The following is a 72,089-nucleotide window of genomic DNA, read 5'->3' as shown; positions in this document are numbered from 1 at the left end:
TTTTGATGGCGGTACCTTACCTGAGGCGAAGTAAGCGTGTATATTTATGCAAGAAAATAAATGGACAGTTTAAAATGCGCGGTCGTAGGATATGTGGCTTTTCCAGCTTCCCAAGACTATTTCGAACCATTTGCAGCCTGACAAAGCCCAAGTATATCAAATGTCAATAAACAGAAGCACAGCTCTGCAAGTATAGGCATTTTTGGTCTAATCTAATGCATGGCGGCCAGTTGTTTTTTTTGTCCCCTTTTCAGCTTAAAAGTTGAAATGAGTCCAGTTCTCGTGGGAATAACATTTGGATCAACCTTGAGTAAATGTGTTGAGCATCCTGTGGTTGTTGGTAACTTGAAAAGGTCTTTAATTCAATAGTCTCTAGTGCTTTCTCACAATCTTTTACTCTCTTACTGCTTCACAACTTTGACTTCTCCAGAATATCCATGCAATGCCGTGGGTTGTGCAGGCAGTCCTTGACTTAGGACCGCAATGGAGCCCCCAGATTTTTGTTGCTAAGCGAGACGCTTGTTAAGTGAATTTTGCCTCATTTTACGACCTTCCTTGCCACCGCTGTTAACGGAATCGTTACCGTTGTTAGGACATGGTGGTTAAGTGAACCTGGCTTCCCCATTGACTTTGCTTGTCAGAGGGTCGCCCAAGGAGATGGTCAGGTGACCCCCGGGACAAGGCGACCGTCATAAGTACGAGTCAGTTGCCGAGTGTCCGAATGTACCGCAAATCGTATGGCCGCAGGGATGCTGCCAATGATCCTCAATGTGAAAAACAGTCCTAAGTCACTTAGTGTTTGACCCTGGGACACTGCAACCTGTCATAAGTACGAGTCAGTTGCCAAGTGTCTGCATGTGGATCACGTGACCGTGGGGATGCTGCAGTGTGAAAAGCGGTTGTAAGTCACTTTTTTCAGTGCTGTTGTAACTTCGAATGGTCACTAAACAAACTGTTGTAAGTCCAGGGCAACCTGTACATTCTGATCTTGGCAGCTATAGAGACATCATGGCATCTGAATATCTTTTGCAAAGCCATCGTTGTTATTCCTCAGCATCTACCCACACCCACACAGAGAAGAGCAACAAAGATGATCAGGGGACGGGAGGCTAAAATATAAGGAACGGTTGCTGGAATTGGGTATGTCTAGTTTAACGAAGAGAAGGATGAGGGGGGACAGGATAGCACTCTTCCAGTATCCCAGGGGCTGCCCCAAAGAAGAGGGAGTCAAGCTATTCTCCAAAGCACCTGAAGGCAGGACAAGAAGCAACGGATGGAAACTAATCAAGGAGAGAAGCAACCTAGAACTAAGGAGAAACTTCCTGACAGTTAAAACATATTAATCAGTGGAACAACATGCCTCCAGAAGTTGTGAATGCTCCAACACTGGAAGTGTTTAAGAAGAGACTGGACAGTCACTTGTCTGAAATAGTATAGGGTTTCCTGCCTGAGCAGGGGTTGGACTAGATGACCTCCAAGGTCCGTTCCAATTTTTTTATTCTTACCAAGGAGACAAGTCCATTAATAATCCTTAAACATCCACATCTGCCTAACTCAGGTCTTTGGGGAGGACTCGATAGGTGGGAAAAAATGTCAAATCCGGTCTAAACACTTGGCTGACTATGCGAAGAACCATAAGAGATAATGTTAAGAAAGATGATACCGTGGTGATTTTGTTATCTTTTAATTGGGGAGGGGGGTGTTTCTTGGTCGTTTTATTCATGTTTTAGTTCTATTTTTTTTAATGCTTCAAGTGTAAGCCACCCAAAATCACTTTTATGAGTTAGCCATGTGAGTCAAATGATAATCAATTACTTTCACCCATCGTTCTCAACGATCGATCCACGAGGCTTATGGAACAAGAAAACCCCATTTGAGCTTAACGGTTGTATGCTATGGGAGGATGGCAATAGGACTTTTACCCCCCCTCTAAATGGAAATGTTGCTTTCCAGCAGGAGTCCAAAACGTGGGATAGTTTGCTGTGCAAAGGTGTGCCGGCCACGGAATGTAATACTACGATGGACCACAAGATGACTCTACAAGACAAGTTGCTGCTCAAGAAAATAAAAATGAAAGGTAGGCACTTAGAAATCTTGTTTGAAAAGAAAAGGTCTGTTTCCATGAGATGCATCACCAGTTGCTTATCAGCCTAGCAAATGCATTCACACAAACTCCAAAGCAGAATTAGTACTAATGTTGGAGGATGGAAATTGTGTTAGTTCATACAAGCTGTAAATCAGGAGTGCTTGCAGTTCCTTTCATTTGCAAATAGATTAAAAATCTTCTGAATGTATGAAGCCATTGCTGTGTATTCCTCTTCCTTCCTTCCTTCCTTCCTTCCTTCCTTCCTTCCTTCCTTCCTTCCTTCCTTCCTTCCTTCCTTCCTTCCTTCGTGACTGGTCATAAGTCAAGGACTACTTTTATGAGCTCAATTTAGCCATATTTCTCTCTAGTTAATCTTTCTGAATATATTGTGTAGCCCTACATTCTTACCTGCTTCCTGTTGCAACAGCAGTTTCTTTGTTATCATGTTCTGTTAGGAATGAGGCTGGAATTTTGCATATCTGTATTTATGACATTAGTTTAATTGCCTTAGGCTGAAATATTTCAGTCAACTCCCTTTCAAAGGTCCATTTACGCTGAAGGGAAACAGTCACGTCCTCTTGGTAGCTTGGTGCTTTTTCAGGAGGCAACTGGATTTTCTTGTTTTTCTTTGAAGACATTTTACTTCTCATCCAAGAAGCTTCTTCAGCTCTGACTGGAGCCGAAGCTTTGACTGGAGCTGAAGAAGCTTCTTGAATGAGAAGCGAAATGTCTTCAAAAAAAACCAAGCACATCCACAAGAAGAAAAAGAATACACTTTCCCATTGCAATTTTGTGAAGAAGAGATTTCTTAGGATGTGGAGAAAGCCTCCTTTTTATTGCCGAGAAGATCAAAAAAGGAACTATTTCGCTACCTGCCTATCGCCGATTTAAGCTGCAAATTGGCAGGGTTGTTTAATACCATGAGCCAAAGAGGACAAAATGTGAAAATAGACACATCAATTAAATCCCCTTGCCTGTCACTCTAATTTCATAAATTCTTTTCAGTTCTAACGTGCATCCCCGGCTTTACTGTCAAAGAATTTCCGTGTGCCTTTTCTTGTTTTCTAAGACTTTCTTTACAGATCAGCACTGAAAGAAGAGTGCTTTTTATTTCTTCAGCCAAATATATCTCGACATCGAGGTCCATAATTTATAAAAACTTGTTTGTTTCACTTCTAATAAATAGGGAACCTCTTTTCCAATACCTTTGGGGCCTGCAGGATAACATCTAAAAACAATAAAGAGGAAACCACATAAATAGACTTGGTAAAAATAAATCTGATTGGATGAGACCAAGTGTGCTTTTTCTGCTTTAAGGATCTTTTTTTATGAAATGAAGTTTTTTCACACACTGCAAGTCATTAGTTCCCTTTCCTTCCTTCCTTCCTTCCTTCCTTCCTTCCTTCCTTCCTTCCTTCCTTCCTTCCTTCCTTCCTTCCTTCCTTCCTTCCTTCCTTCCTTCCTTCCTCCCTCCCTCCCTCCCTCCCTCCCTCCTTCCTTCCTTCCTTCCTTCCTTCCTGGCTCATGTTTAAGTGCTTGTCCACTAGGACTCCAAGGTGCCTCTCACAGTTACTGTTTTTGAATGATGGATGCAAACAGATGCTTCCCATCCATGCCACGAAAGCAGTCAGTTTGGTAAGATTTCAGAACACTGTGAGTTCATTTTTTGCTAAGCTACCCATAGTAGCAAAAATAATATTTCCATGAAGTTCTTCTACTAATTAATTGTAACGTTCCTCCTTTTAAGGGCTAGACCAATTATCCACAGTGCACCTGTGAACGGTGGTAGTAAGGCTATGGTTGTGAATGTCTTTTAAACTCCTCAAAGGTAATATGAGTCATAAAATCAGCTTATTCCAGTAAGTGTGGTTTTGGCTTCTAGAGAAGAGCCTGGAGTAGCAATAGCAAAGAAGATAATTGAGTATTGCATCTTCTGTTGCAAATGTAATAAAATAGCTACCAGCAGGGACGTGTTTGAATGATCCTATTAAACATCATATTTGAGATTAGAAAGACTAACATCATGTCTCCCATGGTAAAAATATACTAATAAAGTTGGCAATGATATTAATGGATTTATGGCAGACAGTTGTCTTTATTGCCCAAGTACAAATTTGTAAAGGAGACAAAATTGGTATGATTTTCTCTTTCAGGCCTAAACTTCTGTTAATTTTTCTCCATAAGAGACTCAGATGCTGTGCCCTTCACACATGCACACACACACATATACACACACACACACAGTTAACACAAAAATATTTATTGGAGTATTGATTTGGTTTGAAGTACTGTATGCCAAAACTGCATATCTCTCTATATTAGGAGAGCTTTGCAAGAAATGTCGCTCCCATGCTTTATTGTGACTTTTGGGAGAAGTCACAGAAAGCGTGATGCTTATTTCCACAAATGCTCTTAACTTAAATTAAGACATACACAACCTCTCTGAAGAACTTCGTGTGGACTTTTATTGCTTTTTTTCAATGCCATAAATTCCCCGAGATAATTGTGTTTAGTACTGGTGGAAGTTATTGTAGTCCTTTTGTGTGACATCCCATTCTCAGTAGTTTTGAAGCTCTTTTCAATTGGATTAAAACGAGCTATTGTCATTTATTTCCCCCCCCCACACACACACAAGGGCAAAATAAACAAGTGGATCTCCCGAAAAGTCCAAGAAGCTTCATCGAAAAAGGGAAGCAAAGTTGGGTAAAAGTTGTAGAGCATGCCAATTTACGTTGGAAAGTGGACATTTGTATTTCCTCTGTCCAGTTTTAAGGTTTTTTTCATCCATGCTTTCTCTCCAGCTTTTTTTCCTTGATGGATGAGCTGGACAAAATACGCCCAAAGTGACTGGGTTTTGATGTTCCCATGATATGATGGCATGTCAGGGAGTGAGGGAGCTCGTGGTTCTTGTGTCCCGAAAGATGTCATTGTTTAATTGAAGGGATCTCCAACATGCCAATTCCATCAGTTCTTTCTGGACAGGTAGAAACCATACGAGGTGGTCTCTATCTCAAACCCCTTGATGTAGCAAGACTGTTGATGTCACCTTCACCAGCAATTCCTTCAAGCATGGACTTGTGAAGCCAGAGAGAAGCTCGCCATTCATTTGAAGGACATAGACTTCCTTCCTTCCTTCCCCATCCTTCCACCTCGTTTTGGACACCAAGGACAGTGATGACTTTTTTTTTTTTTAGAAAGATTTATATGGAGCGTGGAAGCAACATGATTAGTTAATTTCATGCTTAATTTGTTTCCTCCAAGAAGGTGCAAATAAACAAGGGAGAGCACAGAAAGGATGAGACCTCATTTCCTATTTAGATTCCTGGTGACTTGATGGAAAACCCTGGAAGATTTTTTTAACCAGCCATTTGCTCTGTTGATGGGACTTCCATTTCCCCCTGAAAATAGTGATGGATGACCCAATTATTTTCCCTCTCTCTTTTCTCAGGTTGCTATTTGCTATCTCTCCGTGAGATTTTTGTGTTCAAAACCTCAATGTTGGTACGTGTTTATTCAGAAGCAGATCACATCTGAATCTCGATTCTGCGGAAACAGCAGAATAAAGGCCCTAAATCCTTCAATAACTGGAAGAGATCAGACCGTATAATCTTAATCTAGAGGTAAGAGGTCACCCTTTCAAAATGTTCCCCTAAGTAAAATCTCCGAGCGGATAGAAAATTAGCACACCAGGAAACAGGTCAATTTATAAAGCAGGAACTCTTCTTTCCAAGTAATTTTTTCTTACAATTAAAAGACACCACAAGCTCTCCCACTTTCTGCCACTTAGAAATGATGTTTTATATAGTTATTAATACAAGGTAAATTTTCTTCTGGCTGCCGGGGACCCCAACGATGGCAACATTGCCGTTTGGTGCAATTGCCAAATCCTTCTGCTCTGGTGATAAAACCACAGAATCGGTGAATTTCTTTCCCTCCTATTTCTCTTCAGCCCTTTGAAGTTGCGTTGTGAAAAGAAGAGGCAGGAAGGGATTCCCAGAGGTTAAGCTTAAATCAATTTATCCAATTTATTGCTGACACATCTTTCCTGCGGGTTTTTCTTTTTAAGCTTATGGATTCGTCAGCGAACCACATGGAGGTGCTCTTCCATTGTACATCCACTCCTTCGGCTTTCTTCAGAGTGGCTTAGAAATTCACCAGAAATTCAGTAATTCAGGCAGTCCTCTTGGTGACCGTTCAAAGTTGCAACAGCACTGAAAAAAAGGGGCTTACGACCGTTTGTCACACTGTGGACCATTGCAGCACCCCCCCCATGGTCACGTGATCAAAATTTGGACGCTTGGCAACTGACTCGTATTTATGACGGTCGCAGTGTCCCTGGGGTCACGTGATCCCCTTTGGCGACTTTCTGAGAAGCAAAATCACTGGGGAAACCAGATTCACTAAACAGCCGTGTTACTTAACAACTACACTTAACAACTGTGGCAAGGGAGAGTTAGGGTTAAGATAAGGTGAGGACCAAGTATGAAAAGATGGGGTTTCTCGGAGGGAAAAATGGATCAAAAATACATAATTCGGACTATTTTGGGATCCAAAGATTCAGCATGCCTCTATGTTATTATTATATTATGATTATATTCCTAATAATTTAATATTAATAAACCTGTACCGGTGTTCAGAAGGATTTCAGAGTTGAAGGAATTAATGAGAAAAAAAAAGAAAGAATCCGAGACAGAATTCTTTACAAGAATATAATAAAAGCAAAACTGAAATTAATTCAAGGTGAGAAGACAATAATGACAGCAGAGCCCAATGTAGCTTCACAGATAGATTAACGATCTGAATATTTTTATTTTAGAAAAGAAGACACACGATATATAAGGTAAAAAAAAAAGGAGCCGTTGATCCAGGAAGAGTTCCGAGTTATAGCCATGGTGGCAGAAAAACTAAAGCTCCAAATGACTCGAGGTGAGGAAAGGTTTTGCAGAGTTTATTAGATTAGAAATCAATTTAGCACAATCCATATTTTTTTTCTTTCTCGTTCCTATCATTTCCCTAAGAGAACCTTTCTAATGTAGCCTGACATTCAGACGTTTGGTAAGAATAATCCTTGGTAAATATCTACCCAGGCTTTGCATTTTACTTGTGATAAAATGTATTTCTTTCTGATGATCCTCTGTTAAATCCCTGCATATGTTTGAAAACGACTCTCTGTTAAAGCGGATAATTTTGGTACACAACTCAGATGGTCTCTTTACTCTTTTTCTCCTTTCCTCTCCTCCAGAACTTTCCAAAGAGACTTCCACTACTTGCCTTGCCTTTTATATTGTTAAATGGGGGGTAGAAACGGATTTATATGCAACCAGTATAGGCATTATTTGCATCCAGAAGCTTTGGCAACTTTCCAACCTGTCCAAAAATCAGAGTGTTTCATAGTTCAGGTTTCTTTTTAAAGGACCTGGTGTCACAAAGGCCTGAGAGGTGTTGACATCTTATATTTCTGCAATCCCAGAGAGAGAAGAAACACATCTGGGAGGGCGCCAGAAGTTGCTTGGGTCTGCAGGTTTCCGGGGGGAGGGGGGGAAAATGCGGATACATTGAGAGTCTGATCTTGCGTTCCTCTGGGTTATTTGGGATTCAGGTTTGTTTCTGCTGATCATATGGGTTCTATCCCTCGTCAGCGTTTTGTCAACGAAGAAGCAACGGCAGCAAAAAGGAAAACAGAACAAAGGGTTCGATGCGAGGAACTAATTTTTCAAACGAACGGTCTGCTTTTGGTTTTTCATTTTTCATTTTTTGGGGGGTCAAAAGACGAACTTCTGAAATTTGGTCCTTCTATAATGCAAGGATTAGCCCCTTCGTGTCAGGCCTGCGCCAGCATAATCCTTAGGAAGGAAAGACCGTCGACTCAGTTTGGTCAAAGTGATAAGCTCTTTTACTAAGGTTAAGTGGTTGCAGTGAAAGGAAGGCGAGGTCTGAATATTCCTGCGCAAAGATTACATTTTCCCCCTTCCTATGGCCCTTTCCCCCCTTGACCAGTCCACCAGTGTCCCATAGCAGGCAGGCCAGATGTTTTGGGAGTGGTTTGATTGTTGGCGCCACTGGATGCACTTCCACATTCTGTTCCCAGGCCAGGTGCTCTTGGAGGCTGGTTTAATCCTTTCCTGGCACCTCTGGTTTCCATCAGGTGCCTCCCCCCTCTCGTTTGGCTTCCAGTTCCCATGCTCATTTTTATTACTCTACATTCCTTTTGCTTCCCTCTCCACCCCTAGCATTTTACTGCAGGATGCCAGCAAAGCAAAAGCTGAAGATGGCAGATCTGACACTTAGAGAGCAGTAACAGGGGTTCCTAAAAAGGTGCAAGTTTTGTTCTGTTTTGTTCCATTCTGTTCTGTTCTGTTCTGTTATTCTATTCTACTCTACTCTACTCTACTCTACTCTACTCTACTCTACTCTATATCATATCCTATCCTATCCTATCCTATCCTTCATTTTTAATTCTAAGGCTGGATGCTCTCTCTGTTTAATTTTGGAGAGGGTTGCCAAAAAGGTTGGAGAGAAACTGAAATAATTTCATTCCTGGCGGCTTTCTATTCAGCCTCTCGTTTGCTCATTAAGTCATGTAAACATTGGCTGTCTTTACCCTGATGTCAGATGTCTAGGCCTGTCAAGTAACATTTGATGGACTGGATGATAAGTGTGTCCAGAAGTGCCACGTTGCCTACGAAGGACGTGTCAAACATCATTTCCTTATCTCGACAGATAAAGCTATTCTTTTCCCGCCATCTGGGCCTGCACTTAACACATATCAAAGGCGGTGGGTTTCCCATTTCGTTCCGAGCATCTGCTTATAAGATTGCACATCAGGCGAGCCGGTTGAATGCAGGGCAGAACAACAACACCTGGAAACAGCTGTGCGGAGAGATGAACGCATCGTTTCCACCTGCTACGGACTAAGGTGAGGTCAGAGAAACCTCGAGATTCCATGAAGTGACCTTCCAGGTGAGTTTGGTAGCACCCTGTTCAAGAGTGTATATGATGTATACATTGTAAGCAGAACAGCTAAATTTTAAATTAAGGCAGTCGAACTAAGAACCCAACACATGGAACAAATTGGGGTGTCCCATAAGGGAAATTCGCTTATCTGAGGTTGACTTTTTGTATTATCCCACATGCATTTTATCACCGTATTCATGTATTTTATCCTGAAATTAAATTATGTATTTTATTTTTCCTTTTCCTTATTGATAAGGTTGCAAAATTAATCAATTAATAAAGTGATGAGGATATTATCCATTCAATCATGTCCATCTCTTGGCAATTTTATGGCCCAGGTCTCTCCACATCTTCCAATCCTCTCCCCTTCCCCTTCCGTCTCCCCTCCCCTCTCTCCTTCCCTGTCCTCCCCTCCCCTCTTCCCCTTCCCTCTCCTCCCCTCCCCTCTCCATAATGCTCACAAACCAAAAAATCACCTCTCTTTACTTTTACCCAGCACTCTTCTGACATTTTATTCACAGCATTACACCCTTCCTTTAGAGATTCACAAATTGTTATGACCTCAGGCAATTGAACTGAATGACATTGATTGGCAGAGGCTTCAAAATAAATAGGAACGTAGGCGTTGTGTTATGTCATCCGAAAGGCCGTGAAGTTTAGTATTCAGTTCCACACTGACCAGCTAAGATGTCTCTAAGAAGCTCACAGTTAGGGCCCTCACCCTGATATTCAGCAGTAAAAACATCAAAAGTTTAGCTGCTTTCATCACTGAGGCTATAACAAATTGTTATTAATAGCCTTCACCATGAATTTGTTTGGTTGGCTTTTCAAAACATCTAGGTTGAGGGCCTTCAGGCAGTGCATCCTAAATCTAACAATGCATTGGGCGAACGAGTTTTTTTGTTCAACGATTTTGAACTTGCATCCACTCCTGGATGTCTCAAAAGCTATTAACAGAGAAGCAAGATTGGATCTTATTAGGAATCCAAAAGGTTCTTCGAATTTTTTTTTTTTTAAATTAAATTAATAATTTCCCCCTGTCTAGTTCCTCCATTTCTGACATGAGACGAGACCACCAGACCCCCAAGTCTGTTTTATGCCCCTGAATAATGCAGATCTTTCTCTGTATCAAAATATGTCATTAAAGGAAAAAAAGAAAAGAAATTAAACTATCTGTCCCCACCCTCCCAGCATCTTTGTGGTTTCTGTACATTAATTGGACCTGTCCCTAACTTTTTCTGCCAGTCAGCAGTAACATCTGTATTTCACCTTAGAGGAGCAGTTTTAAAATCAAGGTTCTGGGAACTCTATATAAGATTTTTTTTTCTTTAAAGAAGAAGATTGATCCATCTTCCTGGATCTGCTTTTTGAATGGCAGGGTGTATTCTCTTAACACTTGCTGAAATGCAGTTATTGGGAACTGCTGGCCATGCTCCAAGAGACATTTTCAAAGTCTTGGTCCTTGGCTGTTGCCAAAAAATACACAACCCTCCCTGTTTGCAACCAGTGTGTGGGGTTTCCCATGAACAGGCTGGCGTGAAATTCTGAAATGCAACAAGCTGTGTTTTCTCATTTCGGCAATATCTGAAATAACTTGCTTTTTTTCACAATATCCAAATGTCCTAAGTGGTTATAATGAAAGATATAAAAATGAAGGAAAGCGCTTTAAATACCACAGCTAATTAAAAGGAATTCCTATCGTATGAATGACAATGCATTAGAAGAGCATAGAAACGGCATTAATTAATACAGAGATAAAAAGCAATTTAAATATTAAGTATAAACACCCCCATCAGATCACTGCTCAGTAATAGCAAGCCAGGAAGAAAAAGAAAGAAAATTCTCATTTAACAAATATGCGTGCCTGTCTTTAGATAAAGGTATTTTATCTATTTTAAATAACCATATAAGCGCTTAAAAAAAAAAGCCATCGTGTTGATGACAATGAACCCTACCATCAAAGAGTGTTTTTTCAGCTTTCAAAGGGTTGCTTAAAATATATTTTAATTTCTTCTTCTTACGCACAAATAAAAAAATGTAAGGCAACCATAGGAATTGAAGCTGCGGCAGAAAACTAAAATGGTATTATATAATGAGACAAGAAAGAAGACATTGAAAAGAGACTATACATACTGCAGCCCTGGAAATCCCTAAGAATCTAGCATGTGTTTTATGATTGTCTGTCTGTCTGTCTGTCTGTCTGTCTGTTTGTCTCTATCTATCTATCTATCTATCTATCTATCTATCTATCTATCTATCTATCTATCTATCCATCCATCCATCCATCCATCCATCCATCCATCCATCATCTCTCTCTCCCTCCCTCCCTCCCTCCCTCTCTCTCTCCCGTCTGTCTGTCTGTCTGTCTGTCTGTCTGTCTGTCTGTCTGTCTGTCTGTCTGTCTGTCTGTCTGTCTGTCTCTATCTATCTATCTATCTATCTATCTATCTATCTATCTATCTATCTATCTATCTATCTATCTATCTATCTATCTATCTATCATCATCATATTTTTCCCCCCATGTTGGAAACATCGAAGTGCTTCCATAGCAAAAGGATTTGCTGGTGATATCACTGTTGCCCACGGGGTGCCCAGTTGGGGATTCTTTTCATGTCCCGGTGAAGTTGTCCACTGAAGTGGTACCCATTAATCTACTTGCAGTCACCCGCTTTCGAACTTCTGGGTCAAGCAGGAGCTGGAGCGTGTGACAGGAGCTCACCCTGCCCCATGGCAGCAACAGGTCTCAAACACAGGCCTGCTGATTGGGCAGTGTACGAGCTAGACTCCCAAGTCCTGCCGCCTTCTAAAATGGCTGTTTCTTAGGAATAAAATGTAAAACAAACCGAAGGAAACCGTGCCACTTTTAATTAAAAGATGAAGCTACAAGTTTAATCTACAGCATCAAAAGAAATAACAGTTACTGACCGAGACAGAAGGATGAGCGAGCTGATCTTCATAAAGCTCATCCTTCAAATCATAAATTCTCTTAATGTCACGGAGCCAAAACCACAGTCAGAAAAGAGCTGGAACAAGTTCACTGGTTTTTTTTTCTTCTTTTCCCAAAGCCAGACAATTACTGGAGCAACAGGCAATTTGTAAAATGGCATTTTTAGAGAGCCTCTTATAGATTTCTGATCGTTTTCTAAGTGCAAGAGTTTTCCTCTGTGCTATTTAAAATTTCATTTTGCATGGAACTGTTGGCCAATTTGAATTCTCCAATGTAGTTAGTCCAGCGTTGCTATTCATGCTCTATCCCTCTGCCAAGGGAGATTTCTTTCTTACTTGCTCAAGTATATCTGCTGAGTTAGATGTTTGTATCCATGCATGAAGAAAACAGCTGAGATATGACTAAGTATCTGAGTGTGCCACGGGGTTAAAAAAAAAAAAAGCAAACCCTATCCTACAGTAATAGGAAGGAATATTCTCTAGCCTTCTCTAGGCTCAGAGAACAGTCAGTGAACATCTGTGTTCACTTATTCAGGGAATCCAACAGACCTCCTAAAGCAGCTCACAGCTACAGGAAGCACTTCTGGATTCACTGAACAGAATATTCCATCAACTTTCTAAGAATGCAAAGAAACCTAGCATTTTCCCTTGCTTTCCAAGGATAATTGATTTATCCAGCTTTCTCTCACACCATTTTCAGATCAATTTCAGCTTCCTCTCTCAAAAGAGCACCGGTTGACATAAGATTGCTTGGAAGCCAGCACGATGTCCATCTCTTTGGGCACTGAATGTGGCCAATTATTCAAAGATATCGGAGGGGCTGCCATCACGAAGAGGGAGTCAAGCTATTCTCCAAAGCGCCTGAAGGCAGGACAAGAATCAATGGGTGGAAACTAATCAAGGAGAGAAACAACCTGGAACTAAGGAGAAACTTCCTGACAGTGAGGACAATTTACCATTGGAACTGCTTGCCTTCAGAAGTTGTGTGTGCTCCATCACTGGAAGATTTTTAAGAAGAGACTGGTCAGCCACTTGTCTCAAATTGTATAGGGTCTCCTGCTTGAGTGGGGGACTGGACTAGAAGACCTCCAAGGTCCCTTCCAGCTCTACAGTATTTTGATTGATTTTCCTAACTATGTGGTGAAATAGGTTGAGTTGAGAGATTCAAAGTAAAGTTTACCAGCAAACTTTACATGAGGCCAGAGACCTGTTTCTTTAAACAGTTCTGAACATTCACCTTATGCCTTTTGATTATGTTCCACCCTGGGGTATGTCTCTACTCACTCTGTTTTACTTATATAGATTTCATTTCCAGTGCCAAAGTGCTTGGTTGAGGACAAGTAGACCTCCCAGGTCTTCTGCCCCTAAGGACTACTAGAATAAGAAGGAGCCCAGGAAGATCACGCAGGTTTTTCTGTTGGCTTGGAAACGCTGTACTCATGAGTAAATCGGGCATCTTTTGTAAGCGAAGAAGTTCAGAACAATGCTTAATGACTCCACGTATTTTCCTCTTAGCTTTATGATTCTTGAGAAAGTTTTGCGTCCAAGCGAGAAGGAGAGGAGGAATCAATGGAGGAGCCTTTCAAAATATAGAAAAGGGGTTATTGGTTGCCATAGTAATGCTTATTTCAATATAATTATTTTGCTTCACATCAATATGAAACAATTTCAAGAATGCCCCTTTTAGAAAGGATTGTGCTGTAGAATGACATATCAACTGTGCTCCATTGCTGGGTCATATCTGAATTATGGAAGGGTGACACGATAGCAGTCTTCCAACATTTGAGGGGCTGCCCCAGAGAAGAGGGGGTCAACTTATTCTCCAAAGCAGGACAAGAAGCAATGGATGGAAACTAATCAAGTAGAGAAGCAACCTAGAACTAAAATATAAGCCGGTTGAAGGAAGATCATGGTTCTGCTTCTGGCAAATAAGAACAAACACGCTGGTTGAGTGACTAGAAGGGATGGGTGAAAGACACAGAAGTTGACTAGACATGGCAAGTCCCTTGACTGTGTGTCAAGCAGCATCAAGCCACTGGTGGAAATCGAGTGCCAGGTTGACAGGGGCACTTCAAATGGAGATACATTCTAGGCAAAACCCACAGGGATGTTGACTTTGTCAGCTGTGGTCCATTAACTCCCACAAAAGAGCAGCCAGCTCCAGCTAAGGATGCCTAGATATTACACAAAAATCTCCCAGGCACAACTGAAAAAGGACAGACCTAACATTCTGTTTCAGAATGGACCCTGGTGTAGAAGGACCATAATGTAGGAAGACCAGATGTCCTCTACACAAAANTCTATCTATCTATCTATCTATCTATCTATCTATCTATCTATCTATCTATCTATCTAGTCTGTCTGTCTGTCTATCTATCTATCTATCTAATCTATCTATCTATCTATCTATCTATCTATCTATCTATCTATCTATCTATCTATCTATCTATCTATCTATCTATCTAATCTATCTAATCTATCTATCTATCTATCTATCTATCTATCTATCTATCATCTTGTCTCATCAAGAGATATTTTCCCCCCATGTTGGAAACATCGAAGTGCTTCCATGGCGAAAGGATTTGCTGGTGATATCAGTGTTGCCCATGGGGTGCCCAGTTGGGGATTCTTTTCATGTCCCGGTGAAGTTGTCCACTGAAGTGGTACCCATTAATCTACTTGCAGTCACCCGCTTTCGAACTTCTGGGTCAAGCAGGAGCTGGAGCGTGTGACGGGAGCTCACCCTGCCCCATGGCAGCAACAGGTCTCAAACACGGGCCTGCTGATTGGGCAGTGTACGAGCTAGACTCTCCCAAGTCCTGCCGCCTTCTAAAATGGCTGTTTCTTAGGAATAAAATGTAAAACAAACCGAAGGAAACCGTGCCACTTTTAATTAAAAGATGAAGCTACAAGTTTAATCTACAGCATCAAAAGAAATAACAGTTACTAACCGAGACAGAAGGATGAGTGAGCTGATCTTCATAAAGCTCATCCTTCAAATCATAAATTCTCTTAATGTCACGGAGCCAAAACCGCAGTCAGAAAAGAGCTGGAACAAGTTCACCGGGTTTTTTTTTCTTCTTTTCCCAAAGCCAGACAATTACTGGAGCAACAGGCAATTTGTAAAATGGCATTTTTAGAGAGCCTCTTATAGATTTCTGATCATTTTCTAAGTGCAAGAGTTTTCCTCTGTGCTATTTAAAATTTCATTTTGCATGGAACTGTTGGCCAATTTGAATTCTCCAATGTAGTTAGTCCAGCGTTGCTATTCATGCTCTATCCCTCTGCCAAGGGAGATTTCTTTCTTACTTGCTCAAGTATATCTGCTGAGTTAGATGTTTGTATCCATGCATGAAGAAAACAGCTGAGATATGACTAAGTATCTGAGTGTGCCACGGGGTTAAAAAAAAAAGAAGAAGCAAACCCTATCCTACAGTAATAGGAAGGAATATTCTCTAGCCTTCTCTAGGCTCAGAGAACAGTCAGTGAACATCTGTGTCCACTTATTCAGGGAATCCAACAGACCTCCTGAAGCAGCTCACAGCTACAGGAAGCACTTCTGGATTCACTGAACAGAATATTCCATCAACTTTCTAAGAACGCAAAGAAACCTAGCATTTTCCCTTGCTTTCCAAGGATAATTGATTTATCCGGCTTTCTCTCACACCATTTTCAGATCAATTTCAGCTTCCTCTCTCAAAAGAGCACCGGTTGACAAAAGATTGCTTGGAATCCAGCACGATGTCCATCTCTTTGGGCACTGAATGTGGCCAATTATTCAAAGATATCGGAGGGGCTGCCATCAAGAAGAGGGGTCAACCTATTCTCCCAAGCGCCTGAAGGCAGGACAAGAAGCAATGGTTGGAAACTAATCAAGGAGAGAAGCAACCTGGAACTAAGGAGACATTTCCTGACAGTGAGGACAATTTACCAGTGGAACCGCTTGCCTTCAGAAGTTGTGTGTGCTCCATCCCTGGAAGATTTTTAAGAAGAGACTGGACAGCCACTTGTCTCAAATTGTATAGGGTCTCCTGCTTGAGTGGGGGACTGGACTAGAAGACCTCCAAGGTCCCTTCCAGCTCTACAGTATTTTGATTGATTTTCCTAACTATGTGGTGAAATAGGTTGAGTTGAGAGATTCAAAGTAAAGTTTACCAGCAAACTTTACATGAGGCCAGAGACCTGTTTCTTTCAACAGTTCTGAACATTCACCTTATGCCTTTTGATTATGTTCCACCCTGGGGTATGTCTCTACTCACTCTGTTTTACTTATATAGATTTCATTTCCAGTGCCAAAGTGCTTGGTTGAGGACAAGTAGACCTCCCAGGTCTTCTGCCCCTAAGGACTACTAGAATAAGAAGGAGCCCAGGAAGATCACGCAGGTTTTTCTGTTGGCTTGGAAACGCTGTACTCATGAGTAAATCGGGCATCTTTTGTAAGCGAAGAAGTTCAGAACAATGCTTAATGACTCCACGTATTTCCCTCTTAGCTTTATGATTCTTGAGAAAGTTTTGTGTCCAAGCGAGAAGGAGAGGAGGAATCAATGGAGGAGCCTTTCAAAATATAGAAAAGGGGTTATTGGTTGCCATAGTAATGCTTATTTCAATATAATTATTTTGCTTCACATCAATATGAAACAATTTCAAGAATGCCCCTTTTAGAAAGGATTGTGCTGTAGAATGACATATCAACTGTGCTCCATTGCTGGGTCATATCTGAATTATGGAAGGGTGACACGATAGCAGTCTTCCAACATTTGAGGGGCTGCCCCAGAGAAGAGGGGGTCAACTTATTCTCCAAAGCAGGACAAAAAGCAATGGATGGAAACTAATCAAGTAGAGAAACAACCTAGAACTAAAATATAAGCCGGTTGAAGGAAGATCATGGTTCTGCTTCTGGCAAATAAGAACAAACACGCTGGTTGAGTGACTAGAAGGGATGGGTGAAAGACACAGAAGTTGACCAGACATGGCAAGTCCCTTGACTGTGTGTCAAGCAGCATCAAGCCACTGGTGGAAATTGAGTGCCAGGTTGACAGGGGCACTTCAAATGGAGACACATTCTTCAGGGCAAAATGGTGTCCCTACAACTGAAACAGTCGACACCAGGTAATTGAGGGTGTTTTCTCGTCGGTCGAGGTCGATTCCTACGGATCTATAATGTGTTTTTAGAGGGTCCGTGTTGACTTTTTCCTGTCTGGATTGTAAGACAAAGTCTTACCTGGGACCACATCTTCCTGGTATTACATCCTTCTGGTCTACAGGAGATGTGTTTTTGTCCCAATTTCAACCCTCAACTTTTCTAGGTAGGACTGAACCCCCCCCCCCACACACACAAAGAGTTGCTAAATAATTTGTCCAGATATTGAAGGAAATTCCCATATTCCTGCAGGCGGATCTCATTCTCTTTTGGGGGATTCAACTCAAGAGTTGTGAAGGTTGGGATTGGAGTCTTCCTGGTGTTCAGAGCATCCTCTGCATAAACGTACAATAAGCCCAGTGTATTTGTAATGTTTTATCCCTCCTTCAATGAGAACAGACAGTACTTAACAATTCTCTCATCTGTACTGTGACAATAATTTTGTGAAGGAGTCCAAGGTTACTTAGAAGGTTGTAGAGGTACCGGTACCTTCAATAACTCAGATATTATTTTTTTTTGCTTTCTGATTGATCTGCTTACATGCTCTCAATTAATTGGTCTGGCTGTTCTGGTCCAGCATAGTTCTTTCTCACCTAATGAATGGAAATATAAAAAGTCAAAATCTCTCTCTCTCTCTCTCTCTCTCTCTCTCTCTCTCTCTCTCTCTCTCTCTCTCTCTCTCTCTCTCTCTCTCTCTCTCTCTCTCTCTCACACACACACACACACACACACACACACACACACACAAACACACCTTCTCACCAACTCTCAGAAAGACTGCTAACAATCAGATGACTGCAAGGAATATAAGTCCTCCCATCCTCCATTATTCAGTCAGAACTGAAGAAGCTTCTTGGATGAGAAGCGAAATGTCTTCAAGGAAAGCCCAGTTGCTTTTTGGAAAAAAAAAAACCACCACCTTCGGGAACCACCAGGAGAAGGAAATGGAAAATCTTCTCTGCGCTGTTGCCATCCCTGAGTCGGGAATGACCATGAGAAAGTCATTCCTTTTTTTTTTTTTAAAGCAAGCCGCCGACAGGACAGTTCCTGCTTTTAAGAGGAGTCATCCTTTTTGTGCTGAAATGATGGCGGAAAGATGGAAGCCCCTAACCTTTGGGAAGCTGCGGTGCTGTTGAATACAAGAGAATTATGACGAGGAAGATATACGTCTCGCATGACGGAAAATGAATGCCAACTCCTTTGCCTTGTGGGCATATCGATTCTGCCCTTGCACATTATTTACTGCAATCACCTTGCTGGAAGTGGCTATAAAATTAGACAGCTGGGGGGGTGAGGGGGGGTTGCACGCCCGACAGAAAAGACGAAAAGGAGATCGTGAAAGATGCCCGCATTTTAGCACGTGGCAAATAGGAATGGCAAGGTCACGTTTTGTCCTTGCCGGTGTAGCTATAAAATCTATTCCTAAATGAAATACACCCTCTTTGGAAAGTATTTTGATTGATGTCTTATAAGTCAGAAAGAGAGAGAAAGAGAGAGAGAGAGAGAGAGAGAGAGAGAGAGAGAGAGAGAGACAAGGAGGGAAGGAGGGAGGGGAGGAAGGGAGAAGAAAGAAAGAAAAAGAAAGAAAAAAAGAAAAGAAAGTAAGAAAGAAAAAGAAAGAAAAGGGAGGGAGAATGAAAGAAAAGGGAGGGAGGGAGGAAGAAAGAAGGAAGGAAGGATTACTGTTTTAATCATATTAATAGAAGGATTATTTTAATCAGTAAAGGAAAAGTATTGTGTTAACATATTCCACTAAGCCATGATTTGTTTTAATTCCAGTTTGGTAACAACTTGGCTTAGAGAATGCCCTATAATAAATCTCAGCTTGCAGACTCCTCCGTGTGCTTAAGTGTGCTATTACCACAAACCCTTAGTCAGTAAATTGTCCATTGGGTAGAGTTGTATAAAAGCTGAGAAACATTTACTGTCCCTACTAAAGATTCATCATTTCCACCAATGATGGTTTTGAACAGAATTCTTCATAGCCTGCTAAAATTTCACCAAAGGCAACATTGTGGTAGCTGTTTTGGCTTTTGGAATATGGGTGCATTGATCGAAGCAGACATATGAAGCCCTCCTTTGAAATTCCACTATTATTCTGCCTCTTAACGGTTTTTTTTTTCCACTGCTGTTAAGTCTTCCTTGGTATTCTTTGCACACCTGACTTGGTTCTTCCCCCATAAAAATTTATATCGAGGAACTTTGGGAATTAAAATGCTTTTTTTTTCTTTTTTGCACACCATGACCTTTTTACCAATCTATTGGCTTATGAATAATACACTTAGACTGGAAATAATAGTTTCAAAATATGATTGATTTTGCCATGAATTTCTGAGCAAGTGGAAAATTTACTTGCGAAATGATGGCGCCTGGTGTTTTTCCCGTCCGCCATCGTAGCTTCATTAAAGAAAGTTTTATCTTTGCATTGGGCTCGTGATGCCTTTCCATTTTGCTGCTTCATTTTAGGTGGTTATCCCACACCTGCTCTGTTTAAGCAGAAAAATGGGATAGCTTTGCTACACAGCCGTTGCTAATTGAGATTGCTTGATCCGATATTCCATTTTTCCACTAGTTGCTTCAACTTGTTTTCAGCTTAAAGAAAAGAACAGACCTGGGAGGGGAAGTGTGCCTGCCACTCGTGCGGACTCATCCCCTCTCCCTCCCTTCCAGCCGGTCTGCAAAGCCAAAAGGTTGGGGAACTCAGCTCTAAGCAGTTTAGAGAGTCAGCCTATTGCCCTCCAACAATCTGGGTCCTCATTTTACTGATGTCGAAGGATGGAAAGCTGAGTCAACCTTGAGCCGGTCAGGATCGAACTTCTGACTGTGTGCAGTTTGCAACAAGACATCCTAACCACTGCGCCACCATGGCTCTTAGCAAAGAGAAAAAGGAGTGAGAAAAGAGATCCTCACTTAGAAAAAAGGATAGAAAGAGGCAAAGTGAGGTTATTTGAGGGTCAGCAACCCAAGGTTTGTGGCGGTTCTGCCAATGATGACAAATGCAACCCACAGTAACCTATTAAAAAATGCAGAAATCGGCACGTTTTGCTTGGTTGAAATATTCTTGCACAGGATCTTACCAAACAAAATGTGGCACTGGTGATTTTCATCCTCTTGTAAGATGGTGGGGGAGGGTACTTGGTCATTGAATATCTTTTTTTTTATTTTTTCTTCTCTTTCTAGGGAAGGAATCTTGAAGCTGATTTTATAGCAATAAGTCCCAGACAGCAAAAAAAATAGGATGACTGTTAGATAAATGCAGGAAACTTTCTTTGCTGCCAACTTACGATCACCCAGATTAATGCAACCTTAATTAAGTAGCCGTAGATGGTTTGCGCTTCAAGACAGTTGGAATTTAAGTTATTCCGGGCCGATAGCTCATTTCACCAGAAATGATGGCATATAAAGTTGTGCAAGGATGTCCTGATGAACATCTGCTTTTGCACCTGTCTGAAGGCTTATATAAAAATTCAGAGGAGAAACGTTTGTGAGGTATAAGCCTTATTGGTATGTTCTGAACTTTTAATAAATAAGATCGCTGGGCACGTGGACCTCGGTTTGGAATCTATGTTGACTGCAAATTAGAAATATTGGCCAAATTAATCTGGCTAATGCTCAGCGTCATAGGGTTAGTTGTTAATTTCATGTCCATTGGGGAAAAAATATGCCTTGTCATAAGCATGGAAATAGTTGTAAACATGTAAATAGCACACATATATTTTTGTGCTATAGGATTGCTTGTTTATAACGCACCACTGAGTTGCTATGTAATTTAGAGATCACTAAATCCAAATCTGAAATGATGTCACAGTTATCTGAACTTTGCTGCAAAGGATAATGGGGATTTTGGTGTCTGCTGTGCAGCTTTGCGAATTTAAGGCTATTTGATTGAAATATGGAAAATTGCCTTAAATCAAAGTCTGTCTAATTCTGTTTATGTATGTTTCCGGTTACTGGCTGTCTAGACAGGACTGTCTGATCCTTTGCTTGTTCCTTCAGATTTCTTAATTTTAGCATCATCCTGACACTAATGGCTTCACCGATAACATAACAACTCTTACATAATTTAAGAACAACTCACGTATGGTGATGGCGAAGGAAATATAAAAAAAATAATAATTTTCCGTTTGAAAGATGCCTTCAGGAGGACCGAAACCTTTTGATATTCCAAAATGAACATAAGGAAACTGTGTATTATTTATGCAGAGTGGATGAATGGCCCGCAATGGGACTCCAGTCCTCAGTTTGAGTCAACAAAACAAGAAAACGCAAACAGATAAAATCAAACTGTCGAAGAGAATTCATCCAAACTGCATCCTTCTTGATCCCGTTGGTAAAAAGATCAACCTGAGGTGGGAAAACGTGTATCGAAAGGCTGAATTGGAAAGCACCTAAGTTCTACGTCAAGCTAATTTGGTGATTCCGTGATTCATTTCAAAGGGATAATTTGAAACAAAGCCTTATTGGGCACTTTATTAGTAGTACAATGTCTTTGTTGCCACCCACTGGTTGGTCATACTTTTCTACTCTTTCCTTCTGCCTTTCCTGGCATTAAGAGCCTTCTCCAGAGAGTTCGGTCTTCACATAATATGTCTGAAGTAGGGTGCTTTGAACCTGGTCGTTTGTGCCTCAAGTGAGGATTCTGGGTTGAATGAAGCTATTCTATTTCCATAATAATTTTCATTCCCTGCCCTCCCTCTCTCTTCAATTTCTCCCTCCCTCCCTCCCTCCCTTTTCAGCATCCTTCTAGACCCAATTTTTCTTTAGCTCTCCTTAGCAATTCCGCTCTCCCAAAAGTCCTCACTGCTATACCAAGGTCTTCTGAAAAGCTCTGCTTTCCCTAGTCTCATACCCTTTCGTCTCTTTCAGAATTTTATCCTTTCCATGCTGTGTTCATGCTGGATGAACTGTACCATTGAATAAAATATTTACCAGTGGTAAATGCCCAATATATTATTTATTTTGTATCGCAAAAATTCCCCTCCGTCATTCCCCCTGCTCCCAAATGCACAAATTGCACGGTGGCATACATACTCTCAATGACAAATGTATAAATATTTCAAGGGCTAATATAAATGTTTAAAGTGTGGAGGAGAGCAGGCCCATGAATTATAATCATTTACACCCTTAGAGCTTCAAAGGGCATAAGAACCAACTCAACGCCTCCCTGGGTTCCTTTTAAAACAACAACAAAAATGTGGTCAAACGTGATACAAAAGCCACTGGAGTTACGTGGGATTGTTTCCAGAGTCTTGTAGAGATCTTTCAAAAGGTAGGCAGTCCATAATCCTGGCTGAATTTTCAGGGGTATTTTAATTTTCAGGGTCAATGTCTCCCACAGTGATAGTACTTTAATATATTGATTTCTCAAATATTAAGGTTTCTTTACCTGAGCTTTCATCTGAGCGTTAGAGGCTAAGCCTTATCCCAGAAGAACTGCCTTAAAGCTAGCTTGCTGATAGTTCAAGAACACACAATGCCAAATACACTTTGCTACACAATGCTAAATATACTAACGATGATGTTACCTAGTTTGGGTCATGAAATGTTGGGCAAGAAAACAACCAAGCTCAGAGAGCACCAAAGTCCCCACAGTTTAACCTTATTGATCTATTGATTCTAGGTTTTGTTGAATAGTTAAGAGTCACTGGAATGTCTAAGGAGTCTTTATATCCAGAAATAATAGTTGTTTTCTTTATGATTATGTGAGTTCTTTCTTGACAATCATATTTCTCTGTATATTTGTTTCCTAGAAGTGTCACGTATGAAATACTCTTGTGGTCGTCCACTTCAAGCCCCCTGCTCGTTCACTGGATAAAACAAAACAGTCTTGAAAATGTATATTTTCTCCTTCTTTCAAACTTCATGGCCATTTCAGTTGAAACCACCAGCCTGCATACCTCTGTCCTTAACCAGGTTGCTGGAAAAGAAATTTCTCCATTCGTCCTCGAGACACAGCTTTGGATGAATGTTGACGATTGGCTTGATTTATAAAGTGTGGCACCTCTTAATAAACTTGTCAACTCATCAGGAAACAAAAGCAATATATTTTAGGTGAACAATCTGCCCAGCTTGAGCGGTCAATAGTTAGATGGGCTTATAATGTACCCCAGGTTGAGTAATGTTCATTGTGGATTTTGAGAATCCTTTTGAATAATGATCAAACTCCCCCTTCCCCCCCAAAAAATCCCATTTTGATGAATGCCGGTGGGCAGGGGTAATTTGTTAAGCGTTGGTCCATAAATTCCGTGTTATTTGTAGGAGATGAGTGAGAAATGTCTCCTTTCAGTCAGAAATGATTGCGGTGGAAAACAAACCAGAGCTTTGCGTTTTGTAGGTGGAGATAATCAGTACTAGAGGACAAGTTCAGACCACTATTATTTCTTTTATAGTATCGTATCGCAGTTCTCAAAGTCTTTTGAGCTGCAGGTCATCTTGCTGTTGACTTACTCCTCAGTGCAAACCAGCAAGGTTTTATGATCTCAAAGTTCTTAGGAAGTTCTAAAACACGGTCTTTTCCTGAAATAAGCAAGAATGGTAGTTTGGCTTATGGTAGTCAATTTCACTATGACTGGCCCACATTTTAGGGTGGGAAATAAGGAACTATGTTGCTGTTTTTCATGTGCTCCTGTTATTTATAGGAAAGGAATATCATCTGATTGATTGTGATTGGGAGTTTCTGAGAAGTAATAGTCCATGATGTAAGAAAACAAGGGCTATCTTAACTTTCTCCTCTGTAGTGGTCAACAGTAGACCCTGCTCTTGAGGCCAAAACAGTGACCACCTTTTCATTAGAGAATGAATAACAGGTTCTTCTGTCCTAGCAACCAAAGATGTCAGTGCAATCCTTGGCTGCATTAACAGAGGTATAGAAGCCTTAGTAAGACCACACTTGGAATACTGCATCCAGTTTTGGTCACCACAATATGAAAAAAGATGTTAAGACTTTGGAAAAAGTGCAGAGAAGAGCAACAAAGATGATTGCGGGGGCAGAAGGCTAAAACATATGAAGAACAGTTGCAGGAATTGGATATGTCTAGTCTAATGAAAAGAGGGACTAGGAGAGATATGATAGCAGTGTTCCAATATTTGAGGGGCTGCCACAAAGAAGAAGGGGTCAACCTATTCTCCAAACCATCTGAAAGCAGGACAAGAAGCAACAGATGGAAACTAATCAAGGAGAGAAGCAACCTAGAACTAAGGAGAAATTTCCTGACTATTAGAACAATTAATCAGTGGAATGGTTAAACAATTGCTTTCAGAGGTTGTGGGTGCTCCATCATTGGAGGCTTTTAAGAAGAGACTGGACAGCCACTTGTCTGAAATGTTATAAGGTCTCCTGCTTGGCAAGGAGTTGGACTTAGAAGACCTCCAAGGTCCCTTCCAACTCTATTATTCTATTATTTATTAGCCTCACACCCAAAATCTGGGTTATAAAATGTTGAAGGTGGTATGGAACGAGCTTGATTTTTTTTTTCTTTTCTTCCTCACAATTTCGATTAGAGAATCAACAGGATGGGAGATTGTCTGAGAGGAAAGCGTGCGAGCTACAGGGAGAAGAAGTGGATTTCCTGAGAGCTATTAAATCTAAGTGGCAATTTGGGGGCTGGCTGCCTTCAAATTATTTTTATTTACCAAAGGATACAGAGGGACTGATACCCTGTGGCATTTGGCACTCAGAAACATTTTTCCCTGAGTGGTGTATTGAAAACATCGCCAAACTTTTCCCTCTCAAAAGCACTTCTCACTGCGGTGCTATTGGAATCACGGACCCGTGTGATTAATTGTGAAGTAATACGATATATCGCTCCTTAAAAGGGCTGAATCTTGGAAAAGGACCCACGGAGATGGAAAACTCCCAGAGTTCCTGAAGATAACAGTTTTTCCTATTTCCACATGTTGGGAACTTCATTTTTCTCAACTGAAAAGTAAAGGTTTCCCTGTCCAGTCATGTACGACTCTAGGACATGGTGCTCAGCTGAGGGAGCCAGCATTGTCTGGAGACATTTTCCGTGGTCAAGTGGCCAGCACGGCTGTACACCAAAGGCGCACAGAACGCTGTTACCTTCCCACTGAAGTGGTACCTATTTATCTACTCACATTCGCATGCTTTCGAACTGCTAAGTGGGTTAGAGCTGCAGCAAGGACAGGAGCTCACCCCGTTGCGCGGCACTTGGGTCTCGAACCTGGCCCGTCAGCTTTCCAGCTGACAAGCTCAGCATCTTTAACCACCGAGCCATCGCCTTCCCCATTTTCTCAAATGGATTGGTGCAATTCCTTCGTCTATTGCTTGCATTCCTTTGCAAAGTAAATTGCGTCCTAGAGACAATGTTTGTTTTGTGACTGTTTTCCTTCATTTGATCTTTCTCTTAGCTTAGTTGACTAATTATTCTCCATGCCCAGCAGGTGGAAATATTGCCATAGCTCAGTGGTGGCAAACCTATGGCACGGGTGCCAGAGGCGGCACTCAGAGCACTCTTTGTGGGCACGCGCGCCGTCGCCCCAGTCCTAGGCCTTCAGCTGGGTTTTATAAAACCTTTTTGCTTTAGGCCTCCGCCGCTGTGTGCAATAACAAAAAAAGGTTCAATCAATCAGTCAATTTCAACTTCTCGTGGGAAAAAAAAAGTTCTTGCAAAGTTGGAATTGATTGATTGAACTTTTTAGTCCCACCCAGTCAATTACCACTGCAGCCATGCCCACCCAATGGGCCGCGCCCACCCGGCACCCGACGATGCATAAGTGGGTTTTGGGTTGCAGTTTGGGCACTCGGTCTCTAAAAGGTTCGCCATCACTGCCATAGCTCTTGGAAGCGTATTGCAGATGTTTTGGCATTGATACCTCTGGTTTTGGAAGGAAACGTGAAGGAAAATGCCATCAGAGACTTCAACAGGCAAGTTACTACCAGGCTGATTTCTCTCTGTTAAGAGCTGTCCACAGTTGGCATTTCATTGGAGAAAAGACAAACCACGCTAAATTACAGTAGTGGCTGGGATTCTTAGCAAAGGCATGCAAAATCTACAGAGTGGGTGGTCCATCATAACTTCAAATGGTCATTAAGCACTGTGTTGTAAGTTACAAATTACCTACAATATATGACATTTACCTGGCTTGGGGAATTTCCAAGATGTTTCCTGCACAAGCAGCCAGCCAGGTTGGTGCACTTGTCCTGAAGAGAACCTCTAGGTCTTCTGAATATACTTATATATTTTTAACAACTTAAGCCTCTTTTTGTTCTGTTGAGACACACCCAACAGAATGTTTTAAAAGTAGAGCTCGAAACAACTTTTCTGTTTCACCTGTATCCCCCAGGTGTAAGCATACATGCTGCTTAGACGGTTTTCGCCAAACTGCAAGCCGCCTTCTTTTTCCAGATTTGTTCCTAAGAAAGTGAACATTTTAAATTTCCAGAAAAAAAGGGGAGAGAGAGCGCAAGTGATGTTTCCAAATTTGTGACCAGCCACAGATAACAAATACTAATCAAGTCAGAACCTTGCAGGAAAAGTTAATTTGTGGAATGCATTATACGAAAAGAAATGGTTCCATTAGAAATGGAGAAAAAGACAGACTCAATTTGTTAAGCAAATTAGTGGCTGCAAATAACTGATTTGGCACTACTCATGATTAATTGATCAAGCGCGCTGGGCATTATGCAGGCTTAATGCTATTTCGAAAGACTAGGCTGCGAAAAGAAAAAAAAAGTTCAGCCATTTAATTTGCTTTGAAATCCCTCAGCACTCTTCGTTCATTCTGTGTCCTCTCTCAGGCCAAGCACACACACAAATACACAAAGAGATGGTGCTTGATGCTTGTAAACACAGACACACTTGCAGTACAGAGGCGAGTTCCCTTCAAAGTTTGGCAAATTTGGCTCACAAGAGATCCAGATCAAAGCCGCCCGCAGGAGAGCAGGCAGGTGGCGTCCGAAGATCAGAGCTTGTAGCAGAATTGTCAGCCAGTCTGGGTTCCAAATTGTTGTGAGGTTCGTGTGTCAAGGCACATACAGTGGGAGTTCGTGAGAAGTTGTCATCGATGTAGAACTTGTGCTTGTTAATCCATTTTAATACGAGCAGCCCCAGTGTAGCTCATTTAGTGGGGCGGGACTCCTTCCAGGCAAGCAGTCTTGCAGAGTTTGTTTGCTCTACTCTCTTACAGCCACCAAGCTCTTGTGTTGGGGTGGCAATTCCATCCCTTCATCTTCAGAGAGTGACGGCAGCAATATCTGTTGATTTCTGGTCTGCCTGACCTCCTCTGCTTGCTCGGACGGCAGTCCGTCTGGTGGTGCTGGAGCTGGCTGCTTGTTGTCTGTCTCTTCCCCTGACTCCAAACCAGAGACCACCATGACACTACGAAACACTTGAGAGTCAGAATGTTGGACTTCAAAGAGGAGAACCTCAACTTGGACTGAAAGCTCACTAGATGGCTTGGGATATTCCTCTTCTTTTCCCCCTTATCTATCCCTCTTTCCGGTAGGTTTCTCACATTAATGATGAGAAAGTGAGAAGATAAATAGATAGGCTCCTATATTTGTAGGATAGAAACATCTGGCCACGTCTGTTTCTTACGATGGTGTTAGCCACCAAAAACATTGTCTATGGAGATTCTCAGTCATCCAGGTCATGGTTGTCCCGAAGGTGCTTTTCCAAGAGGCAACTGGACTTTGAAAGTCCAGTTGCCTCTTGGAAAAGCACCTTTGGGACACCAAAAACATTGTCTCTGGGCTCTTACTCTCCCCTCTCCCCTCACATCAAGGGGGTCTCCTCAGGCAGAGCAAGTACACAAGGGCTACCCAAGAGTCACCCTGGAATTCCTTGGGAGTAAAGCCATGTGGGACTTTATAGATCAAAACCAGCACTGAAATGGTCTAGTAGGTCTTCCTGCCTGAGCAGGGGGTTGGACTAGAAGACCCCCAAGGTCCCTTCCAACTCTGATATTCTGTTACTTTGGACTTCTACTAGGAAGACAGCATGTCGCACATAATACCAATTGCAGTTGTTTACAAATACCTCATAGCTTGTTAGTTTTAATATATTGAAGGCAAGCTACTCAGTTGCAAATGTTGTATGTGTATGTTCGCGCATCTCTCTGTGTTTAATGCGATTGTTTGTGTCACATGAAATTGTTCTGTGCAGAAAGTGTTTCCTTAGCTTTCAAAACTGAAATGAGAGTTAAATGATGCGTTGACATCATCATCTTATCACCATCACCACCATAGCCATCTCTTGAGAGGACCATAACAGCCCAACCCAACATGACTTCTTCGTGAGGTACATCTGCAAAACAGGACGCAAATTTTAGCCTAACCTCTTAAGCGAGCGAGGAGAAGAATACTTCTGCTAAAAAAAAAGAAAAAGAGTAAGAGTTTTCCTGTTTGTTTTAACAGTTACCAAGAGGCATCAAAAACAAGGTGAAATTTGTCATTTTTCTTGGTGTACAACCAAGAAGAACTAATTAGTAAGGGGAGTTTCACCCCAGGGCTACAAAATTTCTCTTTAGGTTAGCAGAGATGCTAATGGGAAAATGCGGTTATTAAGTTTGAAGCCTTTTTTTTTTCCTTTCAGAAAGAAAAGCATTTTTTTTAAAAAAAAGAATCATTAAAAAGAACATTATTATGCAGTCGTTCCCAAGCTTTTTATTTTTTTTTTCCCTGATTGAGATTCATGGCTGAATAAATAATGACTTTGCTTTGCTTATTCTTCATAATCTCAACTCACATTAAGTGGGAGGAAGGGTAAACCCTTGAGAAGAATGAAGGCTGTACTAGAGACGAGTGGAAATCTCTCTTCTCTATGCCCCCTATCCCAGTTATCTGAAGATCTAATCTGGTCTTCAGACACTCTGGAAGTACCTGAATTCCTCTAGATAAGATCGCAATTTCTAGATCCTAAACCGGATGGGAAGACTATGGTCTCTCAGCAGAGAAGGCTGGCATCTTGTCTCAAAACAAAGATGTGCCTTGCTTCTTCAGGTCTCATCTGGAAAGAACATCACATCCCCTTGATGGAAAGCCACGAGATGTAGAGGAATGTGAATTGTGGGGTCCTCTGCGCTCTCTGAGCTTGATGGTTTTCTTGCAGATGTTTCTGCAAACTGGTAACATCATCAGTGGATTGAAGAGGTTACCTGGTTGGGTCATGAAACATCTGCAAGAAAACTACCAAGCTCAGAGGGCATCCAGGACTCCTCCTCCTCCTCCTCCTCCTCCTCCTCTTAGAGTGTTAATTTCAACCGGAGAATTTATTAGGAGGCTATTGAGACCGTTCTTTTAGTGACCATTCAAAGTTACAATGGCACGACTGTTCCTCACATTTGCAACCATTGCAGCATCCTCTCCGTCATGTGATCAAAATCTTCAGTTTGTTGGCTTCTTATCCCACCTCAGATATGGTCCCTTTCAGTCCAGTTTTCTGAGAGTTAAGCTGCTAATAGACAGACAGCGAATCCCAACTCTTCAATTTATTTCCCATTGTTCTCTTTGAGTTGAAAAGGACAGAAAGAGAAAGAGATGTTTTTTAAAAGCATCCAGGCGTGGTATCCCAGGGAAAGATCAAGTAGCTGGTGATGAAGGAAGACGCTCACAAAGATGCTTTTTTCAGGAGGCAACTGGACTTTCTTGTTTTTCTTTGAAGACGTTTCGCTTCTCATCCAAGAAGCTTCTTCAGCTCTTCAGCTCTACCTTCCGGTGATTCCTTGTGAAAGAAAGATTGCCCTCCTTGTGAGACCATTTTGTTGTTGTTGTTGTTGTTGTTAAAGTTTGCTTTTCATTCTTTTGCAGAGCCAGCTGGGGTATCTGTCCCAGAAGCTAGAATTTGCCTGCCAGTAGCTGCAACACAAAACCTTTTTGTGTTGTTACAATCTGAAGCTCCATTAAAAAGCACCCCACATTCCAGGGACTGCCTTCCGTGTCTTCAATGAATTAGCCCCTTTGCACAAATGGTCCAACAGGAGCACACCAACCCTTTCACACCCACACACCCACACAGCTAAGCAGCGCCTTTTCTTCGCCAAAATATCGGCGTGCACACACATTGTCTTTCATGAAATGAGAATTTCTTGGGGGTGTGTGTGTTAATTGATGCTGCTTTGCTCACTGTACCTCCAGGCCTTTATCTGAAAAGACATTTCACCTTGATCAGGTTTGTTAAATTTCCTTTCTTCTCCCCACATTTATTTAAAAGAAAGGGTGGATTATTTACAGCGGTGTGAAAGGAAAACGGGAAGCTGGAGGGAAGCACGGTTGCATTTTAATATATGTCCGCAATGCTGAAATGTACTTTCCCGATGAAAATATACAACTCCACATTCCGAAATTCACCGAGTGCATGCAAAATGTGCCTGCATCTTCATACGCGGGCACTGTTTCTCTCTTTTAAATTATTATAAAGGAGGCCTATTAAAATGCAAGAACAGGGGATAAAGAAAAGACAAGCGTATAAAACACTTCTTTTAAAAAACAGTATGGAAAACTGCTGCAAAATAACCATATTAGTGACCTAGGATGAGATCTCTTTTGCAACAGGGCCATGCTCAACATTAAAACACATCCTTATTCTGAAAAATATCTTTCATTTTTTCCCCCTATTCATTGTAGACGGGGCATTTATACATTAGTGCCAGATGACCTATCTCCATTTGTAGAATGTGTTGTATTACAGCTTTTGCATCACCGGATAGTAAACTCCAATTATTTTTCTTACATGTTTGTGAGGACCCAAAAACTAAGGCAGACACATGGAGTTACTTCTGAGCAGTTTCTTTATTGTCCCTCCACCTATCAAGAGAAATCTTGCCAAACTGAAGCAACTCTTTGCATCATTAAAGTAATATCTGAGAATTGCTAGGAAGAAGCCTTTTGATTTCTCTTCCTCCCGAACAGAATATGAGCTAATCTTTGCTGCCTCTTGGCCCTCTGGATTGCAACTCCTCCTGGGAATCCAGACTGCATTCCACCACAATATTAACTGTTAATAATATCTTCGTTAAAGGCAGTGCAAAATGTTGAGGGAGTCTTGACTTCAGTGAAAGTTTGAGAGAAAACACCTCCCACCCCACCAGCCAGGGTGACCTCTTGATGAAACGTGGTCTCGCAGCTTTTAAGAGTGAAGCCTACCAGCTCTTTGGCTTCACTTCTGCTTTGCTGGCCTCCTTCAGCCTCTCCTACACCACTTCTTAGAGCAGTGGTTCTCAACCTTTTTAATGCCGCGACCCCAACCGGTCGTAAGTCGAGGACTAAACCGGTCGTAAGTCGAGGACTAAACCGGTCGTAAGTCGAGGACTAAACCGGTCGTAAGTTGAGGACTTTCCCTGCCCGGGAGCGCCGCGCATGCGTGGTTCCGCCCCCTGCGCCGGCCGAGGCGTAGCTGGCAAGCGGCAGAGACGGAGCAGGCCGACCACCAGCTGGCCCAGCCCAAGGGAGGTAAGGCACCCGCCGGAAAAGGGGGGAAAAAATGGCGGACAAAAAAAATGGCGGACAGCCTTGCTTGGCGACCCCCATGAAATGGTCGATCGACCCCAAATGGGGTCCCGACCCACAGGTTGAGAACCACTGTCTTAGAGGCTGTCCTTGCACCCAAGACTCATCTAACTTTTTTTTTTTTTTAAATCATGGGGTGGGGGAAGAGCTGCAACTATGAAGACCAGCGAATGGACCCACATTTTTTCATTTTGGTAGGGAATTCTATTGCCTTTGCAGTATAACAACTCTCCTTGCCCAGGCGAGCCATTTTTAAAGAAGCATAAGGAAGAGGACCAAGTGCCCAAATATTAATTCGGACGCAGATGGTCCCAGAATCTTGGGTTTTTTTCTTCTTTTTTGGGAGGCACTTAAGCTCCAAGTATATGGTCCAAACTCAAAACAGAATTAGTTTAGCCCCAAACACTGCCAGCCTGAGACCCAATGCTCTCCATTTCTGACAGCAAAAAAAAAAAATAGGAGAGCAATCCATCAAGGCAAACTGACAGTTTGCTGCCCGTTTTATGACACCTAAAACAGTTTTCTAGAGGCCGGTGCTTCATTCTGCAGGAGAAAACAAGGGTCAAGATGGGTTTTTGCAATGTATTTATTGTAAGTCCCCCAAGTCGTAGACTTTGAACTCTGGAAGTTGCACAAGAGTTTTTCAAAAGGACACTATCCCCCAATCTGGGTGTACCATGTAAATAAGTGCATCAAAATACTGACATGTCGGTGGCAGATGGAAGTTGATTTGCAACTTTGGGTGTCCCCTTTCCATCTCTTCCCCAGCAAGTCATTTCTTAGCTGTCAACTGTCAATATTGCCAAGGCAATAAAGAACATTGTTGCCTCCAGATGCTTCATCTGGAGAATCGTGTTTGGCATGCCGGTTCCCAAGGGGGCTGCCAAATCGGCATAATAATTGCTGTTTAATTTTTTTCCTCCTGAATACTATACCAACAAACATCACTCCTGAGAGAATTAGTGTACGAAAGGCCTGTTTTTAAAATAAAGTTGCTGGCCCTCATGTTTCATCCTGCTCTTTAAAAAAAAAAAAGGTGTGTGGGGGGGCAAAAGCTAAAATCCCTTCCCCTTTGCCTGATAGCCCCCCTCCCCCTCTTGAGTGTAGTGTGTCTATTTCTAGAAGGATTAAAATTGGGACATTTTGGAGTGTGGCAGTGGAGATAACTGGAAATGAAGTCATTTGAGAAGCGATGGGAGGAACTGGGTCATAAAGAAGTTTTATAAAGAAGGGCAAAAGTTGTCCTCTATTGTAAGAATGAAAAGCAAGTTCGGGATAAAAGTTAGGAAACTTAGAATTAATTAAGATTAAGATTAGAATTAGAATTAGAACAGGACAGAATAGAACAGGACAGGACAGAATAGAATAACAGAGTTGGAAGAGACCTTGGAGGTCATCTAGTCCAACCCCCTGCTCAGGCAAGAAACCCAATACCATTTCAGACAAATGGTTGTCCAAATGGTTGAGAAAAACCTCTTAAGAGGGGTTTGAAGCCGTTCTCTCTTTTCCCAGTCATTTTATTGAAGGTTATATTATACAGATAAAACGAACGTAATCTACATCGTATGGAAATATATTTTAAAGTATAATTTTTTTTTAAAAAAAATTAAGTGTAGGGGGAAAAAAGAAAACAATTCACCCCCTTCATCCCCAGTAAGTATACTGAACATTAATAACGTTAAAGTAAGTTAAAGAAAAGCCAAACAAATATCCATCCCATACCTTACCCCGTTCTCTATAAACCTACCAGAAAAGCCTGGTTTCTCCATATTAATCCTCAGATGTTTGGAGCAATCCTCAGGAGAGGTGAAGTATTCTCGTTTAGTCGAGGACTATCTGGGTCAGGCAGCTGCTGGAGATTTTTTTAATATAGATTCGGAGGATGACAAGACCTGGGAGCCTTTGTGCCTCTTTCCATGTCTACCATGCTTCTTGTTGTATTTTTCCTTCCGAAGAAAATTATATGGTTTTTCTTAAAGAAGAGCGATAGTCAAGTATTGTGGTGAAGATGTAGGCTGGTTAGCAAGTTTGTTTTCTAAAGAGTGTATGCGAAAGTCTGTATAATTTCAAGAAAGGGATTAAAATTGGTGGGTTTGGCTATTCTCTTACTGGAAGAATTTCAGAACTGTTTAATGGATGACTTGGGAAAAATTGTTGGTGTTTGAAGGACAGGACGTACAAATTCCGTTGGAGGAGCATTAAGCTCTTCGGGTAGCAATCCATTTCAATCTCATTAGAATTGAGGGCCACAAATTCTGGATTTTCTGAAAGGAAACAGCTGTTAGGTCTCCTTTGGAATCATAAATCGATTCTCTCACTCGATGTCAATCTTTCCTAGGTATGCCAATGTCACATTTTGTGATTGAAGCTAAACTCCTTGGAGGCACCCGGCGGTTTACCCACTTTGCAAAGAGAGCATTAAAAGTCTCCTTTGTTTATTGAGACAAAATAAAATATTAGCTTATGACTTTCCAATCTGTGCTGGGCGGAAGGAAAGAATCCCGAGAAAACAAAGGGTTTTCTTTTTACCTGTTCCTTTTCTTTCTTTCCGCCCCTTTTTAGTTGCTCGTACCTATTCATCCATTAATTGCTCTGTGCTTTGAGCCTGTTGCAACAAATTGTTCCTTAGAATTTATAATACTGTAGAGCACTCTCCTCCCGGCCCCCAAGTCTTTTATTTTGTCTCTTTGAATACCTGGATAAACCAAGGAAACATGAGTGCAGAGGTCTTTTTATTGTCCTGACTTTACAACGGTTTTCTAACGAGTTGACCCACAACTCTCCCTCAAGAGCGGTGTTAATCACTTTTTGTTTGGTATCGTTTAAAGGTTGTCTTCGTTTATAAACATCGAGTCCCGATTTGACACCCCAGGAACCGCGAGAGACTCGAACCACCAAAAGAACGTCTGCAAAGTATACCCACCTAGATAACATCATCAGTGCTAGAAGGGGAGGGGGTTGAGGAGAGGAGGAGGAGGATGACAGTGATGACAACTGTGGGGGTCCTTGGTGCTCTCTGAGCTTGGTGGTTTTTTTGTAGAAGTTTCATTACCCAACTAGATAACATCATCAGTGCTAGAAAGGAGTGGGGTTTGCTCTCATTTTATATACAAGTGTCTTGCCCTGTCAGTGTTGGTGGGAGTGTTGTAGTGGTTCCTTGAGTAGGCTGTTTATTGAGTTGGTAGTTCCTCAGTTGGGGTATTGCTTGCTGCTTGGCGTTAATCTCTGCTTCTCTGGGTGTCGATTGCTGGCCAGGAGATGCTGTGGTCTTTGGGATCATTAGAAAAATGAAGTGCAGATGGACACCCCTCCCAAAAGAAGAGGCCAAGTATCTGAACGATATCTGAGGGTCACATCGGATCTGGCCTAATAGGAAGATGGATTTTGTTTTGAGGGAAAGTATCCCTATATTATTCAGGGTAGCACAGCCTATGAAAATGAAAGTTTGTATTGCATCTCCAAGACCAAAACATCTAATAATAATAATAATAATAATTTAATTTATATACCGCCCTTCTCCCGCAGGACTCAGGGCGGTGCACAGCATATTAAAACAAGTACAAGTACAAAAACAAAAAATATAAACCCCTATAAAATCAAATTAAAAACCAAATATTTGAAGCTGTATTTCTATTAAAATTATTCTTAAAATCATCCCTAAATAAAATCCTCCCTAGGTCAGGCCCGCTTGCTGGAAAAGCCATGTCTTGAGGGCACGGCGGAAAGTAAGGAGATCCGGAATCGTCCGGATCTCGGGGGGTAGTTCGTTCTACCAGACCTCACGGCCTAGGAATCGGAAAGGTTTTTTTTTTTTTTCATCAAAGAGATCATATTCTCCTCTTCCTTCTCTAAATACCATCTTTAAAGGCCACCAAAAGCTTGAAAGCACTTTGCTTTCTTCTCCAAAAGATACCTTATTGTTACACCTGCTCCACACATAGCTATTTTACCTTCCTCCCGTATTTTTCCAGCAACGTTTCTCTCTGCAGAGTAATCACTCAGTGATATTCCACTAATAAAAAAAAAAACTATTCTTGCTGAACTCTTCGCTGTAGGCAGGCAATATTATCCATCATATTTACATCACCACATCAGCATCCGGGCCCGTTTCCTTGTGCGGACAGTCGTTTTTCAAACAATCCTTGAATGTCACATTGATGAAGGTAGCATCCTGTCCAATGGTGCCCATTGATTATCAGAACACCTTTTAACTATTCAGCAGAAAAATATATATATATTAAGTGTGCTTGTGACTCTTATTCCTTGTCAAGGAGAGGGAAGGAGAAGGAAGGGGAAGAAGGAGGAGGAGAAGGAAAAGGAGAAAGGAAGAAATTTCTAATGCTTCCTGCCAGATTCCCGCAAGCACAGTCAATGGGGAAGCCACCAAGAAATTAGAAGTTGCTTCTACTCTGACTGCTTTTTGGCCCACCCATGTTCATTTTGTTTCTCTGTTTAACATTCCTTCATAGAGGCTTTGTTACCCCGTGTCCAACAGATCATAGGTTATTTTGGAAACTATGAGGATCGTGTCGTAGAAGATGTTATTGAGTCTCGTTTATAGGTGTCCAAAAACCGTTTTCCTTTCGGCTGCAACCACTTCGCTCTAAATGTTCGATCCCTCTTGGAAATGTAATTGTCTGGTCTCAGTTGTGTTTGCCACCAAGGAATCTGTCGAACATTTCTTCACCTGGAGAGCAGGAAGAAACATCCAATAATGTATATGCTGGACTACAGACTGAAATAAAAGGTCTGACTCATGTGCTTGGCAGTAATCAATGCAGACTGTTCTGTTTAATCCCTCATTCTTACTTGTGATAAAAATTCTTTAGGTAAGTTGAACTGTGTAGGTTGGGTCTCTTTTCCTAGCCCTCCCATGGCTGAATTTTAGAATTCTTGCTTGCAAAGCAGGCGTCGTGTTCTATCCCTGTGCTGGGATCCTTTCTCCATTTTGATGTTCTCACCCCAAACCCTTCTTCCTCCAATATACTTCATTCAGACAGCCACAAACTCAATCGGATCTCTTCCCGAATGGTTCTGCCAACAACAGTCACATCACCTGAATCAAAAATCACAGTTATGGAAACCTAACCCACTTCCCCAAGGAAGTATCCAGCATTCCATAAGGATTAAGAACTGTTGGAAGGCTTCATAATACGTTTTCAGGCCAAGATGGTGGCAAAAATAGGGCTTACCTAACCAAAAATGGGAGGTATGAGCTATCAGACCTTAGCAGTGAGTAATCTAGTAGAAAGGCTTGTTTTCCTCAGCTGATTTTTCTTCTGAGCTCTTTTTCTTGGAAGGTTATGTAGTCATGACACAGTGGATGGAGTTGATTTCACCCTGGTAGGGTTGGTGACATTTAACCCCCAGGGATAGTTGACTAGTATTGTAGAAATCTGGCAAGATGTTGGTGAATTGTACATTCAGCAGAAATCCTGCCAATATCCTCTGGAGACTTCCCTTGAAAAGATTTTTCTAAAAAAAAACCCAAAAAAACAAAACCTGGAGCCCACATGGGCATAAAAGGTATAAATTTCTAGACCAAACTGCTGACGACAAAAATCTAGGAGTTTGTGCCTGACATGGCTACTATGAAAAGAAAGATGGCCTGCTGAGGATCATGATTTAGCACTGCAAACCCAACCGGCATTATTTATCCCTGATGTGATACTATTTAGGACTAAACAAGGTAGAGCACATTTTTTTAAGACTCAACCTAGAACAGTAAAGCTTAGAGAAGTGATGTCCCAGGTTGCTGAAAACCATCAGGGGAAAAAATCGGAAATCTTCAGCTACAAAAGAATTCTCTTGTGGGATGACCTACTAGAAGGACATTTTGAAGGGTAATAATAATAATAATAATAATAATAATAATAATAATAATAATAATAATAATAATAATAATAATAATAATAATAATAATAATAATAATAATAATAATAATAATAAAGTTGGAAGGGACCTTGGAGGTCATCGAGTTCAACCCCCTGCCCAGGCAGGAACCCTACACCATTTCAGACAAATGGCTGTCCAGTCTCTTCTTAAAAACCTCCAGTGTTGGAGCATTCACCACTTCTGGAGGCAGGTGGTTCCATTGGTTAATTGTTCTAACATTCAGGAAGTTTCTCCTTAGTTCTAGGTTGCTTCTCCTTGATTAGTTTCCATCCGTTGCTTCTTGTCCTGCCTTCAGGCGCTTTGGAGAATAGCTTGACTCCCTCTTCTTTGGGGCAGCCCTTGAGATATTGGAAGACTGCTATCATGTCCCCCCTCGTCCTTCTCTTCGTTAAACTAGACATACCCAATTCCAGCAACCGTTCCTTATGTGTTTTAGCCTCCAGTCCCCTTCTTCCGTTGGGGATGAAGAAAGAATGACCCTTGTTCACATTTCAATGGAAACCAGGGAATTTTGCCCTTTCAAGCCAAGATATCATGCTCTCCTTTGAAATTCTCATTTCTAGATTTTAAATTCTGTGATGCAGTCCTGTGAAACATCTACACTGTAGGTAACTGTCCAGAGAAATAAGTCCAATAGTATACAAGATGGAGAAAAATTCCATTCCATTCTCTTCCAGTCTATTCCATTCTTTATAGAGAGAAGATTCAAAAGAACTGACAGTGTTTTTTCCTCCTTTCGTCTTATACCAAAGAAAGTCAAGGTGGGGCAGTTGACTTTCTTTCTCACCCCTTCCTGTGTCTCCACACTAACTTCTTTTTTTTCCTAACAGCTGCCCCATATCTTTTTCAAGGCCCTCTCCCTGCTGCTCTACAGAAACAATCAATCACAGCGGGTTTTTCTTTTAGCTGTATTCCGACTCCGTCCTGTCTTGTTCAGAGAAAATATAATTATGCTGGGAAATTATCTTTTGTCCTACAAAATAACTCTCAATCCCTGAAAGGAAATTCTAGCTCTCAAGGATGACAGGTAACTTTTCTGAGAAGTCTTTTGTGGAGATATTTGCAGAGACATATCTTTTGTTTTTATCGATTCGATATTTTCCAAGGGGCTTAGAAATGCATGAAGAGGTTTCAACAATCAATCTGCTTTTAAAAGAAACCATTTCGGATTCCTGCAGCATATCTTTATTTTCCCCCTTTTTTTCCCCATTTAAGAATAAATGTACTTGCAGGAAAGGTAAAACATGTAGATACAATCACGAAATAATCTTTTGCTTTGCATTGCAAATTTGTTGAACTCTTGTCTCACTGATAAAAGCCATCTCGGTGTGTGTATATAATGATAAGGGATTATTCAACATAAAGAACATAAAACTACTTTGGAGCAAAATATGTACACTGGCTAAGCAGCAACCAATTATGGCTGTGCCAACCCTGTACTTTGGAAATAATGGAGTTTAGAAAACGCAGAAATAATAAACGGCGGTAACGTTGAATTTACACAAGTACAATAATGGACCAAATGAATTCTTTGTTAATTCATAATTAGTCAATTAACTGAAGGGACAATTAATATTAAAAAAAAATCTTTTTTTTATTAAATGCATAAAGACTGCCCTGGTCGTCCCACTCTTGCAGAGAAGAATGTCGAGACTAGTTGGAAATTTGGAATAGAGGAGAATAACACAATGGCAGTCTTTATTCAGAGGATAGTCAATATTTTGCCCTAGAATAATTCTACTTAGCTTGTACATCACCCCAAGGAATTCTGGGAACATTAGTTCTGGCTACGTGCAGCCTGGAATACTACTGGTCAGTTTTGACTAGCATCTTTGATATTTACATTTTTCACCTGCTGAAACTACAAGGGTAACATGGTGATGAAGAGGAAGAGGAGGAGAATGTTATCCATTCAATCATGTCCAACTCTTGGTGATTCTGTGAGTGGGGTCTCTCCACATCTTCTGATCTAGCACTATTTCCTTAAGTTGTTCTATGCTCTGATGGTGGGCCAGCTCGGATGGTGTCCAGCCTTCATGTTCTCTAGTAGCCTGGTTTACTTTTACCACAAACTCTTCCAAACATAATTGCTTTCTCCAATGAATTCCCCCACATAACATGGTCAAAGTAAGTGAGACACAGTTTAGTGATTTTGCTTTCCGGTGGCGTACCTGGTGTTACAGCTCCAGTACTTGTTTGTTAGTCAGCTTTGCAGTACTCCAGATGGTTAAACCCTTATCTAGGAACAAGCTTCATTCAGGTCTAAGATGGGTAGATTAGACCTTTTACTTCACACATGAATAAACCTTGAACCACAACCACTGAATTGTCTTCTGCAGTACAAAGAAGCCATCTCCTTTTTATAAAGTCCTAAATCTAAATTGTTGGGTTTTACCTTCAACTTTCTGAGTTGTCAGATTCCTAGATGCTCACTTGGTGGCCTTGAGCAGCTCAAATATCTTTATGTAATGATCATCCCTAAACACGGAGCCAAAGACTGCCACCCTCGCTGGATTCAACCCTGAAATCCATAGTCCTGAACACACCTAGGTTGCTAAACCATCTCAAAACCAAAAGACACAGGAAAACTTGGAAACTCTCAGAGTTATTTTGTTTCAGAGAATCAAAGCCAGCTCAGACACGTTTCATGATTTATGGAAGTAGAGTTATCGCCTCAACCCAGAGTGATAAAAGTATATTCATTCAACAAAACTATAAAACCCAGAAAGTTTGCCCTTGTTTGTGGTTTTGTTTTTTAAAAAAATATATCTTTATTCCTTTTTCTGCATGCACATTGCCTTTAAATCTTATTTAGGCACGGTGGTATTTATTAGTCTTTCTTGATCAATGTTCAAAGGCCTTATGAAGTCCCTTGGGCTCATAGTTAAAATACACTGAAGAACAGAGAATGCATATATTCATGTGACAATGTGACAGTTCACATTTGTAAAAATCTGGGAATTGCGTCGTGTTCAGTGAGTTTACAGGAAGAGTTGGGGTGGTAGTGCTCTCTTTGAGGAGATCAGAGTTCCTTGATGGATCAAAGCTCAAAGTGTATCACAGACATCAACCAACATCTGAGCATAGATGAATCAAAAATCCCATCTTGCCATCAAAAGGATTCCTCTGTTTTATTTCATGTCCTGCCCCCCCCCCAAATGCTGTGAGATTTTTGACAGTGTAGGGTGAGAAATTTCACACCCTACCAAAAAAAAGTATATGGACAAGCACACGCTAAGGAGTCCATTAGGGAACGTGACGGACTGAGACAATTATGCCTAGGGAAAATAATAAAGTTAGCTAACAGGTTTCCTGATTCTGTAAAAATTGCGTCACCAGTCAGTATAAACACGATTAAGCCAAAAGGAATAATGATTTGACTCATTATGCAGAAGCCTCCCAAGAGGATATCCAGAAACTTCTGCACTGCGTAGGTTCCCCTTCTCTCTTTGGAAAATGCCACTGTCTGTGTTTATAACTCTAACCAGCTGTCCTTGAATTAAACACTTCCAATAAAGTTAAAACAGCTAATTTAAAGAACAGCTTAACACATGCTTTGCCACCAACATAAAACAGATTAAAGAGACAACTGTTATTTTTGCGTTGGAGATATATATATATATATATATATATGCATGGATCAAGAGCTGTGGTGGTGGGGTTGAGCATGGGAAGGTCCTTGACCTGGAAGGGGCCAGAAGAGACATATAGGAAGGTCTCTGGGTCAATAAGAATATGAGGGCTGGGTTATTTTAATGAGTTGGAGTTGTGGGAGTTGTGATCCTGGTGTTCATCCACATTCCCAAATACCTCTTCCGATTGAAATCTGGAGCATTGCACAACCCTACTAATATCTGCAATCATCACCCTTATCATCATCATCATTAGCGCTACTTCCGCTAGTGGATTAGAACAAAGACTATTAGGGGGGTTATAAATTTAAAATGAGATTGATCGATCCTATTTCTCCATCTCCTTCTGTGAGATTGGCTGTCTCAAACTCTGTTTGAGACAAGTACTCTGAATATGGTCCAAGATTGGGCTTGAAGGATGCATTGAGTTAAATTAAACTCTTCCAGGTAATATACAATAGATCTGTCCAGTCAAAAGCCTAATGATCTCATGGGATTCCTAAGGACTTGAGTATGAAGCCAACCCCCCTCAACAGTTGCCTGAATTTTTCATATTTAAGATGACAGAAAGAGAGAATTATGAATTAGATTGAAAGTAATTTCATTAGCAGCCCTTCGTTAAATTCTATTTTGCTCCATTTGTGAGCGGGCTCCACTCCTTGCTTTGTACCAGTTCTGCCATTTTTAGAATGGAGTCCCGTTCAACCACGCAAAATGCTTAATCTAATAAATCCATGTTGTATTCCAACTCATTCCTCTTTCTAGGAAATAAGGGCAACAAATTATATTTTGGTTAATTGGTTTTTCTCTTGACTACGAGGACATCTCCTCACCTTCAACTGGAATCTGTCTTCTAGGGATCTGTTAGGGTGTTCCTCTTCTTTCAAACTGTGAGTCTTCCTGCTTTTCCTAATGGCAAGAATGAAATACGTATTTTGGAAATGACATCCAAGAAACAGCCCGTGCCCATCATAAAACCATGTAAGTACCCATAACAAGGAAGGAGGAAAAGATGCAGTAAGCTTTAGGGACCATAACAGAGATTTAATCTTGATGCTTAGGGGAGATGAATCTCTGGCTTCTAAGCCATAATTAAAGAAACTAAAACTTAGCATGATGGAAGAATCCAGCTAAGGGATTCTCAAAGGAGATTTCAAACTTAGCTGTTGCTTTTTTTTTTTTTTGTATTCCACGTTCAGTGGTCTATAGAGTACAAAAAATGTCTCCATACTGCAGTTCATTTACTTCACATAAAAATAGAAGGAAAGGCATAAAATAGCCAGATGTTTCTTGCACTACTGGATAGCATTGATTACCTACCAGTCCACATGACTCAGAAGGGGAGACTGAATGATTTTATCTTTTTTTTTTTTTTTGAAATCACAATTGTAGTCAGGAAAACTTCTGATTCTGAGCAGCTATCTTCTGCTATTTAACTAAATGGATCCCTCCACTGCCTTCATTCTCTTAATAAGAAATCATTTTAAATTAAAAGTCCTGAAGGATATTGGGGCAAACGCCAATACATATTTAGTTTTTACTTGTTTTTTTTTAAATAAAGCCATTTGTTTCCTCTTTTCTCATGAATAAAACTTATGTTGACAAGAGGTAATAGCTCCCAATTTGTTCCACCGCCTTGGAAACTTAAAGCACAAAACTAAATTTGTAGAAATTTTGAGGCACCGATCATTTATAATATACAAATGGCATAAAATATTATAAAGGAAGAAAACCTCCTAATTCCTCATCAGCAAGTGCTGTTTGGTCGCTCCGGAGGATTAAATATAAGCAAACACACAACCATGTATCTCTCCATCGGAGACCTACACTGACAACTTTATTGTGCAGCATAAATCCATTTAGAAAATTGTGACTTAAATTAAACTCTGTGAAACGAAAAAGGGAGACAGAGACAGACAGGCAGAGGATAATGAAGATGGAGGACAATTGCTGGAAATACGTTATTTCAGGATGCATGTTATGGGTGATTTCATAAAATGGAAGAGATGGGAAAGTTTATTCTTTCATAAAAATGAGAGCCAGTTTGGTCTGGTGGTGAAGGAACCAGGCTAGAAACCAAGAGAGGGTGAGTTCTAGTCAAACTTTAGGCATGAAAAATGGCTGGGTGATTTTGAGCCAATCACCAGGAGAGGATGAGTTGTAGTCCTGCCTTAGGCCTGAAAGCCAACTGGATGACCTTGGACCAATCACCAGGAGACGGTGAATTCTAATCCTGCCTTAAACAGGAAAGTTGGCCAATCAGCAGATGACTGTGAGTTCTGGTCTCATCATAGCCGTGAAAGTCAGCTGGATGACTTTGGACCAATCACCAGGAGATGGTGAGTTCTAGTCCTGCCTTAGGCATGAAAGATGGCTGGGTGACTAAGGTTCAATCACCTCCTTTAAGAGTCCCATTAACTTTAGGAGATTTACTCTTTCAACCAGTTGCACTTTTTACTGGGTTGCAAAATACATTGAGACCCAGTACCCCCTGTTTTATAAACACAAGAGAACAGGAGATATTTCAGTTCATTGGATTCCCCTGTAGAGTCACTTTCCAAATACATGTCCCATTCTAAGCCCTGTGTAATTGAACCATGGTTTAGTCTGATAAGCCTCTTTTTCTTTTTTTTTAGCCTGGCTACCAAATCATATACAAACCAAATGGCTGAGTTCATACTCAAGATCTATAGCTGAAAAAAAAACCAAAAAACAAAATATACATGAAATTCAGATTCATTAAAAATGCCGTTTGCTTCTGGATCCTTGAAACGAAAGACGGGAGCTCTGTTGTCTATAAGATCAAGGTCTACAGTTTGCAGAAAGGCCGGATAGCTGATGAATTGCTTCCTCTGATATCTTTCGTTAAGATAACGATTCCTGAGCTAATAGGGTTTTTCTAAGTTGTCAGATAATCTTTGGGAGAAAAAAGTCCCTCTCATTAAATGCACATCCAAAAAAAAAAAAAGAAGATGGAAGAGAGGAAAAACACCCTTGCATTTTGTTCTGAGCAATGAGGATGTAGGGATGTTTGTTTTTCTAGCACATCATCAGTGCTGGAAGGGAGTGGAGTCTGCTTTCATTTTATATAATAATAATAATAATAATAATAATAATAATAATAATAATAATAATAATAATAATAATAATAATAATAATAATAATAATAATAATAGTAACGTTGGAAGGGACCTTGAAGGTCATCTAGTCCAACCCCCTGCTCAGGCAGGAAACGGATATGGTAAAGCCTGTTTACCGACAGGTCAGAGAAGAATTTTTGAAGGTCACAACCTCGTAAGTGGCGAAGACCTCCGTCCAACAAGGTGACCAATTAACAAGAGACTGTCAGGAAGTTTCTCCTTAGTTCTAGGTTGCTTCTCTCCTTGATTAGTTTCCACCTGTTGCTTCTTGTCCTGCCTTCAGGCGCTTTGGAGAATAGCTTGACTCCCTCTTCTTTATGGCAACCCCTGAGATATTGGAACACTGCTATCATGTCCCCCCTTGTCCTTCTCTTCATTAAACTAGACATACCCAATTCCAGTGATTTATGTTCTAGAGTATTAAAATAAGAGCAAACCCCACTCCTACTAACCCTGATGAGATTACCTAGTTGGGTCATGAAATGTCTGCAAGAAAACCACCCAGCGCCGAGAGCGCTGAGTATACCCCACAGTATACATATTTTTATGAACATGTGGAAATCATTATTGACCTGGCTGTTTGATCAGTCCACCGAACCGGCCCTGTTCTGATTTCTTTAGATCGGGAAAGCTTAGATGAAAGACGCTTTAACCCAACGGATGTGATGGCTCTGTAGTCAATCGGGAGCCTCAGCCCTGGAGACAGAAACTCGGTGAAACAATGGCTCTAGGAAGATATTTTGCTTTTTTGCTTCCTCGCCAATGGGAATGAGGAAGCATTTATATCCATTCCAGAGGAAAGTTGGAGCTTACAACTGCAATCATTCTCAAGCTACCGATTAGTGGGTGTCTTGTTTCCAAGCTATGGAAGCTGCGCATAATGATGCTGGAAAATAGATGCTGGTGAGAGAAAGCAGGACAGGGTAGATTTGATTAATCAGTGCAATTAATTGCAGATTAAAGCGATCGTACAAAGCAACTTTGCGATTCAGGAAGGGTTTCCCACAAGTTTTCTCTACTACACTGTTTGTTCTCCATCACTGCTAGTTGATGGAAAGTGATGTATTTGGATCACGTACAGACTCAACTGTATGGAGACACTGTTTATGTTACAGCAATTAACTCACTCCCCAGGCTACCCAGTGACTTGGTTTTTAATTTTAATTTTCTTTAGCTTTTTATTCCACTTTAATTGCTTTTTTGCACTTTTTAACTTTTATTATACTGCAAACTGCCCAGAGTTGCTGTATTAGTGAGGTGGGCAGCATAGAAATAGCAATTGCAATAGCATTTAGACTTATATACACTTTCATAGTGCTTTACTCTAAGCAGTTTACAGAGTCAGAATATTGCCCCGCCCCCCAACAATCTAGCTCCTCATTTTACTGATCTCTGAAGGATGAAAGGCTGAGTCAACCTTGAACTGGTCAGGATCAAACTCCTGGCAGTGGGCAGAGTTAGCCTGCAATACTACATTCTAACCACTGCGTCACCACAACTCAATAGAATAGAATAGAATAGAATAGAATAGAATAGAATAGAATAGAATAGTTATTCTTGGTTGCAAGGACTCCCTGAATCTGGCCTAAAAACTACCAGCTCATTGCATAATTTCCTACCCCATAAAAATCTGCTCAAAGGCAGAGACTGTTTATCACTGATATTGCTGGATGATATTGTCCTCTGTCATCACTTTCTGCTACAATCTGAAACCTAAATTTTCAGAAAAGATCTATCTTCATCTACAACTTGTTAAGCTGGGGATGCCATATCCAAGTTGGTGGTGGCCTGGTTCTTTGAAAACCAGATAATGTTCTATGTGAGGTCCTTGGTGGTCTCTGAGAATTGTGGTTTTCTTGCAGATGTTTCTTGACCCAACCAGGTAACATCATCAGTGCACTGATGATATCACATAGTTTGGTAATGAAACATCTGCAAGAAAACTACCAAGCTCAGAGAACACCAAAGATCCCACAATTCAGCCCTGAGCTACAAGTATTTTCCTCTAATGTCCTCTGTTGCTAAGACCATTCCAACCAAGATACGTTAAATTCAGGAAACTCATCCATGGAACTAACCACTTCTCCAGGAAGTCGGTGAGGGCTGTAGCAGTGCAAATGATAATTAACGTTCTTCCAAACTATCACTTAAGCCTTTGGTGTTATGCAAATCTATTTAAATGTAATCAGCATATCACCCAAAAGGTAGAGGAATAATCAACTGGGAATGCTTTAATCATTTCGTAGTCCTCTTTACACGGCACGTATATATTTTATTTCCCCATTGCTCCATGAATGGCTTTGATTTCTAAGCAAATTATAAAGAGCTAATCTCTGAGGCAATTAGATCAGATGAAACTGTTCTTTTTCAATAATTTTCCTGGCCTGAAAAATGAGGATTTGCATAAAACAATCCAAATACAGACAATTGTGTCTTTTGCTTGCAAATAACTTTGTGTTTGGAACATTGTTGTCCCTCAAGCCTCAAGATTCCATGAAAGGCCCTTAGAATATAGAACAATAGGGTTGGAAGGGACCTTGGAGGTCTTCTAGTCCAACCCCCTGCACAAGCAGGAGACCCTATACCATTTCAGATAAATGGCTCTCTGGTTTCTTTTTAAAAACTTCCAGTGATGGAGCACCCACACCTTCTGGAGGCAAGGCGTTCTACTGGTTAATTGTTCTCCCTGGTGGGTAATTTCTCCTTAGTTCTAGGTTGCTTCTCTCCTTGATTAATTTCCATCCATTGCTTCTTGTCCTGCCTTCTGGTGCTTTGGAGAATAGCTTGACTCCCCCCCCCACTTCTTTGTGGCAGCCCCTCAAATACTGGAACTCTGCTATCATGTCACCCCTAGTTCTTCTTTTCACTAGACTAGACATACCCAATTCCTGCAACCGTTCTTCATAAGTTTTAGCTTCCAACCCCCACCCCCCCTAATCATCCTTGTTGCTCTTCTCTTCACTCTTTCCAGTGCCTCAAAATCTTTTTAATATTGGGGGTGACCAAAACTGGATGCAGTAGACCAAGGGTTCGAAAGCGTCCCTGGCAATGTCACCTTTTCGGAGCACACAATATGGAAGAAAAGGCCCAACCGTGTTTGACCTAATGTTTCTCTTTCGAACGTTATGAAATGCGCCAGGCGTGTGCTGTGTCTCAATTCTCGGGGCTAAATCATCATTTGATCCTTGATAAAAGGTTGACTGGGAAGGATCAAAAAATTGGGAAGATAGCCCTCTCCATGATCCAGAGCATCAAAGACCAAGACGCAAAGCTGCAGACAAGGCCTGTCTGTAGATATTTATGCAAACACGAGCATTTCTCTCCCTTGCAGAGAGAAGGACCACAAGCCACCAGCAACTGCCTCCTGCAAAGTAACGGAAGAGTGATTAATTATTTGTAGGAAGACTCCACAGGTCCCCCCCCCTGTTTTTCAGGTGACTGGCCTCCCACTGTGATAAAAGGAGTAATCTCATTAGCTTAAACCAGCAGGGCCTCTGTTAAATTCAGACTTCAATCCCTCATGTTGTGCCACCTGTTAAGCCAAGGTGTATTATTCCGAGGTCAAAAACCCAAAGCCTTCCTTCGCACTCAGAGTGCAGTGATCTTTGAGAACAAATAGGCCCAGCAGGAACGAGGAGCCGGCTTAGGCAGCGAAGGAGAATACATTACCTGCAAAAAGCAAAATGTTGGGGGAGAGGGAACAACTCTCATCAGCTATGGCTTCCTTGAACTTTGCCTGCTCCACAGGCTGCTGCCCGAAAATTGAGAACAGGTATGCAAAGTTCTTGAACAGGTAGATAATAATAATAATAATAATAATAATGATAAAGTTGGAAGGGACCTTGGAGGTCATCTAGTCCAACCCCCTGCTCAGGCAGGGAACCCTATACCCATTTCGGACAAATGGCTGTCCAGTTTCTTCTTAAAAACTTCCAGTGTTGGTGCATTCACCGCTTCTGGAGGCGGGTTGTTCCACTGGCTAATTGTTCTCACTGTCAGGAAGTTTCTCCTTAGTTCTAGGTTGCTTCTCTCCTTGATCAGTTTCCATCCGTTGCTTCTTGTCCTGCCTTCAGGCGCCTTGGAGAATAGCTTGACTCCCTCTTCTTTGGGGCAGCCCCTGAGATATTGGCAGACTGCTATCATGTCCCCCCTCGTCCTTCTCTTCGTTAAACTAGACATCCCCAATTCCAGCAACCGTTCCTTATATGTTTTAGCCTCCAGTCCCCTGATCATCTTTGTTGCTCTTCTCTGCACTCTTTCTAGAGTCTCAAAATCTTTTTTACATCGTGGTGACCAAAACTGGATGCAGTATTCCAAGTGTGGCCTTACCAAGGCATTGTAAAGTGGTATTAATACTTCACGTGATCTTGATTCTATTCCTCTGTTAATGCAGCCCAGCACTGTGTTGGCTGACCGTAGCCTTTTGTATTTAGAGTGATTGAATTAAGGAGGCTCAAACCAGCACAATGTCTCCCTCATCTCTGTTTTGACTAGTTATTCCCTGCAAAGATTCAATCCTTGGGTTGTTTTTTTTTAAAAAAAAATTCTTGTCTCAAACCATCTCTAGTTGCTAAATAATCTGACCTGGCTTAAATTTTAATAGAATAAGAGTCGGAAGGTTTTCTAGTTCAACCCCCTGCTCAAGCAGGAGACCTTATACCATTCCAGACAAATGGCTGTCCAATCTCTAATTAAAAGTCTCTTCCGATGGAGCACTCACAACTTCTGGATTCATTGTTCTCACCATCAGGAAATTTCTCCTTTGTTCTAGGTTGCTTGTCTCCTTCATTAGTTTCCATCTGTTGCTTCTTGTCCTGCCTTCAGGCGCTTTGGAGAATAGGTTGATCTCCTTTTCTTTGTGGCAGCCCCTGAGATATTGGAAGACTGCTATCATGTCACCTGCAGTCCTTTTCTTTGTTAGATTAGACATACCCAGTTCCTGCAACTATTCAACATTTGTTTTAGCTTCAGGCCACCAATAATTTTTGCTACTCTTCTCTGCACTTTTTCTAGAGTCTCAGTAATGTTTTTTGTATTGTGGTGACCAAAACGGAATGCACTATTCAAAGTGTGGCCCTTAAATTAAAATTTAAATTAAATTTAATTTAAAGGAGCATTCTTGACACAGCCCCAACAGGGAGACCAAGTTATAAAAATCAACTCTACGGGAAAGTTAGAAGTATCTTTTTATTCCCTTTAAAAAAGTTGATCCGGTTGGCTATCTTATTGAAAGTAATTGTGTCACATCAGAATGGCCACTGAAGTTTCTGGCCAACTCTGGAACTTATAATTTTGGCATATTCTTTTGATTCCTAGCTTTGTTCTTAAGAGAAGACTCCTGACCTGACCTTAATTCTCCCCTCTATCTCCTTTTGAAGACCTACATTCATTTAGGCTTGTTTATTTGATGGGCTCCCGTTGCATCATGACTCCATTTTTATTTTTAATATTTTATTAATTTTCTATTATTACATTTCATTGGTGCTTAGTAAACAATGTGTTGTCTGGGTTTATTTGTTTTGCTTAGTAATGCAAATTAAGTTCTTATTTTCTACCCCGTTTTTCCAGCCATTGATAAAATAAGTTCCATGTTTGAAAATATTCTGTATCTCCTTTTTCTTTGTTCCTCCGTGTAAATCTGTCCATTTTAGCACAGTCCAGTATTTTCTTGATTATCTCTTCATCCAAAGGTGTTTCTTCATTTTTCCAGGGCTGAACAAATACAAACCTCGCTGTTGTTAATACATGTAATGTTAAATGTACACTTTGTTTATCAATTTTTTCTGGAATTATACCTGGAATTATATCGTGACTCCATTTTAATGTGCATTTGGCTCAATTTTATTTCTCATTCCAATACCGTTCAGTTCCGTTTTTTTCCCCATTGATTTCAGTGGAGGCTGCTCTTGAAATTTTGCAGCCTATATTCATCAAAACAGCATGAAATTTCCAGGCTTCTATTATGTCCTGGGATACTGATTCTCCCAGAGGTAAATGGCACAAAACAAAAGCTAGAGACGAAAATGAAATCGAGGGTACTTTAGATGTTTCCCTTTCGTTTTCTGCCTTATCATTTTAATGAGAAAGAAAGGAAAAGCAATGGAAAACAATTGCATTGTTCTCCTTTGTTGTTTCTTTTGAAAACGAGTGCGTATCCTTCCTCTCTGTGGTTCCACCTACGCTTTCCTCCCCCCATCAAACTATCGCTATGTTCATTTATCCACAGCTGAACAATTTGTCTCACTCTTCTGCTCTTAACATTTTCAGAAATTTAATTTTTAAAATAAAATTACGAAGCTTTATCTATTGACATGAAGCACCAATGGAATACCGTACAGGTGGCGTTGGTTTATTATAACAGCAGGGTAATCTTTGGAGTTTTCATCAGATAAGCGATGAAGAGTATGAGATTTTTCTTTAGAAAAAGAAAGATTAAAAAAAGCAGAATTTGTCTCATCGCTGCAAAGGGAAGGGTGCCTAAAAGTTTGGAGCCGATCCCTGTGGGTGAACACTATTTATGGAAATAGTCTTCTTCTCAGACTCTTTTATACTTGCTTATACCTAGAAGAAACAGGGGTGACATGATAGTATTCCAGTATCTGAGGGGCTGCCACAAGGCAGAGGGGGTCACGTTGTTCACCAGAGCACCAGAAGGAAGGACAAGAAACAATGGTTGGAAACTGACCAAAGAGAGAAGCAACCTGGAATTAAGGAGAAACTTCCTGACAGTGAGGACAATTAACCAGTGGAACAGCTGGCCTCCAGAAATTGTGGGCACTCCATCACTGGAGATCCTTAAGATGAGACTGGACAGTCACTTGTCTGAAATGGTATAGGTTCTCCTGCTTGAGCAGGGGGCTGGACTAGAAGACTTCCATGGTCCCTTCCAGTTCTATTCTATTCTATTCTATTCTATTCTATTCTATTCTATTCTATTCTATTCTATTCTATTTTTATTTTTAAAATTGATTTGTTGATTGATTATGTGTCATCAAGTTATTTTCAACTCCTAGCAACCACAGAGGAAGATTTTCTTCAGTATAATCTGTCCTCCCCACCTTGATCTTTAAGGTCAGGGGTCCTTCATAAAAAGATGAAAAGGTATCAAGTTGTTTTTCAAAAAAAAGTGAAAAAAGAGAGAAATTAGCAGACTGACCTATTCCTAGGCCAAGGTTAGCGAAAGAAGAATAGGACGGCTGGACACTATTCTTATTCCTGCCCGCTTTCAAGAAAAAATATTATTAATGTATTCATTTGTTGGTGGTCAGTGCAATGATTTTTTTTAAAAAAAAAATGAGGATGGGATAATTATTCTACTGATAAAATAGCTGCATAGTGATCATGCTTGGGTTGTCAAGTTTGTTCGATTTTAAAAAGAGCATTTAGATTACAAATCCTTTTTTATTTTTATTTTTTAGTATTCAGGAAGAAAAAGAAATTGGTTCCATTAGTTAATGTAATTAACTGTCAGCGTCACAAAGCTTAGACAAAGATGTATGCAGACAGGGGCATACTTAAGACTTCAGATTGGGCCCAGACCTAGATGTGTAAATAGATTTTTGTTTTTTGTTTTTTTTAAATCACATACAAAAGTAATTATAAAAGCAAACTGATTTGGCCACTGTTGTTGGAAATTCATTTGGTGGGTTTTTAAATAATTAAGCTGGTCTTTTAAATGAAAGCTTCTCAACGTCTGAAGCTGTTGTAACAAGTAATATTTGCCCAAGATTTAGAATGCGAAGGAAGGATAATCTAGGATTTTGGATACACGTGACTCTGTTATTTAGAATTGTTTCTGCCATCACAAAGAAAGGAGAAGAACATTTTGCACATGTACAAACCAACAGGGATGAGCAGATATTTGTGTATTTTTTCCCATCTAGCTTTTCTATTTGATTGAAAAGGAGTTAGACAGAATGCTACATCATCGACAGACACTTTTAGGACAAACACAAATTATCCGATATTATTGAAAACCTTTTTTGTCGTTAAGTTATGTTGCATTGCTTGATTATAGACCTACATTTGTAGAAGAATTACAAGTTAACATTAATTTTTAAACATAGATTGATTTAGTAAGCGTGGAGTTGAAATCATGCTAATCTGAACAAATTTGTTTACCTTTCTGGATTCGCTCTGTCACCGTCCTCCTGAATGTGGTATTTCCTCAGCTGTTAAATGTCAGTGGCATTGACAATTTGGACTTTGAGCTGCTAAGAGGAGGATGTGGTGTTTGTTTTAAATCATTATCATGTAATGACTGCAAGATTAGCACCCGGGTTGCATCATTAATTGTCCATTAATGGAAAGATTAACACTACTGTCCATTAACAGAAAGGTTAACACTAATAAGCAAGGGATTTATGTAAAAAGGTTAAACAAAATGGCATGTTTACGGCAAATTTATGGTGATTGTGATATGAACTAGGGTTTCAGGATGAAATGGAGGGAGAGCGACCAAAATATATATTTTAAACATTAATTTAGATGGGCAATCTCTATGTCAGTCAACAACCAATTCATACCGGAGAGAAGCAACCTAGAATTATGGAGATGTTTCCTGAAAGTTAGAACAATTAATCAGTGGAAGGATTTGCCTCCAGAAGTTGTTGGTGCTCCATCACGGGAGGTTTTTGAGAAGATATTGGACAACCATTTGTCTGAAATGGCTTAGGGTTTCCTGCTTGAGCAGGGGGTTGGACTAGAAGACCTCCAAGGTCCCTTCTGACTCTATTAATTCTGTTAGGGCAATACAAAAGCAAATAGGATAAGGAGAAAGAAAACATCAAGTTGATTGCCAATGAAAATTCTTTAGTTTTGAAAAATGCCTGTGTTTTTTGGGGGAACTCCCTAATTTGCAAAATTCTGGGCAGCCACTGGAATTGGAGAGCAAAATGCTGAATTAGTGCAATACACTGCAAGGGAAATTAAAGAGAGCTTGTAGAATTGGATGTACTTCTCCACCCCTTAAAATATCATTAGTGTCTTAATTAAAACAGGCCTACTTGTAAACATTCACATTTGTTGAAAGGACCAGTGATATGCGTGTTATATTTCTCACAAAGCTGCTTTCCTTTATCACACAAATGCAATGGGTAGATTCAGTTGCAGAATTAACTTGCTTGGTCCTTAAAACAGACACAGAGAGAAAAATGGAATTATATGGTTGGATTTAAATGAAACTTCAAAGCTGGGGAAATATAATCCTGAGAAGTCAATGGGTTATCTTAAATTCCAGGACAGCATTTTTCTTTCTTTTTTAGTCTTTTATAAGGGAGCCAACCTATAAATTACTGAGCCTTTACATTTTGGAAAGGGTTTTTTTTTTTTTAAGCTGGACTACTTTTTTTTTTTTTTTCCTTCTTCTATCTCTTGGCAGAAGCAGTGTTTGTTTTGCAAATCGCTTTGATTATAATGATGTATTAAAGGCTTCTGGTGATAAACGTCCGTTGCAACTCATCTGTTACACCCAAATCTCTGTATAAAATGTATATGTTGTATAAAAAGCATCTGGTATGGTGTTGGAGAAGTCTCTTGAGAGTCAGGAAATCAATCCTGGTTGTTCTTTGGAAGGACAAATACTGAAGCTGAAGTTTAAATACTTTGGTTACCAAAGGAGAAGACTTGTTGGAAAAGACCCTCATGTTGGGAAAAATGGAAGATAAAAGGGGAAGGGGATGGCAGAGGATGAGATGGTTGGATAGGATTATTGATGCAATGAACATCAATCTGGACCAACTCCAGGAGACAGCAGAAGATGTTGGGGGGGAAGGGCTGGAGTGCTGTTATCCATGGGGCAGTTAAACTATTACATGCCCTTCAAGGATCTTTGATGTGTTTTAAATATATTCTGATGTAAGGGTTAAAAACAACAACTCAGATCCCACATCTTGTTTTTCAAATTGTATTTGAGATGTTCTATATTTTCTAAATGGTGCATCGAGAGGAGCCATAATTCTCCTCTTGAAAAAACAAACAAACAAACAAACAAAAAGTTTGATACTTTTTGCAAAACATCACCTTGGATAATGAGGTGGGGTGGGGGGGAAGTACAAGGTAGCTCTGAACGAATTATCCACCGAAATGTGGAACTCTTCAAATCCTTTAAATATCGCCGAGTCTGTTGCTATGGTAATGTGACTTAACTCAAGTGCTGGAGGTAAGAAAATGGTTGTAAATATTCTGTGTTCATTGTCAGGTTGCTGCAGGCTGCAATCGCCGTAAATGTTTTCTATTTATTTCTACATATTTATCACATTTGTACAGCTGCCCACCTCACATGAAAGTGACTAAAAATGTAAGCAACGACTTGCCACGTACAGGTTTCTGATGCCTGCAGGTAAAAACGTCTAAGCAAAGTCTTTGGTTTAGCTGCTAAAACGTTTGACTTCAACCGTGTATCTTCTACGCCTACACAAAGGAATCTTGTCAACGAACGGTCAGCACCAAATTGACCCTAGATAAGTGTTAGCAGAATTCCAGAGATGTCGGACTTCAACCATTTGTGGGAATGTAAAGACTTCCAGGCTGATTCCTCTCTTGACTCCATCCCAGGCTCTGCCTGTCCTTCTATTACAATTGTGTGCCCTCCACTCCTTTTCTTAAGGACTATCTACGGTTTGATTTTTACCTAGTAACCAAGGTGAAAATAATGGATAATGACCTTATTGCACTCTCCCTCTTGAAAGGTTGCCCATTTGACAAAAAACCATGAGAAGAATTACTGTCTTTTTCAATAGATCCTAATCCTTTCCTTTCCTTTCTGCATTGCTGGGACAAAGCGTGAAAAATTAGTTGCTGATAAATTTTCCCTCAAGGAAATGCATTTATTCTCCACAACAAAGGACATTTGTATTTAACGTTGAAGCCTTTATTATCAGCCGTAAGATGCAGCTTTGCTTCACAGGAATAATTGAGGCAGATTGATGCTTAAAATTTATCTTTTTTTCTTAAAAAAAAATCTATTTTTATGTTGTCTATCAATTACTTCCTACCTTTTCATTATCTGCGAAGAAAGAAAGCCAAGTTAAAAGGAAGGGTTAGTGGCTTGGTAAATAATAGCTCATAGTTTTGAGCAATACTTAGCTAACACGCAAGTAAGATTTTACCAAAGGATTAAAACCACACAGGGGATCGACCTCTCCTCTAGGCCCTTCTGCTTCTAATGTCACTGGATGGACTAAGAAAGGACAACGCACAGAACTTTTCAAAATATTTCCATTTACAGATCTCAGTGAATGTTATTCCAATGGTCCCTAGAATAAAAATTAGCTTTAAATAGAGATGGGAAACTTTGAACTTGTAAACCATTGGTAAGGTGGAATGACCCCATTTCCAGTCCCAAGAACCTATCTGTGAGTCTGGGGAGAAAGTTCAGAGAAGAAACACACCTACCAAAACAAATTGCAGTAACAGGATAACAGAGTTGGAAGGGACCTTGGAGATCATCAAGCCCAACCCCCTGCCCAGGCAGGAAACCCTACACCATTTCGGACAAATGGCTGTCCAGTCTCTTCTTAAAAACTTCCAGTGTTGGAGCATTCACCGCTTCTGGAGGCAGGTTGTTCCACTGGTTAATTGTTCTCACTGTCAGAAAATTTCTCCTTAGTTCCAGGTTGCTTCTCTCCTTGATTAGTTTCCATCCATTGCTTCTTGTCCTGCCTTCAGGCGCTTTGTGGAAAATAGCTTGATTTCCTCTTCTTTGTGGTAGCCGTTGAGATGTTGGAAGACTGCTATCATGTCACCCCTAGTCCTTCTTTTCTCTAGACTAGACATACCCAATTCCTGCAACCGTTCTTCATATGTATGTATGTAGGCTCTGTATGAAGCCTGCACCCAGTATATATGGCTGTGTAAACAAGAAGAAATAACCTATCAACAGTTTAAATGACTCAACACACGGACAGCCTTTTCAGTCTAACCAGCCATTTTCAGCTTTAATAGAAGCAAAATTGCTTCGTGCAAGGTGAATGGAGTGGGATGTGTGAATTTTGTTGTTGCTTTTTTATTTTGCTTTTTTTTTTTAAAAAAAAAAAATATATATTGCTTATAACACCTTATTCCACCAAGTGCTAAATTTCACAAACACAGCTCAAAAACAAATTAGGTTTGGACTCAGCCTTGGAAATGGAAGGAAACCCCATTAGATGGAAGGTTACGCTGTGGTTGACTCCATGTATGATAAATCGTAGCTTCAGAGCAATAATCAGGCTGCTGGAGGCAGAAATTGATTGAAAAAAAATATAATTATGTTGACACTTTAATAATGCTGCCTGGCTATGTGTGAGGGGAGAAATGAGAAACACAACTTAGAAGAATTTGCATCGGGCAACGAAGGTCATAAGGTGTCCTTTCGTTTAATTTTATAAACTTCGACTCTAAGCTTTAAGTGAACCGTATTACGGATTTGTCTTTTTAGGCAGCCTAAAAACCTGAGATTGTTGTAGGCTTTGCCAAGTTAGCTTGCCAAAATTTGTTTCATCGTCAGCCCTAATTAACTCTCTGGAAGTCTGTAATGTTACATGTGTTTTGCTAAAACCCATGGTTGTCTTTTATGCTGTTGTTGACCTGCGTTTTGTATTGCTATTGAATAACCACTTGTTTAAATTAATCTTTCTCTTTGTTTCAACTTTATTATCTCCTCCTGAGATTCGGGGGATCCCAGTGGATCAATCTTGAACCAAGTTCTCAACCTTGGCAATGTGGAGATGGCGATCAACTCACGCAATTCTCCAGCCAGTAAGCCAATCTTTCTTGCCAACGGTGTTCAAGTTACCAAGATTGAGGAACCCCTTATTAGATGTTCATTGTATAGAAGCATTCTGTTGAGATGCTTAAATGTCCATCTTATTAAAATTAGTCTTTTCATTAACTTAGTTCTCAGCTGCAGTAGAATTTGGAAGCAATTCTGTAAAATGTCCTTTTCCACCAGCATAACCCCAGTCCCCCCGTCCTTTTTTTTTTTTTTTAACTTGACATTTCTGGAAACATATTCCTAGCTTTTGCTAACAGATGTACAAATAAAACAATGTCTTTTAATCGCAAAGATACATTTTCAAGAGGCAACTGGACTTCCTTTGTTTTTCCTTGAAGATGTTTCGCTTCTCATCCCAGAAGCTTCTTCGCTTCTACTGAATGGTGGAGAATGGAAGGATTTATATTCCTTGCAGTCTTCTGGTTATTAGCACTCTTCCTGAGAGTCTTTCAAAGAGAAAACGTCTGCAAGGAAAAAACAAAGAAAGTTCAGTTGCCTCTTGAAAACGTACTAAGTACTAAGAATCTCCATAGACACATGTCTTTTAACGTGGGTGAGCACACCACCTTTCCAGAATTACAAAAATTCTGATTGAATTGTGAAATCACAGCTTTGGAGTCATGAAAATAAATAATTAACAGATCATGAAAACTGTAGGTTGGGAGGTATTCAGCTTTTCGATATACAATTATTTTTAGAGGAAATTTTTATTTTAAAAAATGGTTCGGGGACCATTCAAATCTTTCCAATCACTGTTTTATTTCATTCTGCCTCTTCTTTAAAGAGTTCTCCTTCTAAAATATATGGCTTTACTGAGATTTCTCAGCTGCAGTTTTTCAAGCCTACAAATACACCATCTCTGCTAAAAATAGATTTGGAAATAAGTACATTTCTATCCAGAAATGTACTTAGAGCTGCATGAAACTCTCAGGGTTTCCCCCCCCCCCCCATTCCTTTTTCTGACAACAAAAATGAGTTCTTAATCTCTTCAAGCAATTTACTCCATATAGCATACTGACCCATATGAGTATCAAAGCTTTTTCTTAAAGCCTCGGAGAATTATATTCCTCATCTTTCACAGAAATAATCCTTTATTTTTAAACTTCGGAGTATCCATAATGGTGCTGTCAAAAATCACTCTGCTGCTTGGAAAGTATTTCTCGCAAAAAAAAAAAAATCTGGCTTAAATAAAAATGGTGCAAAGTTGACTGCCGATGATCAAACAGTATTCAAGGGCAGGGCCCACAGATTGTAGTAGTCTAAGCAGCCAAAGCATCTTTGAGGGTAGTTAAAACTTCTTTTTCAGGGACGGATTGGTACTGATCCATCAGTGTTTCCTGAAAAAAAAACCCCATAGTTTTCTGGACACTCCAGAGAAAATATTTAGAATGGGTTCTTTAGAGGGACTGGGAAAAGTCCAATACGGGATAAATATTTGCTTATTTTCTTGTTTTAAATATTTCTCTTTCATTAGGTGGTGCTTACCAGTAGTTTAAATTGATCTCTTTGTGGGATAAGGGTTGAAATGATCCCAAAGGCTACTTAAAGTTCTCAATCTAAATAATCTGAATTTTAAAACCTCACACATTTCGCAAAGATTTTCAAATTTTCTGAGCTACAATATTTCAGCATTTCCTTTCAAACACCTGTCCAGTTTCCTTGAAGTTTTTAGGGCCGATGGGTAGTTTAATTCTGGTGTTTCGTATCCCTTTCTCGTGTTGCGTACCAGCTGCGAAGGGGTTTGTATGTGTGTGTGTGTGTGTGTGTGTTGAACATAATATACTACACAAAGGAGGGATCTCTGAAGCTTGATTAACTCATCATCCCACGAAAAAGTTGATGTTCTTCCTTTAATACTACATAATTCCTTTCACTAGACATCCTCTCAAGCTTTGGGATAATTTAGATGTTCCTAAGTGTTCCTTTGATCGTTGCTTATACACCATTCATAATTCATCCACCAGTCTCTCTCTCTCTCTCCCTCTTTCATTCTCTCTATTCCATTAATCTGCCATCTTAGATTTCCTTTGCAACTTTAATTTACTTGCAAGCCAACATCTTGTCTCCCACATCATACCGTTATCGCTCATTCCCCGTTATGTCAATTCTGCCCTGCACATTTGAACTCCCTTTGCACAAATATTGAACTAGTTTGGTGTTTCTAGACCTCAGACACTTCAGTGTCCAGAATTCCCAGCCAACACGCTCTTAAAGCCAGCCCTCTTAAACTGGTGGAGGTGGGAAACACTGGGAATGGAATACTCATTTATTTATTTGGGAATCACTTCCCCAGAAGAAAGAATGAAAGAAGGCACTTTTTGAACCCAATCCAGACTTTGCTCAACTGGAAATGCCGTGCTTGCTTTTTTTTCCAATGAGCATGTTTGTTTCTTAAATTTTCACCCAAGAATCTATATTTTTTTTAAGCCAGGAGAAGTAATTTTACAACAGAGTCCCTTCATACAAGGCCGGCCTAACGATTCAAGTTCTATTTTGACTTCCCTAGCATGACTTTTCAAACACATTAATCCCTCAGCTCTTTTAATAATTTGATAATAGCTCCGAATTTATCTTAAAAACCTTCACTGAGTAAGGTAAAGACATTTTGCCATGTTGTTAAATGACAGCCTTAAAACCAAATCCTCCTTGGCTTTAATTAATTAGACGAGAGTATAAATCATGTAAGTTCTTGCAAAAATGTGATTAATCAAAACCAGGGATGTCTGAAATAAACCGTCACGCTCCTATGCTCTCCTTAGATTCAGGGCTTTCTGGAGATTAAAGATGAAGAGACGTTTGCAGGGAAGGAAATCGTCATGGCCAAAGGATCCAAACTCCAGGTTGAATTTACCTTAGTTGCATTTTATATATTTAAATAATCCCTGCCCATCGATCTCTCTGAATGCCATAGGAATCCCCCAAATTTACATCCTGGTTTCTATGGACTCAGCTACAACTGTCTTGTCTTACATATTCTGCTTAATAGTTTAACTTTTTATTGTAGACCGACCAGAGTCACTCTTGGAGGGAGATGGAAAGTACAGAAATGGGAAAAATAAATAAATAAAATATCTGAAAAGCTCAAATTTCTTCGCTAGCAGATGTCCACCTGCAGGACATCTCATTAAGATTGACATCAATAGAGGGACATCAGCAGGGGTGGATTCTTTTTGCTGAATGTTGCCTGCTGGGTCTGATTACCTACCCCAGACTTACGTTTCTCAACCATTGTAGAAAACAGATTTGACAAAATAACAGAATAGCAGAGTTGGAAGGGACCTTGGAGGTCTTCTAGTCCAACCTCCTGCTCAAGAAGGAGACCTTATACCATTTCAGACAAACGGTCGTCTAATCTCTTCTTAAAAACCTCCAGTGATGGAGCACCCACAGCTTCCGAAGACAAGCCGTTCTATTGCTTGATTGTTCTAACTTTCAGGAAACATCTCCTTAATTTTGGAGTTGCTTCTCTCCTTGATTAGTTTCCATCCATTGCTTCTTGTCCTGCCTTCTGGTGCCTTGGAGAACAGGCTGACCTCCTCTTCTTTGTAACAGCCCTTCAAATATTGGAACACTGCTCTCATGACAGGTTTGGTATTTTGCATTTCTGAGATCTGGGGGGGAAAAAAAAAATCAAAGGTTTGGTCATGGTGCTTGCAATGGCTGTTTTGAAAATACTAGGAGTTTTTATGGTAGGAACGAGTCCAGAGTTGCATTGGCAGAACATGTAGACGACATACAGCCACATGTATAAATCCCAGCTGAGCTTCACGCTTGACTTTCGGAAAAGCTTTTTTCACCCAAGACAGCGCTGCCTTCCAGAGCGGCAATTAAGCAACGTGGAAGAGGAAAATGTAATATGTGTTTTTAAAATGTTATGACAAATTTAGTCATTAGAGCAGAAGTGCTAGCAGGAACTTTTGCAGAGTGGTGAACGCTTTCCAAATTGCAGTGTTAGCACATTTCTACTCTAGAGGCCACTTTTTGTTGCTATGAATATCACCGTATAATTGCCTTTTAAAATAAAACACTAACAAACCCCAGTCTCTTCCCCCAAAAAAGATGAGCAGATGTTGTCTCAGTGCAATTATCAATTTTTATTAATAGTTCAGCTGATGGTTATCCTAGTTTTGGAGTGGATATTGGAAGGAATGGCAAAAATATAAATGTCTTATTCCTTTTGCATCTCTTTCTGAGCTTTCTGATTTTGCTTTTTTTTTTTTAAAGGCTATTCTAACCCCCTTTTAATGAGCTTAAGAGTTTAAAGAGCTTTACAAAGGCATGGAAATGTACTGAGATAATAAATAAGAGCAAACTGAGACAAACTGAAAAATAGAGAGATAAAAATATACAAGCTTGGCAAAAATGATGATGATGGTAATAATAACCAGTCAATTACAAAAGGCAACTTTACTCGGTGCAGCTTACATCTTGTGAAGATACCCTTAATATTATTCTAAAGCGTGTGCCTATCCCAAATCCTTGATAGCTGGACAAAAATGCTAAATCCAGTCTAAATATCTGGCTTATTGTGTAGTCAACCGAAATAATAATCAGCATTGACAAATTCACCATCTGTCAATTGCAAAAGGCAGCGTTATTTAGCTTACATCCTCCGACGATATCTCTAACACCATCAAATTCAAATTTGATGTTTACAAATTCAAAGGGACAATATTGGAAGTCATTTTGGCCAATCGGGAATGTCAACAAGTCGTCAGAGAAAGGTCAACATTTGAAAGTTGTCTCCATAACATCTAATTCATCCCCAAGATTAAAAATTAGGATGTTTTTGGACAATTTGCTGAACACAGACATGATTTAGACTAGTCTCTTACCCTAAGGGAGCATGTTAGCTGAATATGGAAACACTTCTCCGTGAAAAATAAAATAGAATAAAAAAATCATTAATTTACCAAAGTACAATATTGGGGAAAAGGTTTGCTTTGATTTTATTAAAGGTAACTTAGCATTAGCCTTAGATTTTTGGAAAAATGAACCCTAGCCTTGTATAACAAGAGTCTAGATGAATTCGTAATTATAACGAAGAGATAAAAAGAGCCTTGCCTGGCACAAAATACTATGTTTTGTGTTTCACACCCTGTTTTATTAATAGTTTATTCAGATGACATTTCTCTATTCATCTCACCGGTGTTTTGTAGCACTGATTTCTTCAGGTGAAAGATTGCTACCTTAAAAGAAGAAAAAAATCAATGGACTTCAAAAGATAATATTTCTTTGTGCATTCAGAACTCTTTGATTCCATATCAAACTAATAGATGCAAACATCTTTTCCCAACTTCGGCTTGTCAAAGTCCCTTAATAGGACACCATCACATGGCTCGTTCAACCTTAGAAGGCACTTTGAAAACTTGATTAGCCATTCATATCATTATTATTTGCTCGCAAAACAAATGTCCAGAGAATATCACTCTAAGAACAAAAGGTGTGAAAATACATGGGAGAGAAAAAAAAAATCTATATTCATCACCCTTAACTATACATGCAGGTATTAAATAAGCCTTAAAAGCAAAGACAATCACCAATGGAGTAGAAGCTGGAAAAGACTCAAATGTGTGCGTACAGTTTAATCCAATTTTGCGACATAAGGAATACTTATGTACAGGTTTTAGGACAAAAATAAAACTATATGGTCAAAAATAATAATAACAGAATAACAGAGTTGGAAGGGACCTTGCAGGTCTCCTAGTCCAACTTCCTGTTCAAGCAGGAAACTCTATACCATTTCAGCTTGTTTTCCGAACCAAATTCTGCCATACTCGTCTATTATTTAGCATTTATCTAAAGACAAAATGGCTTCTTTCATCCTCAAGGTGCTGAGCTTTGTGCAAAGGAATCTTTTTCGGACTAAATAAATGTTCCTGCATGTTTCTCTGAGGCCAAGCCAGATCCATTCTATATCCATTCTGACAAAGAAGACACCAGAGTGTCTGTTATTTGCCGAGGAGAAGTTTGTCAGGCTAAAGAGACCACAGAGTTGTGGGGGGGATACAATCTTTTCTCTGTTTTGTCCGTCTAGGAAATTGCTGCTGTCTTTGTTTCCCCTCTTCTGTCTTGGACCTCAAGTGAGTGGAGTTTCTGAGATGTTCTTCAGATGTGAAGAAGCTTCTTGGAAGAGAAGCAAAACCTTTTCAAGGAAAAAGAAACCCAGGAAAGTCCAGTTGCTTTGTGGAAAAACACCATGGGACATTTCTAAGATGGATCTCCTGTTTTTGGATCACCTTCTTGGAAACGTCTGGACCTTCTTTTCAACCATACATCTGAAAATAGCAATAGCAATAGCACTTAGACTTATATACCACTTTACAGTGCTTTACAGCCCTCTCTAAGCAGTTTACAGAGTATGTAACAAACTATGTTGTTGAAATCCTAAAGTAGGTAGCTAGGTAGATATAATAATGGGACCACAACTTCAGACATCTCTGGGGAGAAACATTCTACTTTTTCACCCTCTCTTGGAATAGGTTTAGATCAGGGGTAGGCAACCTCAGCTCTTTTATGACTCATGGACTTCAACTATGCTGACTCAGGAATTCTGGGAATTGAAGTCCATGAGTCATAAAAGAGCCGAGGTTGCCTACCCCTGGTTTAGATCAAGGGTGTCCAACCTTGGGAATTTGTGGATTTCATCTCCTAGAATTCCCCACCCAAAATGGCTTAGACGCATATTTAAGGTGTGGAAAAAGTGAAAAAGTCAGCAGAGAACTAAATCCTAATATCAACCTAAACTGGGAAGTTTTTTTTTATATAAGAGTTTGCAAAGATTGCTTCAAGTATCCTATTTTTATTTTTATTTTCATAACCAACACAAAGATGTTCAGTACAAGGTCATACGAGATTGAAGGTATACTTTCTTAATTCGTAAGGTGTCAAACTTGGATTCTTTTCTTTTAAAAATACTTCCATTGTTATATAAATTAAAATGCTTAAGGTTTAAAGGTTTAGACTGCAGCTGGAGAAGGTAACTGCTAGACCCTTTTATAATTCAAAATTTAATTATGGCTGCAAAGTCACACAGCATGACCAAGGCTGCATCCATGGTGTTTATATCACCCCAGTGTGTTTCAAGGGAGCAGCAAGTTAATAAGCAAATACACCATTAATTAATATCTAACCGATATGCTCAAATTGATAAATGGGCAAGCTTTTTTTTCCTTCCCGGAGTTGGAATAATAATAATAATAATAATAATAATAATAATAATAATAATAATAATAATAATAATAATAATAATAATAATAATAATAATAATAATAATAATAATAATAATAATAAAGTTGGAAGGGACCTTGGAGGTCATCGAGTCCAACCCCCTGCTCAGGCAGGGAACCCTATACCATTTCGGACAAATGGCTGTCCAGTCTCTTCTTAAAAACTTCCAGTGTTGGAGCATTCACCGCTTCTGGAGGCAGGTTGTTCCACTGGTTAATTGTCCTCACTGTCAGGAAGTTTCTCCTAGGTTGCTTCTCTCCTTGATTAGTTTCCATCCGTTGCTTCTCGTCCTGCCTTCAGGCGCTTTGGAGAATAGCTTGACTCCCTCTTCTTTGTGGCAGCCCCTGAGATACTGGAATACTGCTATCCTGTCCCCCCTCGTCCTTCTGTTCGTTAAACTAGACATACCCAATTCCAGCAACCGTTCCTTGTATGTTTTAGCCTCCAATCCCCTGATCATCTTTGTTGCTCTTCTCTGTACTCTTTCTAGAGTCTCAACATCTTTTTTACATCGTGGTGACCAAAACTGGATGCAGTATTCCAAGTGTGGCCTTACCAAGGCATTGTAAAGTGGTATTAATACTTCACGATTCAGTTGACAGTTGATTTGAAAGATCCAGTTGATCTAGTTCTGTTCATCTTTGCAAATTGTTCCAATTTCACCGAAGATTAGGGAAAAATGATTTTAAAGCTCTAATTGCTTGGGTTGGAATTTTCTTACACGATCCATTCCCAGGAAAGAGATGAGAGGCAGAGTTGTTGATCGAACAAACTTCTGTTAAGTTTTATATATTTGAAGAAAGAAGAAAAAAGAAAGAAAGATGCTATCCATATCATAAGGAAGCTAATGCCAATAAAAAAAACACAATTGGAAGTTATATAAGCTGAGAAGCGAGGGAGAACTGCGGAAAGGAAATGATAAATACCAGACAACAGATTGATATACGGATATTTGGAAAGAGGTTCCAAAATGGATGGGAAGTTTTTCAGTCTCAATTAATTCTAACAACCTTTCTGCATTTCCTTAGCAACCTTTATAAGATATATTTTTTTTCAACCAGTTTGTGCCATTCCCCCTCCCCTCCAATCTGTTATGCTCCAGATTGGTTTGACTCTCTTAGTCGGTAGTTGATCTCTCCCCAGTTCCTTTCTTTAACCTCATCATCACAGCACCTGATCAGAATTCTTAGTCTCAAGTCTTAGCAACCTAGAAAGCTGTCCTGTACTTGGTCAGATTCCGGATTCACCTATCAGTTCTACAGAATTGCAAAATATCTCCTGAGTCTCAAGCTGGACTTTCTCCAAACTTTCTCCAAATCCTGGAGATGCCATGATCTTCTTCATGGAAAGCACATCAAAGTTGGCTGGGTGACTTCAGATCCATCTCCAGGAGACTGGGAGTTCTAGTCCCATGTTAGGCATGAAAGCCGGCTAGGTGACTTTGGGCCAATCACCAGGAGATGGTGATTTCTAGTCCCACCTTAGGCAGGAGAGCCTCACCCATGGTCTTCGTTTTTAGTAGCGTAGTTGCCAACTTTACAACAGACTTTCAAGGGTAGGAAATGGCATTATTTTCTACTCTCATGCATTTAATTTTAAACAGAGGGATCTCCACAGCTTCCCTGCTGCTGAAATGTTGTCTTGAAAATGTAATTTCAAGGCACTCCTCCATTCCCACTTCAAAAGTTGATGACCTTGATACCGGATTTTGATTTGCTCTTTGAACATAGTAATGTATGATTATTTATCTTGTCTTATGACTCTATTTTCATTTCTATTTTCTGTCTTTTTCAAAACTCATATTAAAAATGATCTCCTCTTCCTCCTGCTCCTGCTCCTGCTCCTGCTCCTGCTCCTGCTCCTGCTCCTGCTCCTGCTCCTGCTCCTGCTCCTGCTCCTCCTCCTCCTCCTCCTCCTCCTCCTCCTCCTCCTTTTCCAGGAGAAGAACATCATTTCTTCCAGCAGAAGAGCATCTGTTACCAGCAGGATAATGTCAAGGCTTTAGAAAATGCAAATACAGTAGGTTTTTTTTTTTTTTTGTGCAGAAGAGTTAATGTCAGCCTAAGCCATGAATTAATTCTAGAGGGGAAGAGGAGAAGGTTATTAATTCAGTGCAGCACTCATTAGGAGCTCCAGCATGGCTTATTCCTTCTATTATTCTGTACACTTAAACAGCCAAGGAAACGGACCCTTCATCCTTTTGCTACCTCTCTTTTGTGTGTGTGTGTGTTGATGGCATCCATGCCCACAAAGTGGCCTTTAGTACAAAAAGTGTTTTATTAATTCTTGGGGACATGTCTGTGCGCTTGCTTTGAATATGTAAATAATCCCAGGAAAGGCTGGGAAGTATTGATTTCAGATGAAATAACCTCTTTCTTTTAAAAGCACCAGAGACCTGACCCCAGACAGCAGCCTCATAATTTGGGCAAGTGATAACGAAGTAAATAAGAAAGGGAGGGTGGAGAGAATATGTGTCAACTGGGAACATGCTGCCTTGCCTTCATATTTCATTGATCCCAATAAATAATTGTTCTTCACAGGAGGTTCCCCCCTTATTCTGGGAATGAATGATGTACCAGCAGAAGAGAATAGTTGTAGCTTAGGGTTGAACTGTGGGGTCCTTGGTGCTCTCTGAGCTTGATTGTTGAGCACTCCCACTAACATTGACAGGGAGGCACTAGAACTCCTAGTCTTCTGCTGAGTGGCCCAAAGACACCCAGCCAGCTTTCATGCCCAAGGTGGGACTAGAACTCATCATCTCCCAGTTTCTAGCCCGATGCCTTAACCACTAAGCCAAACTGACATTCACGTTTGCTGTATGCTCCTATTATTTTTTAAAGATGGGAAAGGGCGCAATTGAATAAGCCATCCTGAGCTCGTGCAGGAAAGGCGTGGGAAAGTTGAATTAAGGAGAAAGGCACAATGATCGCCAGCCAAATCAAATCCATCCTGAACTTATATATATTGTATCTTTCTATATAAATAAAAATGTAAATGTTTGTTTGTTCAAAATCTTAAATCTCCCAAAGTTCTTCACCGATTGCTTTGAAATTGTGACACAACGTTGCATTCGAATACGCGTGTGTTTTTATATTGGATGATAATATATCTACAGTGTGGACACTGTCCATTTTTGTACGAAAAAAACTTTTTGTCGCGGTAGACAACCTGCATTTTCGTATGGGTGTTCGTAACACTTTAATTTGTATAATGTTTGCACGCGAAAGAGAAAAGAAAGAAAAGGTAAATTGGTCTGACTCGGTGTCGTTGCGCACCGGCCCATGTCGAAGTAAAAAAAAATAATTCCAAAAGATTGTCACAACAGAACAAGCAGACTTTCCTGTTTTTCTATAATCCAAACAACACCCCTTTCCCTCTTCTAATGCTTATTTACAAGTCAGAGTTTTTTTGTGTGTGACATAGCTACAATTCATGTAACAGAAACAGGCATATGAGAATATGTTTTCCCTCAATGTCCAGTTGAGACTCGGAAGGTAGGCAGGCTGCAAGAGATGCTGTTGAATTGTGTTGCCTTGGTAACAGCTGAACCACCTGGCGATGGAGCATCACTCATTTTTTATATACAGGTGTGTGAACTAGTGCACAGGGCTAAAATTAGATTTCTGCTTCTGGTAAAATAATCTCAAACTAGGTACCCCAAATCCACCGTGACATGAAGAATTCCAGGATGTGCCCAGACCCAAAGACTAATCTAAATTTAGGGGGTGCTGTTTTTGTTTTTTTTTCCTTAAATCACTGAAAAGAAAATCAGGACAGAACTATTTGCTTTGGGTTACCTTGGGCTAAACCCTTTCTTTCAATTTATCCCAATTTATTTATGTCCACTGGCGTCAGAATATAATAGAGGTTGACAAAGGGAAGAGTTAGATGTCTTCTCTGGGAAACGTGGAAGAAGATTGGGTAAAAATATCACAACAATCAGGAACACGAATTCTCAAATTACACAATGCGGAGAATGGCTCAACAATCCCAAGGGAATATTTTCAGTGCTTAATAGAGCTTCATCATATGCATAAGATATATCAGTTTGGAAGAAAAATCAAGTCAACAGTCAGATATCACAACAAAAGAGGCACAAGGGCCTTTTTCTGAGAGCATCAGGTGTAAAGCCTTGTTGAAGGTAAACTAAAGCTTAACCAGTTTGAAGGTTCTCTAAGGCGCTTTCAAACATGTCTGTGTAAATTTATTTGGGCTATTTCTTGCTAATCCATATCAGACATACAACTATTGGTAATAATTTCTGGAACCTAGGGATTTTAATCTGCTTCAAAAGGCATCCATCCACGAGGCCATTTTGTCATTCTACATGGGACAAAATCACCCCCCAAAATGTTGGAAGTCCTCCTGTTTTGTTTTAATTTTTCTATTGTTCAAGGAGACCCATGTTTTAGAGTTTAACAGCACAGCACAGCCAAGTCAAGTCAAAGAAGGACAATTCTTGGATAATGTAATTGGAAGAAGTTTTTCACTTAACTTATCCTAATTATTGGTGCTATTTTTTACAGCCATCTGCAAGCTTCACAACTTCATTAACAGTAAAGTCAACAAGTATCATAAACCAGTTGTATGAGTTAAGTGCCTCGTCACAGAAATGGATTAAGCTCAAGAGAATGCCCTTGGCTTGATTAAAACTTTCACATCTGTCTCCAGTACGAGTTATGTAGGCAATTAAGAAAGTTACCATCAAGATTTGCTGATCAGCCTTGGTCACAAATCTCTTTGTGCTCCTCTGCGTTGACATGAGGCCAGAATGAATGGAAGAAAAGAAGGTCCTTACTAATTATGATGCAATTCTTTTGTAAATCGCCATTGATTTTTAACAGACATTGCAACTTCCTAATTTGATTCAACCTTGATTTACCTTGAAGTTGTTTGTTTATGCCATCTGCATTGTTCTCTGTACACAGCACGCTGAAGATATGAAGTGGCTCCTTCTTCTTTCCGTTATTTAAAATATTTCTCATCCACCTTTAAGAACAAATGCCCTCCCAAGGCAGTTTATAGAGTGGAGATGAAAGAAACGTAATTAGATCAATAAGCGGCTGGAATAATTAACAGATGAAAACATAGGAGAGCTATCAACCAAGAAGGTCTCCACAAAATACATTCAAGAAATGATTAAAGAGATGGATGTTCAAATTCCAAAGTTGTGAAGGCATTGGGAAAAAAATAAGAATTTGCCCAGTCTTTTTATTTATTTTATTAAAATTGTATGCTGCCCATAATGCCTAGTTCTTAGTAGAGACAAGAGAGAAAACCTTCAGTTTACTGCATTTAAGGTAAAGATAAGACAGTTCTTTGAGTTAGAAAGGGACAACTCACCTCACCAACTTGCCAAGGCCAACTTGCCATGGTCAACTCATCACGGTCAACTCACCAAGGCCAACTCACCATGGTCAACTCGCCGTGGCCAACTTGCCATGGCCAACCCGCCATTTAAATTATTATTTAAAATAATTTTAAAAAATATTTTAATTTTTGTCATTCACATTTCATTTTATCCCTTCTTTGGCATCCTTTCTTTAATGATTCTTTTCCACTATTTCTTCAATATTAATGTAACTCTTGTCCTGCGACGAGTTGGCCGTGGCGAGTTGGCAATTGGAGAATTGGCCAAATTATTGAAGGTTGAAAGCACAAATTTCATTTGGAAAAATTGGAGAGCTGCCCTAGTTGTGTGATCCAATTCCTGGCTTTGCCAATGATTAGAGAACCCCATTCTGCACCCTCTGAAATTTCTGAACAGTCTTCAATGGAAGCCCCATGTATAATGTATTACAGCAATCTAGCTGATGCAGCTGGACCAACTGAAAAGCAAAGAAAAATCTAATCCTCCTTCTTGCTATAAGGACTGGAGCTAAAGTGATAATGTACTGTGGTAATTCTACATTTTTCTTCTTCTTTTTTTTTTTTTTTAAAAAAATGGGATTCCAACAAATCCTTTGCTAGAGTACCATCTGTATTTTTCATTCATTAAATGCATATTTCTTTCATGAAAGTTTATGCAAGGGTCTCTGAGAATGTCAGATTTCTCCAAACACATGCTGTTCAGATTGTGCTCTAGGTCTTGTTCTTGTCGTCAGTTTAATGGAACCATAAAAAAAACCAACAGCCAAAGAAAGCAGGCTATTTGCTGAAAATGTAAGGTGCAGATTATGGGTTACAGTTTGACATGTTCAGCCAGAAACATCCCAGAATTTCTCCATGCTTCAGAACTGGAGGAGAAATTACTTTAAAAAAAATGAAAAAAAGAGGTTGGTCAATAGAACCTACAATTTTGTACCATTAGACACTCTTCATGACCCAAAAGATATTTTAAAATTTCAGATTGTCTGGCTAGTTTGGCATAACAGGGAAAATCTGTAATAGCTGTGAGAAGTCATGTAACTTAACATTGAAGAGAACAAAGAAATCCATTTGCTAGAGCATTGTACTCAGATTGCCGTTTACAACAGGAGAGAAAAGGACAATGTAAACAAAAATTATACTTCACTTTGGATCCAAGATTGCTACTACAAATTGTAGAGAAGTGGGACATTGGCTGAAGTGGTGGACCAATAGGTTATACAGGTACAGAGGCAGTAAATGGTTGTGTTTCTGAATGCTCTTAGAACTAAGGAAAGGAGAGTTCAATAAACAACAGCTCTAATGTACAGAATATATTGGCCAATGAGGAGAAAGATGGAAAAGAATTGGAGAAGACAACAACAATTGGAGAAGACAAAGAAGCCAGGTGGATGGACTCGGAGACAGTGGTGATCGATGCAGTGTTGGGAGACCTGAAGAACCAGCTTGGAGAGTCCATAGTGCATATGTGGTTGCTCCAAGTCAACTGTGACTTGATGGAACACATCAGCCAATCAGTCATTGCAAAGACCCGGTTCTCTTGAGGTGCTAAGAAAGACAAAAGAAAAGAGAAGAAGAAGATGATTAGCAACAAGATGGATGGATTCAGTCACAATGGTGATGAATGAAATGTTGAGAGACCTGAAGGACCATGTTGGAGAAACACCATTCAGGAGAAAGTCTATACAGTATGCGTGGTTATAAAGAGTCAACCCTGATCCATCACCAACTTGCAATGTAGCTTTGTAGAACTTTTCACTTAATGACACCAACATATCATTGAATTACATAGTGTGATGCACCTGAAAGTCAGTTGATCAATCAATGTAAATACCAAGCTGCCTTGAGAAGTCTATGATGTTAGGAAAAGGTGGAAGGAAAGAGAAGAAGATGATGACCAGCTACTTGGTGGGTGAACTCAATTACTGTGTCAAAGGGAACGATTTTGGAAGACTTGGACACGATAAACACAATAACTGTCTTCCAGTATTTGAGGGGCTGTCACAGAGAAGATGGGACTAACTTATTCTCCAAAGCACCAGAGTGCAGGACAAAAAGTAATGGATGGAAGATTATCAAAGAGAGAAGCAACCTAGAAGTAAGGATAAATTTTCTGACAGGGAGAACAGTCAATGGAATAGCTTGTCTTCCAGAGTTGTGGGTGTTCCATCACTGGAAGTTTTCAAAAACAGACTGGAGAACCTTTTGTCTGGCACGATAGAAAGCTTATGCTGGGAGCAGGGTGTTGGACTAAAAGACCCCTGAGGTCCCTTCCAGCCTTATAATTCTATGTTCTACGAAACATAGGGTTAAGGGCCAGGTCATCATGGAGTAAATCAGTGTGCTTACTAATATTCTTGCTTTAACATTTCACAGGCAATTTCTACGAACCAACATTATCTTCAGAGCCAAATGGCAAAATCTGAAAATGAAGAAACTGGCAGAGAGTGAAGGAAAGGTCCTGAATTTCTTATCTC

The sequence above is a fragment of the Protobothrops mucrosquamatus genome, unplaced genomic scaffold (genome assembly GCF_001527695.2).
Source record: "Protobothrops mucrosquamatus isolate PMUCROS unplaced genomic scaffold, P.Mucros_1.0 scaffold1161, whole genome shotgun sequence".
Classification (NCBI taxonomy): Eukaryota; Metazoa; Chordata; class Lepidosauria; order Squamata; family Viperidae; genus Protobothrops; species Protobothrops mucrosquamatus.
The sequence above is the reverse complement of the archived record's forward strand: the minus strand, read 5'-3'. Positions refer to the sequence as shown.